The following is a 72,089-nucleotide window of genomic DNA, read 5'->3' as shown; positions in this document are numbered from 1 at the left end:
TTCATTATTCTTGTTTTTTTTTTTCCCAATATCATTTTAGCCCACCTTCCAAATGTCCATAACATATCATTACTTCTTAGGAATTGAGACTTCTTTTTACACTAAGGATGACTCACAGAAGAAATTTGCCTTTCCTTTTATTGTTCTCTTTTTTTCTGAATCTAACACAGTGAGGTCCTGGCTATCTTTTGTAACTGTTTTAGTACTGAGTAACAATCTGGGACAAGAAGTTGAGAAATTTTGGAGGAGAAGGTCACACTTACAGAGCCCAGTAAAATGGATATTCGTGCTATACAATATTGTTTTTGGAAAGATTAATATGAATCTAATTAATTTCCTTTCTTCTAGTTTAGTACCCTCCCTCTGGAGACATCATTTATTGTCTATAGGCAAAATTATATGATTCCTACATAACTGGAAAGAAATTGTCCCTAATATTTTTTCTCAGTGAATAGGGCAATTTTCTACTATTGAGGTATGAGAACTGTGGGGCTAGGGTCTGAATCTAACGAATTTCATTTATTTATTTTATGTGAAAGGATATCATTAGGAGAACTGGGATTTCTTCAATGTGGCTCTTACTTTCATTCATATATTTCCCAAGATGAATTTTAATGAACACACTTTTTCAAATATATTGAATATGCAGATGTATGCAGATATTTTGCTAGTTTATCCAGATTACCATCAATTAAATAGATATAAAAGTAGGAACACATTTATTTGATATTTACAAAAAATGCAAAACATTTGTATAAACTGAGCAATTTTATACTCATTGTATTATCTGTACTTTATAAATCCAAGAAAATTTTATGTTATCTCACTTGTAACTGGAACAATATGATTATATTTTCCATTGTGATGATTCTTAATATCTCAATACCATGAGAAAAAATTAAATTCCCTTTAGATTTCATGGCAATTGGTTATGCTACATGAAAAGTTTAAACTGATCAGCAAAACATAGATTTAAAAGTAGAATTAATAAAATCCATGTAAAGATGATATAAAATTAAGTGCATGAGGAATAAGTCAAAATATCAAACATGATAAAGGAATTCAGAGAATAAAAAACATTAATGAAAGGTAATAGAAAGATTATATAGATTTTGATTATACTTGAAAAAAACTGAGGTAAGATTTTTGGGGAAAATGGAAAGAATTGGAAGAAAGAAAATAACTACAGTTCAGGGAAATAATCCTACAAACCAAAAAAATCTATATTTGAGATGCAATTAAATTAAATAAAAATTCTTAAAAATGGAAATTAGGTAGTGCAATGAAAAGACCACTGACCCTTGCAGAAAAACATGGGTTAAAATTTGGATTCAGACAATGACTATGGCCATGGACAAATCACTTTTCCTTTGCCTCCATTTCCTTATCTAAAAAAGGGGGGGGGGGAAAGAATAACATCTACATCTAAGTATTGTCATGTGGGTGTAATGATGCTATTTTTTTTTTATTCATTTTTCCAAATTATTCCCTCCCTCCCTCCACTCCCTCCCCCCCGATGACAGGTAATCCCATACATTTTACATGTGTTACAATATAACCTAGATACAATATATGTGTGTAAATACCATTTTCTTGTTGCAGATTAATTATTAGCTTCTGAAGGTATAAGTAACCTGGGTAGATATACAGTAGTGCTAACTATTTACATTCACTTCCCAGTGTTCCTTCTCCCGGTGCAGTTATTTCTGTCCATCATTGATCAACTGGAAGTGAGTTGGATCTTCTCTATGTTGAAGATTTCCACTTCCATCAGAATACATCCTCATACAGTATTGTTGTTGAAGTGTATAGTGATCTTCTGGTTCTGCTCATTTCACTCAGCAGCAATTGATGTAAGTCTCTCCAAGCCTCTCTGTATTCCTCCTGCTGGTCATTTCTTACAGAGCAATAATATTCCATAACCTTCATATACCACAATTTACCCAACCATTCTCTAATTGATGGACATCCATTCAACTTCCAGTTTCTAGCTACAACAAAAAGAGCTGCCACAAACATTTTGGCACATACAGGTCCCTTTCCGCTCTTTAGTATTTCTTTGGGATATAGGCCCAGTAGTAGTACTGCTGGGTCAAAGGGCATGCACAGTTTGACAACTTTTTGGGCATAGTTCCAAATTGCTCTCCAGAATGGCTGGATTCTTTCACAACTCCACTAACAATGTATCAGTGTCCCAGTTTTCCCACATCCCCTCCAACATTCATCATTATTTGTTCCTGTCATCTTAGCCAATCTGACAGGTGTGTAGTGGTATCTCAGAGTTGTCTTAATTTGCATTTTTCTGATCAGTAGTGATTTGGAACACTCTTTCATATGAGTGGATATAATTTCAATTTCATCATCTGAGAATTGTCTGTTCATATCCCTTGACCATTTATCAATTGGAGAATGGTTTAGTTTCCTATAAATCAGGGTCAGTTCTCTATATATTTTGGAAATGAGACCTTTGTCAGAACCTTTACTTTTAAAAATATTTTCCCAATTTGTTACTTCCCTTCTAATCTTGTTTGCATTAGTATTGTTTGTACAGAAACTTTTTAGTTTGATGTAATCAAAATCTTCTATTTTGTGATCAATAATGATCTCTAGTTCTCCTCTGGTCATAAATTCCTTCCTCCTCCACAGGTCTAAGAGGTAGACTATTCTCTGTTCCTCTAATCTATTTATTATCTCATTCTTTATGCCTAAATCATGGACCCATTTTGATCTTATCTTGGTATATGGTGTTAAGTGTGGATCCATATATAATTTCTGCCATACTAATTTCCAGTTTTCCCAACAGTTTTTTTTTCCGAATAATGAATTTTTGTCCCTAATGTTGGTATCTTTGGGTTTGTCAAAGATTAGATTGCTATAGATGTACCTTTTTTTGTCCTTTGACAAAATCTGTTCCACTGATCTACCGGTCTATTTCTTAGCCAGTACCAAATGGTTTTGGTGACTGCTGCTATATAATATAGCTTTAGATCAGGTACACTTAGACCACCTTCCTCTGACTTTTTTTTTTTCATTAGTTCCCTTGCAATTCTCGACCTTTTATTCTTCCATATGAATTTTGTTGTTATTTTTCCTAGGTCATTAAAATAGTTTCTTGGGAGTCTGATTGGTATAGTACTAAATAAATAGATTAGTTTGGGGAGTATTGTCATCTTTATTATATTCGCTCGGCCTATCCAAGAGCACTGAATGTCTTTCCAATTATTTAAATCTGACTTTATTTTTGTGGCAAGTGTTTTGTAATTTTTCTCATATAATTCCTGACTATTCTTTGGTAGATGGATTCCCAAATACTTTATACTCTCAACATTTGTTTGGAATGGAATTTCTCTTTGTATCTCTTGCTGTTGCGTTTTGTTGGTGATATATAAGAATGCTGAGGATTTATGTGGATTTATTTTGTATCCTGCCACTTCGCTAAAATTCTGAATTATTTCTAATAGCTTTTTAGCAGAGTCTTTGGGGTTCTCTAAGTATACCATCATGTCATGTGCAAAGAGTGATAGTTTGATTTCCTCATTTCCTACTCTAATTCCTTGAATCTCTTTCTCGGCTCTTATTGCCAAGACTAGCATTTCTAGTACTATATTGAATAGTAATGGTGATAATGGGCAACCTTATTTCACTCCTGATCTTACTGGGAAAGGTTGCAGTTTATTTCTATTGCATATTATGCTTACTGATGGTCTTAAATATATGCTCCTGATTATTCTAAGGAATAATCAATCCATTTATTCCTATACTCTCAAGAGTTTTTAATAGGAATGGATGTTGGATTTTGTCAAATGCTTTTTCTGCATCTATTGAGATGATCATATGTTTTTATTAATTTGGTTATTAATATGGTCAATTATACTAATAGTTTTCCTAATATTAAACCAGCCCTGCATTCCTGATATAAATCCTACTTGATCATAGTGTATTATCCTGGGGATGATTTTCTGAAGTTTTTTGCTAATATCTTATTTAAGATATTTGCATCAATATTCATTAAGGAAATTGGTCTATAATTTTCAGTACCATGTCTGTGTCATAAAAGGAGTTTGGTAGGACTCCTTCATCCCCTATTTTTTTCAAATAGTTTATATAGCATTGGGGCTAATTGTTCTTTAAATGTTTGGTAGAATTCACAGGTAAATCCATCTGGTCCTGGGGATTTTTTCCTGGGGAGTTGATTAATAGCTTGTTCTATTTCTTTTTCTGAAATGGGACTATTTAAGCAATTTATTTCCTCCTCTGTTAATCTAGGAAGCCTATATTTTTGGAGGAAGTCATCCATTTCACTTAAGTTATCAAATTTATTGGAATAAAGTTGGGCAAAGTAACTCATTATTTCTCTAATTTCCTCTTCACTGGTGGAAAGATTCCCCCTTTTCATTTGTAACACTAACAATTTGATTTTCCTCTTTCTTTTTTCTGATTAGATTTACCAAAGGTTTATCTATTTTATTGGCTTTTTCATAAAACCAACTCTTGGTTTTATTTATTAATTCAATAGTTTTTTTTACTTTCAATATTATTGATTTCTCCTTTTAATTTTTGTATTTCAAGTTTAATTTTTGGTTGGGGGTTTTTAATTTGGTCTTTTTCTAGCCTTTTAAGTTGTAAGCCCAATTCGTTAATCTTCTCTTTCTCTATTTTCTTCAAATAAGCCTCTAAAGATATAAAATTTCCCCTTATTACTGCTTTAGCTGCATCCCACAGATTTTGGTATGATATCTCATCATTGTCATTATCTTGGGTGAAATTATTAATTTGTAATGATGCTATTTGAAAAACAGTTTTCAAAACTCAAAGAATTAAATAAAGTCTTGTTAATAACATTCCTGACAATGTTAGTATCACTATTTCAAAGTTGATAAAACTGAGCTTCAGGAAATTAATTTGTCCATGATTAAGCAAAAATAGTAGCCAGATCTGGGAGTCAAATCCAGAGCAGTCATTTAAAACTCAATATATCTTTACAATATCACGATGACTTTCTATGCTAATTTTTTTTTTATTCAGCATAATGAAGAAATCAAATTAGTTAAGGTAAAGTGTTCATATCATTTCTACCATGAAACAAAAGTTATTTAAAATGGACTGCCTTTGGAGGTTGTATGTTTACTCTCCCTGAAAATCTTTAAGTAAATGTTTGATAGTCATATTTGTCAAGAATTATCTAAAGTACAGGTTTTAGACTCATTAGTGGTAAACCACAAGCACAAGGCAAGTAGGGTTTGAACAAGATTAAAATGTCATTGGAAAATGTTTAAAAATTTTTTTTGAATACAATACACTATAACAGAATATGAGTAAATTTCTAAGGCTGCAATAAAAACTTGGTGTTCCCTTCCCGGACAGAAAGATCGAGTGGAGGTTTTCACAAAAATAGAGCAAGGTCCCAATGAACCTTTTGCGGATTTTGTGGGACATCTGCAAACTGCTGTCACAAGAACTATTGGAGAGAATGCAGCTACGGAAATAATGACCAGACATTTGGCTATGGAAAATGCCAATAAGATTTGCAAGAGAATTATATGGGGACTACACAAAGATGCTCCTTTAGAGGATATCATAAGATGCTATGCTACAGTGGGCACAAATGCTTATTATACTCAGACAATGATGAACATGACAACACAGGGTCCCTCTTGCCAAAGGACCTCTAGATAAAATCATCAATGTTTTCAATATGGAAAAGTTGCACATCTAAGAGCTCATTGTAGATATGGAGATAGAGTGAGAAGACAAGGTGAGAGAAGACCTAAAACTCTATGTCCAAAATGCCATAAGGGCCTCCACTGGGCCTCAAAATGTAGATTGACCCAATGAAATGAGAGGCAGGGCCCAGCTTCAGTGCCCCCTGCCCCAGGTGGGTCATGATGGCAGCCAAGCTTACACCCAGAGTAATTCAATATTAAGACATAATCAATCAGCCAAGAGACAATCAGATAGTAGAAAAGGATTGAAATTAGGAAAAATAGAGTTGTGTGCAGTAGAGACTACTGAGATATTCTCTGGAGAGGTGAAATCTGTTCCTGTTCAGCCTATGGATCCTTTGCCTCCAGGCACAGTAGGCTTGACCATTTCACCTCCCGAGAGTGCTTACAAAACAGTGTTCATTCATACACTGATGTGGGAAACTGGAGAATGTGTAGCTAATATCCTAGTCACTAACACAGGTAGACAAAGTGTGATTTGTCAACCAGGAGAAGTAGTTAGCTTCAGGCTTATTGTTGCATACCCCTAATAAGCAATCTGGTAACAGTTGCCCAGATTCTGACTCCAAAGAACAAAATCCAGGAATATACTGGACAGCAGCTTCAACAGCTGATCGGCTTACTAGTTATATAAATGGAATACCATTAGAAGGATTGGTAGACACAGGTGCAGATCATACAGTTATTAGAGGTACCAACTGGGCCAGTCACTGACCAAAGATTAAGGCAGACACTATATGCCTGGTGTAGGAGGATCAATAGTAGCACAAGTTAGTGCTGCTCCTATGAGATGGACATTTGAAAATGAAACAGAAATTTTTATTCCTTTTGTGGTTGAAAAAATCCCCATCAATCTGTGGGGAAGAGACATTTTACAATTAAGTACTCTGACTTCTTAGGCTGTTGAAGGCCTTCCTCTCTCTTTGGCTCCTGAGAGCTCTTGTCCAAATGTCTCCAGCCTCTCCTCTTCCCAATGTCTCCATTCAGGGTTCACTTTTGCAATGCCAACAGCAAAAGAGGCAGCCTGAGTGGTCGCTGAATTCCTTATCCAAGCATGTGCAATTATGGGTGTGCCACAAGAAATAAAAATAGATAATGGATCTGCATATACTTCTAAACATTTTGCACACTTTTGTGCACAATATAAGATTTTACACACCACTGGCCTACCTTTTAATCCTCAAGGTCAGGCAATAGTAGATAGAAGAAACAGAGACATTAAGACACTCTTCCAAAAACAAAAGAAAGGGGGAGCCATAGGTAACCTAGAGAACTTGTAAATTTAGTTCTTTATACCATTAATTTTTTTTAAATTTTTGTCAAAGATGAACTGGCTCCGGCAGACAGGTTTTATAACCCACCAGAAGGGCAGTGTCCAGTACAAGCAACTCCACTATCTTTAAATAATCGCCAAGTGATGTGGAGAGACCTAGAAAGTGGTGAATAGAAGGGACCAAATAGGTTAACTGCTTGGAGGAGAGGGTTTGCTTTTATTTCTTCAGATGGAGAAGGAATCAGATGGGTGCCAATTAGTTGTATTCACCTTATCCATCAGAGAGATACAGAAAAAGAGAAAAACTTCAAAACAAAGGAGAAGACCTAAGAACAAAATCTGCAGGAATCATTGGACTCCTTAACACAAGATAAGACTGTGAAAGGACTTGAAAACCAGCAGGGATCATTGGATTCTATGAAAATTTTTTGATGAGACTATTGCAGAACTTCAAAACTTGCAGGAATTATTGGATTCCTGGCACATGAACTAATGGACAATAGATTCCTTTTGGACTATTTTTAGGACATAGGGACATGTATGAATTCTTCATGTCGATTCTTGTTATTTGTTACATCACTTCTAGCCTGTGTTATGTTACTATGTGTTTATGTAATTTATGTAATTTTTGTGTAATACTTCCCATATTGATGGATTTATGTATAACTGTTTCAAGGTCATGGCCACCCTATGTTCTAAATCAAAAGAAAGGGGGAGATGTTAGGATTCTTACAAGGTGCTAAGTCACTGGAATAGATATAATTATCTAATTTAGCATGGTACATAACAGTTCTCTAGTTCAGTAATGTATTTACTAGAATTCCATGAGATTCACACTTTTAAGAGAACATATTTTCAAGGAGCTCCCATAAGCCCAGGGAGTACCCACAAGCCCACTCTCAGAGGCGGAGTCTGATTCCCACAGTCCAGACCTAAAAGATTCAGAGTCAAGAGTGATTCTAGATTCTACTGTGGTGCTGGCTGGAGACATCGAGAGGTTGGAGGCTAAAGGACAGACCTTTGGATTTGGAGACATTCTGACAAGAGCTCATCAGGGAGTTAAGAGGAGAGATTACCCTCTACTCAAGATAACTGGGTCCCAGAAAAAGATTCAGGATTTTGAAGGACACAATATAGGATCTGGACTTTAACCCCTGGCTGCATTTTGGGGTGATGAAACTGAACTGAAGCCAAGGCTGCCTCCAGAATCCCCCAAAGACATCTGCTCCCAGAGAAGGATTATAATTTAGAGAAAAGAGAACATTACACATTCTTTTGGGAAATTACTGATGCCCACCATTTTTGGCCTGATGTTCAGATGTCTCTCCTAATTGTTTTGTGCTAATATTGATGTTAATACTTAATGGTAGATAATATACTATGACCAAGTGGGATTTATACTGGGAATACAGGACTGGTTCAATATCAAGAAAACTATTACCATGATGGACCATATCAATAATAAAACTAAAATAAATCATACAATAATCTCAATAGGTGCAGAAATTTTTTTGACAAAATACAGCAATAATTCTTATTAAAACACAATAGAGCATGGGATAAAGCGAGCATTTTTTAAATAATAAGCAATATCTATCTAAAACTAACAGTAAGCATCATTTATAATGGAGAAAAGCTGGATGCATTTCCAGTAAGATCAGGAATGAAGCAAGGGGGCATATTCTCAACACTTATTCAATATTATTTTAGAATTGTTAGCTTTAGCAATAAGAAGGTAAAAAAAGAAATAAAGAAAATGACTAGACAATGGGGAGATAAAACTATCACTCTTTGCAGATGATATGTTGATATACTTAGTGAATCCTATAAAATCATCCAAAAACCTACTGGAAACAATTAAAAGCTTTAGCAAAGTTGCAGGATACAAAATAAACTTACACAAATCAACACCATTTCTATATGTTACTAACAAAGCTCAGCGGCAAGAGATAGAGAAATTTCATTTAAAATAACTAGACAAAATAAAATATTTGGGCATCTACTTGCCAAGAAAAACCCAAGAATTATATGAACAAAATTACAAAGCCCTTCTCATAAAAATAAAGTCAGATCTAAACAATTGGAAAAATATCAATTGTCCATTGGGCAGGCTGAGATAATATAATAAAAATAATAATTCTCCTTAAATTGGTCTTACATATTTAGTGCCATAACAATGAAACTGCCCAAAAATTATTTTATAGAGCTAGAAAAAAATAACAAAATTCATCTGGAACAACCAAAAAATATAAACAATGGTGGCCTAGCAGGACCAAACCTAAAGCTACATTGTAAAGCAGCAGTCACCATTATAAAAGGGAAATACAAAGTTAGAAAAAAAATTTAGCTAGTGTTTCTGATAAAGGTCTCATTTCTAAAATATATAAACTATATCAAATTTATAAGAATACAAATCATTCCCAGGATTTGTAAGATATCAAAGGGTATGGATAGACAACTTTCAGATGACAAAATTAAAACCATCCATAGTTAGATGAAAAAAAGTCTATATCACTTTTGATCAGAGAAATGCAAATTAAAACAACTCTGAAGTATCACTTCACAGTTCTCAGATTAGCTAATATGACAGGAAAATATAATGATAAATGTTGGAGGAGATGTGGGAAAATTGGGATACAGAAGTAATGTTAGTGGACTTGTGAACTGATCCAACCATTCTGGGGAGCAATTTCCAAAGGGTTTTAAAACTGGGCATACACTTTGATCCAGCAGTGTCACTCATGCTTTTGTATTCCAAGGAAATCATAAAGAAGAAAAAGACTAACATATGCAATAATGTTTGCTGCAGCTCTTCTTGTCTTAAGAAAGACTTGGAAAAAAGTAGATGCCTGTCAATTGGGGAATGACTAAATAAATTGTGGTACATGAAGGTAATGGAATAGTATTATTCCATAAAAAAAAAAAAATAATGAACAAGCTGATTTTAGAAAGGCCTGGACAGATTTCCATGAACTGATATTGACTGAAATAAACGGAACCAGAAATACAATTTATGCAATAACAGCATGAGTGTGTGATGATCAATTATGAAAGACTTGGTTTTTCTCAGTGATTCAGTGATTAAAGGCAATTCCAATAAACATTGGATAGAAAATGTATTCTGCATCCAACAAAAGAACTATGGAGACTGAATGTAAATCAACACATGCTATGTTCACTTTTTTTGTTTTTGTTTTTGTTTTTGTTTTTGTTTTTCTTTCCCTCTCCTGTGGTTTTATCCCTTTCATTCTGACATTTCTCTTTCTACATGATGCATAAAGAAATGTGGATTAAAAAAGTTAATATCTATGTATAACCATAATTTTTTTTAATGTTAAATATGTCCAATGGACTATGAAATCTGATAAATTGAGGTTTGTGTAAAATCAATTGTCTTAAATAACTATCACCTACTAGTTTTGATGGGTTCTAGTACACTTTTTACTTTTTCTTAAGATTTCCTCCAGAATGAGAAGAGAAATCTTTGTATCTGCTAATTACCTGATAGAATTCAATGATGTGCCAGTTACTTTAGGAAAAAATTCAGCGTGAAGTTTCTCTATCCTTTAGTCTTGGTCATGTTGTTATAAGCAGATTGTATCTGATAACTTCAACAGCAATACCGTTAAGAATTAAGTATTTTGGAATTTAAAGGAATCTTAGAGATTATCTAGTTCAATTTCATTTTGGATGTAAGAAAACTGGGACAAGTAGATTGTGCATACTCAAAATCACATCTGTTTACTTGAAGTTAAACAAACTTGAATTAGAACTTGTCTCCTGAAGCTTTTAATTTTTTTCCCAATTCTCTATTCTGATTTTTGGTTTGTCACTTTTATTAAAGGTTACTTAAAAGGTGTTCTAGTGCTTCTAGTCATATTATTTGGTTCTTGGACACCTCAGAAAAGCCATAATTTTCTATATTTTTCCTCAGTTTAATTTTAATTATTAAAATTTTTAATACCTCAATTAACCTTAATCTAACAGGAACTCTCAGCTAACAGATATGTTCTATAATCATACTTTCAGAAGAAAGTGTCATATTATAGGAAATAGAGCCACATCAATTTTATATATGATACAAATAGCAACCTGAAGTGAATGAAGATCTAAGAAAACTTACATACTTTATATTTCCATATCTTAAATACTATAAAATGAAAATTCCTATTGAGAATGATGACTCTGGCACTTCAAGATGCTGAATTATAAAAGAAAATACAAGGGGTAGATAGACAAACTCACTGTACAAAGATTTTTCCCATTTCCCCCACAAAAAATAATAAAGAAACAAACATCTGAACACCTATTAACAGTTTTAAGGGTAAACTCCAGTTAGACAAATTATTCAACATCTCATGCTATTGGTGTCTTACTTAATAAAGCTTTTACTTTGAAATAACTTTTTTCTTTGTTCATCTTTCTTTTATTTGAAGGCAATTGCCAAGAGCAACAGACATAGTACATTTGAATTAATTTCTCACTATGACTTGAGACATCCAACATCATAAATCAGCTTGGAGTCCTGTGTGCCCAGGTGAATTCTTGAAAACAAATTGTGTTTCTCTTGTTCAAAAAGAAAAAAAAAAATTAAATGCACCATGTTTTCTCATGTGAGTTTCTTAATTTACTCTTCTAGAATCTTGCTATTTGATAGCACTATAGTAACTTATCAGCTATTGTGACTATCCATTGAATTATTCATGAACTTTTTGGTAGTTTAATTTTAATAACATCTATTTGAAAAGAAAAAAAAAAAAAAAACTTGATCCCTGTCATCCCTGAAGCTATAATTTTATATTTATTTTTATCTTCAGTGTTAAACTTCTAGAAAGAATTCACACATATATATTCACATATGTGTGTACAATCTATTTCTGACTTGTATATACATAAAATATGTATATATGTATACTATATGTATAAAATACTATTCTATAAGTAAATAAAATATCTATTTAAGCATTTGTGAATCAATTTAAATCAATTTAAATTCATTAATGTATTTTCTTTACTATATTAATCCATATCTTATAATCTAATATGGTATTTGCATATATATTCCTATAAGTTCTGCATTCTAAAAATAAATTTGTATCTTTTCAATTAACAATTTGTTTTCTATCTGTCCTTGCTAAGTTCGTGATATATCTTTATTAGCTTCCCATTTTTTCTGTACTTACTTTGTGTGAATTCCATTCCATAGTGTTAACAGTAGTTATTCTTTCTAGGCTAGGAAGAAAACAGATGGAACAGTCAATCATTTTTACTTTCATTGTGTACGTTGAATCATATCCTGTCTTCAATCTTCCCTCTTTCCCTCCCTCCCAATTGAGTTGTTCCTTTCTTCATAGGAACTCTCTCAATACTCTTTTATATTTGGAAGTAGTTTCCTGTCAAATAAAGCCACAGGTAAGTATGGATACCTGATAATGGCAGTCAATTAGATTCTCAATATTACTGGATCATTTTAATCTCCAGGGAAGCTCTGTTGAATGTATTCTTTCTGATCTAGGAAATTGTTAAAATAAATCAATAACTCTCTCCTTTGAGTAAAAGCCTACAGTCAAAAATTGCTTTCTCATAAATACAGTGAGTTTTTCTTCCTTTTAGAGTATACCCAGTCATTCCTTTCAAAACTCTATTCAAACAATAGCAAGTAGCTAAGAAATTTGATTAATCAACAGATTTAACATTTTCCAGCTTAAGAAATATAGTAAGCTTTTAAATACAGAAAGATATAAATATCTTTTAAGCTGCAAGAAAAATATCTCTTTCAAAAGAAGTTCTCATAACAAGTCAGGAGAGAGTGAGAAAGGATAAAGGAGAATAAAGGTTTATTGTCTTTGGTATCCAGGTCAAAAAGATTTTAGCAATGCAGGCAAGACAAAATGTATGGTTTGTACTCACTATGTCATACCTAGTTCAGGAATCTTTACAGCTGTTGAAGACCTCCCATCTGTTGTTCATGGCAACAGCTCCTTTCTTTGCATCTCATTAATTCTTGCCATTTTTTCCCACTTCACAAGACCATAGTGGGAAGGACAAGCTTGAGAATCAAGTTCAGCATCTCTGACAATAGAAACAAGTTACTTCTTTCCAAATTTCTTGAATTACTCATTTTTTGGGTCATGGAAATTTTTTCAGCCCTTTTAATGCAGCTTCTTCTATAGCTTTTAGGTAATATGACCCAATCTGTCATTGCTATGATCTTTACAAAATTCATTCTTCAAAAATCCTCAATGGATGCATGACAATCTTTTTTTTCCCTCATGAGCTCTATGATGAAATGAAAGGTCATTTGTCAAAATTTCTACTTTAGCAGATTTAAAATAGTAATTTTTACCAATATTTTATCCTCCTTTTAAACAATGAAATTATAATTGAAGTGAATTAAAATAAATCAAATTTTCTACTTTTAACCCCGAGTGAACTCTATAAAATGCCCATATAGATGGAAACTCATGTAACTATATAACATGTTTCTGCAGCAAATTTCAGTCTGTGTGCCAAACTTATCATTCATTTTCTCCTTCTGATGTAGTTTTCTGTAGTTCTCTGTCACAATAGCATCTAATTGCCATTGATCTTCATTAAAATGATTTCTTTACATAAGCACAGCTTCTTGATATACAACCTAGCTCCACCATCCTTTTATATATTCCAGCAGATAAAGTACTTCATTATAAAACATAAATTTTAGAAGTACTAGTTAAAATATAGTTTTTGATATGAGACAAAACTATGCTAATTACTAATTACATGACATGAACATGATTAGGACAATAAAGGCAATATATGTAGCCCAGATTATTGTTCTAATATTTTGAAAATAATTTACTTCTATTTTGTCTTGTATGTTGTGCCAAGGAATGAGATTTGTAGAAATGGAAAATGAAATAAGAGAAGTTATTGGAAAGTAAACATAGCATGTGTTGATTTACATTCAATATCCTTAGTTCTTTTTTTTGGATGCAGATGGTATTTCCTGTCCAAAATCTATTGAGATCATTTTGGATCACTGAACTACTGAAAAAAACAAGTGTTATATAGTTGATCATTGCACATTCTTGCTATTGTTGTGTACTATTCTACTGATCCACACTCTTATTTCTTAGCCAGTACCAAATGATTTTGATTATTGCTGTTTTATAAAATAATTTTAGCTAAGCCTTCATCTTTTGTATTTCTTTTTCATTAATTTCCTTGATATTCTTGACCTTTTATTCTTCCAGATGAATTTTGTTATTATTTTTCCAGTTCTATAAAATAATGTATTAGTAGTTCTATTGGTATGGCACTGAACAAGTAGACCAATTTGGGCAAAACTTACATTTTTATTATATTAGCTTGACCTAGCCATGGACAATTAATGTTTTTCCAGTTGCTTAGATCTGATTTTATTTGTGTGAGAAGTATTTTGTAACTGTGTTCATATAGTTCTTGGGTTTGTCTTGGCAGTTAGATCCCTAATCATTTTATTTTGTCTACAGTAATTTTAAATGGAATTTCTCTTTCTATCTCTTGCTGATGGGCTTTGTCAGCAATAAACAGAAATGCTGATTATTTGTGTGGGTTTATTTTATATCCTGCAACTTTGCAAAAGATGTGAGTTGTTTTCAGTAGGTTTTTGGATGATTTTCTAATATTCTCTAAGTATATCATCATATTATTTGCCAAGAGTGATAGTTTTATTTCCTCATTGCTTATTCGAATTTAATCATTTTATTTGTACTTTTTTGTTTTCCTCTATCTTGGTTGTTTACCAACCCTAACTAAATTTACTTAATAATCATTTATTATGGGCCATTATTAAAACTGACATTATTATTCTGCCTGTGAAAGTAATTTTGAGAAATGTTCTATTCCACAGGCTTTTTTCTGGAACATTTACATCATACCATCTACTAAAATGTTTGTAGCACTAAAGATAGTGAACATATAAGGGTTAACAATGAATATGTATTATTTAAACCCAAATCACAGCCTATTTCTGTTGCTAGGGGTCAAAAGTTAAAATAGGAGAACATTATAATTGAAATGTGAGAATGAATGCTATAATTGCTAAAGATGGGACTTGAATACAAATTCTTACTCACTACCTATGTGACATTGGTAAGTCACTTAACTTAATTGAACTTTAATTTTCCTCATCTATTATAGGAAGTTATAGTAGATGTATTTTAATGTTTCTGTAAATCCTAAATATATGACTCACATATGATCTGGTAACATGATATGTGTAGAATTTAGTTTTCTCATTTGCATATATTGTAAGGGGCCTTTAAATGGGTGCCACAGTGCATCGGGAGATTGAGGCCAGGAAGTAATTTCTGTGGATATTAGGACTGCCCTTGGGCGGGATCCTGGCCATATTGAGATAGCTTCGTAATGGGTGACTCTCTCGCTGATTGGCTGTGTGTGTGACCTCACAGGCCCTATGTAAGCCCACTGCAGGCAGCAAGCGATCTCTTTAATCTGGCGCTCTTCACCCTGGCTCCCTAGCCTGGGTGGCTAAGCCGAGATGGATAGCCAAAAGAGGTAAGGATTTTGGTAGTGAACACATGGGTCTTCTGACCAGGTGTTCACTCGGGAACCAACAAGTCAGGGCATTATGTGAGTAGGTATAATAAAGGCTTTTAAGATTACACATGGTTGTTCTTGAGTGCGCTACCGGTTATTAAGCTATAGATTCAAGAGATTGTGGCCAGAGACCTTAGAAGGCCTCAGAGGAGGCGAGCCGGGTAGAGTTCACACTGCAAAGGACAGTGGTCAAAGGTACTCTGGTGGGTCTAGGACAGAATAGTAATTGTAACTGCCAGGAGAGCACGTTACAATATATTAGAAAAATTAGTACAAATGTTTTAAGGGGATAATATTTTTCTCTTAAACATTTATTTTTATATATCCATATGTGTGTATATACACAACACATTCATCACATTCATACATACATATGTATACACACATTCACAGATATACCTTCCAAATAAGATGAACCTACTTTATCATTCTAGTATGAAGGGACAAAATGAAAATATCTTATTTCCAAATTAGACTATGTTAAACTTATCCTCTATATAGTGAGGACACAGGAAATAGAATGTGATCTGTTTGTATAATGTGTTAGAGTAGTGTTCTCCTATAGTGAATGTCTTGTCTGTGAATATGTATTTATGAATATGTGTGTGAGTGTGGGGGTGTATCCCATGTGTGTGTGTATCTGAGTTCAGATCTGTAATTTAATGAAATGAAATCTCCTTCCATGTTCACATAGTAATTCTGTGTCAGAGAGGACTTCAATTGAACTGTAATTGTCTCCAAGGCCTGTAATATATTAATTAAACTATATTACCACTGAGTATTTTTAAATATTGCCTTAGTCATATGGTTTCCTGGATTTGCATTTTGATTTTTCTCCCCGAGAATTGGGGATAGAATTGCTCAAATTAGAAGTGATATGAAATGAGTGGTTTAAAGTATTAACTTTACCTGGGATGTGATATCAAGATGCTGAAATTGATTATTTTTGGTGTGTGTGTGGGAAGTTAATTCGAACTATATAGTACTTGACATGGATTCTCAAGGAAAAAAAGAAAGAGAAGAAAGCTTGACCATCATTCATCATCTTTTCTTGAGTGTATTTTTAAACTGAAGTCTTTAATGGTTCCCTTGCAATGCAATAGCATTTTAAAAAATTAGTATGTTTTCTAAGAGAACAAAAAGGTTATATAGCCAATAACTGTCTATCCTCCCTTAAAGTTTTATTATCTAACTCTACCATTTCAAAATTTCACAAAAGACCTAAAGCTAGCTATAGCCTTATAAACCTCATAAAATTAGATCTATGTGAAATAGGAGTAGAACCCTCAAAGGAAACTAGATTTCATTATTCTTAGCCCTTTCATGAAAGTACCTGCTATAAGAAAACTTTAAATATATTCATCCACGAAGAATTTAATGTTCTCTTTATTAAAATAATTCTCCTGCAGGAAGTCCATTTTGTAGTTAGGATCTCTTAATTTAAAGCTCCATAATATATAACTTTTATTTTTTTTCAATATTAACCACCTTTTATGATTTTAGTTCAAACAGCTATTTGCATGTGAGTTTGTTGAGTTGCCTGCAGTCATCAAATTTTTTTAAATCACCTTTGACATCATTTTAGCTATCTTTGTCTAAAAGCAATCTGATTTAATTAAATATAATTCTTGCCTGAATCCAGTTAAGTTTAGTTCAGTCTTTTCTTTCCCATTGACTAGCTTTCAAACCTCTCAGTGTTAATGAATGCAATTTCCACTCAGTGGTATGCATACTTAACCCAAAAAGCAAGAAATATGACTTTTTTTGTAGCTCCATGGTCCACTGCAATGATGTGTACTTTTCTACTATATTACATCAGAAGTAGCAATTAAAATTCAAAATGGAAGAAAAACCATGGAGAGTAACACCTGGTAGTTGGCAAAAAATCTTTCAAAACTCAGAGAAGGTAAATCACTAGTCTATTCATAGCTTAAATCCATTCCAATTTTAGGAAATATAGCAAGAATTTATCTTCACTGAGAAGCATTATATCCTATTTTTCCAAGGACAAAATTAATCTGTCAACATATTCGTCATAATTGGGGCATCACAGTATTTCAGAGTTAGTCCTGAATGTTTTCCTGGAATGTCAAACTAACTTTGCCTTTTGCCAAGAATTTTTTTTTTCCTGCAATAAGTCAGTGTATATGGTTGTGGGCAATCCTGTCTAAATAATTATAGCAAGAGTAAGTCAAACAAGTCTTACCTAGCAATTTAATGGAGAAAAAAAAAATCATGTATGTATCATGAAGGGTATGTTTTTAGTAACAGTTGAGATAAAATACTAGCATAATACTTTGAAAATATGTTAGCCTTTTATTTATCTTAGATTCTACTTAAAATTAAATTATATCTGAGGTACCACAATAGTACAGATCTTGATAGAGTATTAAGACTTGACTAAAATTCATAGATTCAAAGCATACTAGATTTAGGGCTGAAAGGACCTTAAAAGTCATCATGTTCCTTTATTATATAAGTAAGGACACTTGGTTCAAGAAATGTTATACTTGCCCAAGGTCTTAAATATACTTGTCATAAACTTGAGTGATACTACTTTAGAGCTTGGAGTCTATAAAGTTGGACATTTTGTTTTACAGCAGAAGAAACTAAAGCAGGAAAAGTATGTCTTTGACTATGGTCACAGAGTTAAGAAGTGTTTGAAATGGATTCAAACTTAGTCATCCCACACTTTGAGGATAACTTTCTTTCCACTATAGTACATACCTGGGACTTGAACTCAGAAGTCTTGATTTCAAATCAACTATTATTTCCACTCTAGAACAGTAAATTTTGAAGAGGAATCAGTTCTAATGCATAAACATGTTAGGATTCTTACAAGGTGCTAAGTCACTGGAATGAATAGAGACAATAATTATCTAATTTAGCATGGTTCAGTATGATTGATCTGACTACAACCAGATGTTATGGGCCAGAGCATGAAACAAGGTAATGAGTGAAATTGAGGAGACAATGTTAAATCTAATTTAGCATTGATTTAATCCTACAACAAATAATGGTTTCCTTGTGATATAATGATTGGTCTATACTCAGTGCAGGACATATAAGCGAGAAACTCTCAGAACTTCAGGGAACTTCAGGAGATTCAAAGACAAGATTCATTCCCACTTCTACCTTTGTGCTGGCTGGAGATATTTGGTCAAGAGCTCTTGGGAACCAAGAAGAGAGGAAGGCCTCCAGAAAACTAGCTGAGTCCCAAGTGAAAGAGATAAGATTTTGGAAGAGACAATAAAGGATTTGGACTTTAACCCCTGGCTGCATTTGAGGTGATTATTGAAACTGAACTGAAGCCAAGGCTATCTCCAGAAACTCCCCAAGAAATCTGCTCCCAGAGAACAATTATGACTTAGAGAACAGAACATTACATAAACAAACAAACAAAAACAAAGCAAAATAAATCTCTGTTCCTTATAGGCACAGATGATGTTCATATCTTTTATTTCTCAATATTTTCCATCTCCTATTCTAGTACTAAACACAGAGAAAGCATTTAATGAGCATTTGTTGAGTGAATATGACTATGTGCTCATGTAGAAACACTCTGCAGCATGGCAATTTTTTTTTTTGAATGAATTTTAAACAATTTGATTTCTGAGTAGTGACCTGGTCTGTTTGAGCCAGAATCTTATCTTCAATCACTATGGCAGTCAGACCTCTAAAATACAAGTTGATAGAGATGTCAGTTAATTGTTCTCTATTTGAAGAAAGAATTCTGAAAATAGATATAGAAAGGTTTTCATCATTTCATATCTAAGCCCAAAGAAAGAACCCACTGTATTTGACTTTTTATAATCCAAGAGATGTCACTGATACTAAAGCTTAAGTTGGTTTCTATTCCTTCTTTTTTTTTTTTCCAAGAAATTATCTTCCTAGAGGTTTCTTTGATACCATTTAGTTTCTGGATTTCAATTCTTTCTAAACAATAATCTCAATATTCAGATAAACTACTGTCTTTAAAGCTAAAAATCAGCTTTTATTTGACCTCTCAGAAGACTTTGACACTAGTAACTACCATTCATTATCTTCCTTCAGTTTTCATAACACTACTCTTTCTTGTTTTCCTGCTTAGCTGACTATTCTTTCTCACTGTTCCTTGATATTTCTTAACTTAATTTCTTAACCATGGGGTTCTTCCAAGGCTCTATCTTAAACCTCTTATTTTTCCTACTTTTGAATCTCATTTGATGATCTCAGTAGTTCCTGATTTTCATATCTATACAGGTAAATTTCTTATCTTTATATCCAAGACTAAGCTGTTTTACTCAGTTTATTCCTGCATCACCATTTAATTGTCTCTTGGACATATCTGCCACCCACTCATCTTGTCTAAAACAGAAAGCATTGTTTCTCCCCAAACTCTCCCATCTATCATAATTCCCTATTATTATTGAGGACTTCAACGGCATGGTTCTCTCTAGCATTCTCTGAAAATATCAAATTTTATTATATCAAACCTTCTCAAATCTACCTTCAAAACATTACTCTATATTTTCTTCCCTTCATTTATTTAATTGCCATCTTATTACAGGCCCTCTTCATATTCTACTTCAACTATTAGAATAGCTTTCTAACTGGTCTCCATAATGCAAGGCTACTTTTTTCCCCCAGCCCCAATCAATTTTTCATTCAAATGTCAAGAAAGTTTCTTTCTTTTTCTTTTTTTTTAATTTTACAAAAAATGTATGCATAGGTAATTTCCCAGCATTGAAAATTGCAAAACCTTTTGTTTCAACTTTTCCCCTCCTTTTCCCCACCCCTTCCCCCAGATGGCAGGTTAAACAACACATGTTAAATATGTGAAAGTATAAGTTAAATACAATATATGTATACATGTCCAAACAGTTATTTTGCTGTACAAAAAGAATTGGACTTTGAAACAGTGTACCTGTTTCAGAGCCTGTGAAGGAAGTCAAAAATGTAGGCAAACAAAAATATAGGGATTGTGAATTCTATGTAATGGTTCATTTGACTCATCTCATTGTTGGAGAGGGCCTTGTCCATCAGAATTGAGTAATTTTCTTAAAGAGAAGCTCTGGATAAGTCAATTTTCATTCCCATCAACTAGTCAAGGAATTCTGATGGCTTTCTGTTGTCTCCAAAATCAAATAAAAATCATCTGTTGACACTTAGAATCTTTCATATCCTGGCTCCTTCTATTCCACTTACACTTTATAGACCTCTATATAATATGATTTCATGGAACCAGCCTTCTTGTTGTTCCTCATACAGGAGACTCCAATTACCAATTCTACTTTTTCATCATCTGTCTCCTGAGTCTGGAGTCCAGACCTTTAAATCTATATTCTGGTTTGCCTATTCTCTTTAAAACTCACATTAAATCCCATATCATATTTTCTACATAAGGTCTTTCTTGGTCATTGCCCTCCATCATGCTAGTATATATCTATACCTATATATATACATACATACACATACATATACACATATATATATATCTTGAATGTACATTATTATGTCATCTTCTTCATGAGAATGTATACTCCTGTGTGTGTTATTAATTCACTTTTGTGACTCCCATATATGAATGAGGTTATCATAATCTAAGCTCAATTTTTACTTTTTAAATTAATATTAGTATTTTAATATTACTTAAGTTAATTGATATTAATTAAACTTAATATTTTAATTAATAGCTAACTATTAGGCTTATAGAATTTTTGTTCTGACCTGTAATTTTATTGATGGAGGGAAGTCCCTGTGAGGAAACGCTCTCTACCAATGCTGACTGGAAATTTTTCTATGGTTATAATCTTACAAGTTTGGCCAGGAACACTGAGAGGAGTCATGAAGCGAAGGATGCGTTTGAGATAGGATATGAACCTGGCTCTTCTCAGTTCTTAAAGAGAGCTTGTTATTTACTACATATGTTACAAAAATACATAGCCATTTGTTTTTCTTTCTGAAAATAGTGGTCATAGCTTCTAGAATATTTCATTAGTCTACTCATTTTATTAGCTGAAAGAGTCATGTTTCATAAGTAATACAGACTTATAATTTATCTTCATTTTTTTCTTCAATCCAGAATGTGGACTATGCAAAAGATAGGGCATTGGACTTGAAATAAGGAAGACCAGGAAGAGATTTTGCTTTACATACTTGATGTGATTTTGGGCAATCATTTCTCTTCTTTAAGCCTAATTTGCCTATCTATAAACTTTTGTTGATAGATATAGAACTTAACTCACAGAGTTATAATGAAGAACAAATTAAATAATGCATATAAAGAGATCCATTTTTATGAGCATATGTCAGTTGATATTTTTATTCTATTCTATAATTAGTACTTTTGTCTCATTATGTTGTGCTTCTTTAGTGGCTGACATTACAGCAAGTGCCTGGAGTTAGAATAAGATGTTGTGACTATGAAGAAATTAATCTAACTATTATATTCAGATATAATGATGATGATAGATGCTATTTATTGATTTAAAGTTTATCAAGACCCTCATCTCTTTCTCCCTCCCCTTCTCTCTCTCTCTCTTTTTCTGTCTAAATAAATTAAAATGTATATGTGTGTGTGTATAAAATTTCATGTGTATTTTCACAACAGTCCTTAGAGATAAGTAGTACTTTTATCCCTTTTTAACATGAGTAAACGGAGGCAAGCAAGTATTGTAATTTGTTCCAGTTGCCATAACTAATAAGTATCTGAGAAATGGTTTTAGTTTACATATTCCCAGCTCTAAATGTGACACTCCATCAAATTGTTGATGCTCTCTTACAATATATACTTATAATTTTCCTTTCTTTGAAGATTCTGAAGGATCTTCCAGAAATAAAGAGGATCCAGTAGTTTGTCTTTAAATGTTAATCTTAATAACTTTATGAGTAGTTTCATAGATTTATCAATCTCCCACATTTATATGTTCTATAACCTCTATATCATGTATCCAATTGAATTTTCCCTCCACAAATTATGAAGGTTTGCTTTATATCATCTCATTAGGGTATTTTGCTGTCCAGATTAGAATTCTATGTGTTTCAAGCAACTTGTAATAAATATAATCAATGAAGGAAAGTAGACTTGACGGTAGTATAGTATTGGAGAAATATTTCTTTACATTATTTGCCAACCTGTAATTCCATATCTTCTTTTCTTGGGCAAAATTGAATGAACTTACAAGTAGAAAACACTCCCCACTCTCATGATGCCAACAAAAAAAAATTATATATCATAAAGTATTCACATAAAAGTCTTTAAACTTTAACCATACTCTGTATCTCTGGAATTTTCAACTACTGCTTATCTGGGGAAGTAGGTTTCTTTAATACATCTTGTCACTCTATATTGAATTAATGCATAAAAGAATCCTGTCATCCTGCATAAAAGAATAAGAAAAAATATTTTACCTCTATTCCCATAAGCTATAATACTATAACTCTATAATATAATCTATTTTCCTTAAAACTCTTTTAAACTTCCTTACTACTTTAGAAAGAATTAGCAATCTTTCAGCTACAAGGCCATAATAGTTAGGTTATCTTCAGTTCCTCACCCAGTTAATCCAGTCACCAGATCTTATTGTTTCTACTCCAAAAGATAACTTGAATATTATCATTTTTTCCTCCATCATTTGGCCACAAATACTGTTGATATTGTCTAGTCTAATTTGAACAGCCTGCTAATTGGTTTCCCTTTGTCAAATCTCTCCTTAATCCAGTCTTGGCTACATTCTGTTGCCAAAATAGCTTCCCAGTAGAAGACATGACCCTGTTTAAACTGTTTTAAGTCTATTCTGACCAGTTTAAACTGGTTTAATCTAATTCTGAATAGTTGAAACTTTAGAATGGTTTTGCCCAGTTCTGACAAGTATAAGCATCGATTTAATTCATGTATTCTTTTTTTTTTTTCTTCATTTTTTCAAAGAAGTTTAGATATTTTAAATCAGGTTAGGATAGCTTAAACTTTTAAAACAACAACTCAGATCAGTTTAAACCTGTTTAATCCTTTTCTGACTACCTTAAACTAGCTTAATTTAGTTTTGATCACTTTAAACCTATTTAATACTATTCTGATCAGTTTAATCCAACCAGTTTAAACTAGAATAATCCTGGAATTTAAAGGTGAATGAAACTGATATAATTTATGGCTATGGCATTTACTATTTAACCTACAATAAGTCTCTGGTATTCAAGTATTTTCTCGGTTTTTTGCTATTTATCAAAGTGTTCTGTTCATGTCAGGAAAAAAATCTTTTTAAAAATCACCTATCTTGTATTGCTTCATTCATGAAGAATCTGAGTATTTCTAATATCATCTTCAGTCTAAATCTATGGTCATCAATAATTTGGATTTAGAAGACAAAGGTTAAAAAATGCAATCAGTGGAAAATTTAATTAAAACAAAATGGATATTAAAAAACAGAAATATTTTCATTTTCCATCTCACAAATGAATTCTTTACAACAGAGATATCAATGTCAGCATTTAGGCCACATTTGCCCTATAAAACTCCAAAGTGAATCAGTTTAAAATGTAATTGGGAATCTTTAACAAAATAAATAAAAATACAGTAAAGCATAGATAATTTTATTGCATGGTTTTCTAAGTCAATATACAGTCTGCAGGAATGTCTTTCTATTTGTCTATTTTTTCCTAAAAATCGATTAAGTTCTTTCAGGGTTTAGATGTCTTTCATTTTTGTATTTTTAACTCCAGAATTAAAAGAGGGCCTTGTATATAGTGTACACATAATAAATGTTAATTGGATGGTTGATTAAATAGTTGAAGAAAACATCCACCCTTCCTGACTTTCACTTTAACTGGAAAAAATAGGGAAAAGCTTCAGCAGCCTACGGGGCTCCTGTATGGTGCTCAGCTATATATCTCAGGCATCAGTTTCTAGATGATTATTTTCTGCCATTATTTTCAGCCACCAGATGTTCATAGGTCATCACTCCATCCCTGCAGGCTCTTCATGAAACAGAATTCCATTGGCAGTTTTCACAACTCTACTGACTCATATCCTCCTTATATCTATACCCACTGTCTGATCATTTTGCCCATCTGGGATTCCACTCCTGACTGTCTGTAAGACACAAGACTTGCTGCTGTGTCCACCACATGGCTCAATTTCTAACTTCCCTCCTCCCATCCCCTCATTGACAATTCCTGTGATACCCACAGATTAGCTGGAAGGAATTCTAAAACTCAGTTCAGCTAGCAGTTCATCCTCAGTGGAATTGTTTTTCTTTTTTTTTTTATTGGATAGCTTTGTGCTTATTATATATAACACTATACTTTAAATATGTGAGATAATTAAGTGATATCTATGACCTGTTACATTTAAAAGTTTTATCATGCTAGTAATTGTATGAGTCATATAGATCTATGACTTAGGAAGTCATTCAGAATGTTTAGATGCTTCAGGGATAGATGTCCTTCCCCATAATATTGTTCAATACTTCTGTACATTCAAGTGCCACTAATTATATAATCATTAGGGATATGACTCAAGGAAAATTACAGTTATCTCAAAATCATTAGTAATTATAACCTAAAAGATCTTTGAAAACATTTATCTGAAAAAGAAAAAAAAATAATATATTATTTCTTTAAATTTTTTGTATCCAACATTTCCCATAAGTCATTTTTGATTTATATCTTAAATCATATCTCTTATTATTTTTTTGCTAATATATGGCTTTTATCTTTTATTTTTTTTATTATATATATATATATATTTTATAATATTATCCCTTGTATTCATTTTTCCAAATTACCCCCCCTCCCTTATTCCCTCCCCCCGACGACAGGCAATACCATACATTTTACATGTGTTACAATATAGTCTAAGTACAATACCTGTGTGTGAATATCATTTTCTTGTTGCACAATAAACATTAGAATCCGAAGGTACATGCAACCTGGGCAGACAGATATTAGTGCTAACAATTTACATTCCCCTCCCAGTGTTTCTTCTCTGGGTGTATCTACCTCTGTCCATCATTGATCAACTGGAAGTGAGTTGGATCTTCTTTATGTTGAAGATTTCCACTTCCATCAGAATACATCCTCATACAGTATCGTTGTTGAAGTATACAGTGATCTTCTGGTTCTGCTCATTTCACTCAGCATCAGTTGATTTAAGTCTCTCCAACCCTCTCGGTATTCCTCCTGCTGGTCATTTCTTACCGAGCAATAATATTCCATAACTTTCATATACCACAATTTACCCAACCATTCTCCAACTGATGGACATCCATTCATCTTCCAGTTTCTAGCTACAACAAAAAGAGCTGCCACAAACATTTTGGCACATATATGTCTCTTTCCGCTCTTTAGTATTTCTTTGGGATATAATCCCAGTAGTAGCGCTGCTGGGTCAAAGGGTATGCACAGTTTGATAACTTTTTGGGCATAATTCCAGATTGCTCTCCAGAATGGCTGGATTCTTTCACAACTCCACCAGCAATGTATTAGTGTCCCAATTTCCCCACATCCCCTCCAACATCTGTCATTATTTGTTCCTGTCATCTTAGCCAATCTGACAGGTGTGTAGTGGTATCTCAGAGTGGTCTTAATTTGCATTTCTCTGATCAGTAGTGATTTGGAACACTCTTTCATGTGAGTGGATATAGTTTCAATTTCTTCCTCTGAGAATTGTCTGTTCATATCCTTTGACCATTTATCAATTGGAGAATGGTTCGGTTTCTTATAAATTAGGGTCAGTTCTCTATATATTTTGGAAATGAGACCTTTGTCAGAACCTTTGTTTTTAAAAATATTTTCCCAATTTGTTACTTCCCTTCTAATCTTGTTTGCATTAGTATTATTTGTACAGAAACTTTTTAGTTTGATGTAATCAAAATCTTCTATTTTGTGATCAATAATGATCTCTAGTTCTCCTCTGGTCATAAATTCCTTCCTCCTCCACAAGTCTGAGAGGTAGATTATCCTCTGTTCCTCTAATCTATTTATTATCTCCCTCTTTATGCCTAAATCATGGACCCATTTTGATCTTATCTTGGTATATGGTGTTAAGTGTGGATCCATATCTAATTTCTGCCATACTAATTTCCAGTTTTCCCAACAGTTTTTTCCGAATAATGAATTTTTATCCCTAATGTTGGAATCTTTGGGTTTGTCAAAGATTAGATTGCTATAGATGTACCCTTTTTTGTCCTTTGTATCTAATCTGTTCCACTGATCTACCGGTCTATTTCTTAGCCAATACCAAATGGTTTTGGTGACTGCTGCTATATAATATAGCTTTAGATCAGGTACACTTAGACCACCTTCCTCTGAGTTTTTTTTCATTAGTTCCCTTGCAATTCTTGACCTTTTATTCTTCCATATGAATTTTGTTGTTATTTTTTCTAGGTCATTAAAATAGTTTCTTGGGAGTCTGATTGGTATAGCACTAAATAAATAGATTAGTTTGGGGAGTATTGTCATCTTTATTATATTCGCTCGGCCTATCCAAGAGCACTGAATGTCTTTCCAATTATTTAAATCTGATTTTATTTTTGTGGCAAGTGTTTTGTAATTTTTCTCATATAATTCCTGACTTTTCTTTGGTAGATGGATTCCCAAATATTTTATACTATCAACATTTGTTTGGAATGGAATTTCTCTTTGTATCTCTTGCTGTTGCATTTTGTTAGTGATATATAAAAATGCCGAGGATTTATGTGGATTTATTTTGTATCCTGCCACTTTGCTGAAATTTTGAATTATTTCTAGTAGCTTTTTAGCAGAGTCTTTGGGGTTCTCTAAGTATACCATCATGTCATCTGCAAAAAGTGATAGTTTAATTTCCTCATTTCCTACTCTAATTCCTTGAATCTCTTTCTCGGCTCTTATTGCCGAGGCTAGCGTTTCTAGTACTATATTGAATAGTAATGGTGATAGTGGGCAACCTTGTTTCACTCCTGATCTTACTGGGAAAGGTTGCAGTTTATTTCTATTGCATATTATGCTTACTGACGGTCTTAAATATATACTCCTGATTATTCTAAGGAATAATCCATTTATTCCTATACTCTCAAGAGTTTTTAGTAGGAATGGATGTTGGATTTTGTCAAATGCTTTTTCTGCATCTATTGAGATGATCATATGGTTCTTATTAATTTGATTATTAATATGGTCAATTATATTAATAGTTTTCCTAATATTAAACCAGCCCTGCATTCCTGGAATAAATCCTACTTGATCATAGTGTATTATCTTGGAGATGATTTTCTGAAGTCTTTTTGCTAATATCTTATTTAAGATTTTAGCATCAATATTCATTAAGGAGATTGGTCTATAATTTTCTTTCTCAGTTTTCGATCTACCAGGTTTAGGTATCAGTACCATGTCTGTGTCATAAAAGGAATTTGGTAGGACTCCTTCATCCCCTATTTTTTCAAATAATTTATATAACATTGGGGTTAATTGTTCTTTAAATGTTTGGTAGAATTCACATGTGAATCCATCTGGCCCTGGGGATTTTTTCCTGGGGAGTTGATTAATAGCTTGTTCTATTTCTTTTTCTGAAATGGGACTATTTAAGCAATTTATCTCCTCCTCTGTTAATCTAGGGAGCCTATATTTTTGGAGGAAGTCATCCATTTCACTTAAGTTATCAAATTTATTGGCATAAAGTTGGGCAAAGTAACTCCTTATTATTTCTCTAATTTCCTCTTCATTGGTGGAAAGATCCCCCTTTTCATTTGTAAGACTATCAATTTGATTTTCCTCTTTCTTTTTTTTGATCAAATTTACCAAAGGTTTATCTATTTTATTGGCTTTTTCATAAAACCAACTCTTGGTTTTATTTATTAATTCAATAGTTTTTTTACTTTCAATTTTATTGATTTCTCCTTTTAATTTTTGTATTTCGAGTTTAATTTTTGGTTGGGGGTTTATAATTTGGTCTTTTTCTAGCCTTTTAAGTTGTAAGCCCAATTCGTTAATCTTCTCTTTCTCAATTTTCTTCAAATAAACCTCTAAAGATATAAAATTTCCCCTTATTACCGCTTTAGCTGCATCCCAAAGATTTTGATATGATGTCTCATCATTATCATTATCTTGGGTGAAATTGTTAATTGTTTCTATAATTTGCTCTTTCACCCAGTCATTCTTTAAGATGAGATTATTCAGTTTCCAATTACTTTTTGGTCTATTTACCCCTAACTTTTTACTGAATGTAGCTTTTATTGCATTGTGATCTGAGAAGAAGGCATTTATTATTTCTGCCTTCCTACATTTAATTTTGAGATCTTTATGTCCTAGTATATGGTCAATTTTTGTATAGGATCCATGAACTGCTGAGAAGAAAGTATATTCCTTCCTATTGCCATTCAGTTTTCTCCAAAGGTCTATCATACCTAGTTTTTCTAATGTTCTATTTACTTTTTTAATTTCTTTCTTGTTTGTTTTGTGGTTTGATTTGTCTAAATCTGAGAGTGCAAGGTTGAGATCTCCCACTATTATAGTTTTACTGTCTATTTCTTCTTGCAGTTCTCTTAACTTTTCCTTTAGAAAGTTAGATGCTATACCACTTGGTGCATATATGTTTAGTATTGATATGGCTTCATTATTTATGCTACCTTTCAGCAGGATATAGTTTCCTTCCTTATCTTTTTTAACGAGATCTACTTCTGCTTTTGCTTGATCTGAGATAAGGATAGCTACCCCTGCTTTTTTGGCTTTACCTGAAGCATAATAGGCTCTGTTCCAACCTTTTACCTTTACTCTGTATGTATCTCCCTGCTTTAAGTGTGTTTCCTGTAGGCAACATATTGTAGGGTTCTGCTTTTTGATCCAATCTACTATCCGTCTCCGTTTGATGGGATCGTTCATCCCATTTACATTTACAGTTAAAATTACTAATTCTGTATTTCCTGCCATCGTATTATCCCCAGATTATGCTTTTTTCCCTTGACCCCCCTGATCCCCCTCCCCGATATTTAATTTACAGACCCCCCTTGTGACGCGCAACCCTCCTTCTTTTTTTTTTTTTTTTTTTTTTTTTTTTTTTAGGATCCCTCCCCCCTCCCTCCAAGTCCCTTCACTTATTCCCCTTTTCCTTTTCCCTTTTCCTCTCCCCCCTTTTAATGAGGTGAGAGAAAATTCTCTGAAAAACAAATATGTTAATTATTTACTCTTTGAGCCTCTTCTGATGAGAGTAAGATTCACACAATGATTCTCCCCCTCACTAAGTTCCCTCAGATATGGTGGATTTTCTATGTCTCTTCCTGGGATGTAGTTTCCCTCTTTTTATCACTTCTTCCCCTTTTTCTGAACCGACCTCCTTCCCTTTACTACATCCCCCTTTTTTTCTTTTATATCAGTAAAATCAAATTATCCTTGAGTATTTTTTATATACCCACAACAGAGTTACAGTTCTCAAGGGTTCTGTGTACCTTTTTCTGTTTCTCTTCAGTCTTGTGGATGTAGATCAAATTTTTTGTTTAAGTCTGGTTTTTTTCTTAGAAACATATAGAATTCCTCTGTTTCATTGAATGACCATCTTCTTCCGTGGAAAAAGATGCTAAACTTAGCTGGGTAGTTCATTCTTGGTTGCAGTCCTTGATCTTTTGCCTTACGGAATATCAGGTTCCAGGCCCTTCTATCTTTTAATGTGGAGGCAGCCAGATCTTGGGTGACCCTTATTGTGGCACCTTGGTATTTAAATTGTTTTTTTCTAGCTGCTTGCAGGATTTTCTCCTTTGTGTGGTAATTCTGCAGCTTAGCCACAATATTCCGTGGTGTTCTTTTTTTAGGGTCTATTTCAGAAGGAGTTCGATGAATTCTTTCCACATCTACTTTCCCTTCTGTTTCTATTATCTCTGGACAGTTCTCTTTGATAATTTCCTGTAAAATAGAATCTAGGCTCTTTTTTTGGTCATAGTTTTCTGGAAGTCCAATAATCCGCAGATTATCTCTCCTAGATCTATTTTCCAGGTCTATAGATTTTCCCAGTAAGTATTTGACATTGTTCTCCAGCTTCTCATTTTTTTTGTTTTGTTTGACTGATTCTTGGGTTCTCTGTGAATCATTCATTTCTATTTGTTCCATCCTGACTTTTAAGGAGTTATTTTCTTCTTTCACAGTTTTTAGTTCTTTTTGTAAATGTCCAATTTCGTTTTTAAATGAATTATTTTGCTCTATTGAATTTTTTTCCATTTCCCTAATTTTTTTTTTTTGAGAATTATTTTCTTTTTCCAATTCAGAAATTCTATTTTCTTGAGACTTTTTTATCTTTTCCAATTCAGAAATCCTACTTTCCTGTGTTTTTTTAACCTTTTCTAATTCACTAATTTTGTTTCCCTGCATCTCCTGTGAATTCTTTATTTTTTCCAACTCCAATTTCAGGACGTTGTTATTCTCTATCATAACTTCCCTTTCCTTGCCCCATTTTTCTTCGATCTCCCTCAATTTCTTAAGAGCTTCTTCTAGGAGAGAGTTATGTGATGGGGGGCAGGAATCGTTCCCCTTTAGGTTGTTATCTTCTGAATCTTTGCTGTTAACTTCCTCGGGGTTGGATACCCGCTCTTTCTCTGTATAGAAGGAATCTATAGTTTTTCTAGCTTTTTTGCTCATACTTAAAAAATGTTTTGGGGTCTGTCCCTGGGGTAGGAAATTATTTACTTCTTTACCAGCTTCCTCCCAGACCGGATGGATGCAGCGGCCCCTGCGCCCGCGCTAAGAGAGAGCTCTGGGAGAGAGTTCCCCACCCCCTCCCTGGGAGTGTCTCAGAGGTGATTAGCACTACTGTGCTTCGAGGGCGTAGAATAGTGAAGACAGCAAGAAGCCCAGGCTATGTGTCCGGGTGGGGAGTGGATGTTTGCAGCAGGTGACGTGAGAAGCCCCTGTGCTCAAACTGGAAGTATCTGCCAGAAACCGCGGTCCCTAGTTCAAAGGTTCCGCTTCTCTGGGACTTCCTGGAGCTGAGTTCCACTCCCTCCAGCTAAGCTAGGCAGTGTGTGTTGCCTTGGGCCGTATCCACCCACTTGTCAGTCTCTTAACTATTCTCAGGAGGTAGCTGAGGCCACACCCCCTGGTGCCGTCTGCTGAGTCACCCCCAGGGTGGGGGGGGGGGAAATCTAATCTGAGTTTTAAAATATTTTGGCTTTCTCTTCTGAACTGCTAAATAATTAGCAGAGCAGAGCTAACAGCCTGTGCCAGATTCCTTTACCTCAGTGGCTTCTCTGATCCCAGAGCCCCTCCCAGCGCAATGGGCGCAGTGTGCCCCTACCCCACCGTCTGTGCTGGTCTTTCTTATTCCTCCCCTGAGAACTGACCTTTCCTGTTGAAACTCCAGATTCTCTTCAGCTGGTAAGTCGTGCTTCCAGTCCTTGTGGTATCTATCAGTCCTGAGCTAATTTTGAGACTTAATTTATCTAATTGGTTGTGAGGGAGTGAGGACGTTCACTGAGTCGTGTGTTTCTTCTCCGCCATCTTGGCTCCGCCCCCTCGGCTTTTATCTTTTATGATAAAAATGTGTTGGCCAGCTAAGAAAGTCAATTATTTAAAAAATAAGTATTATATATAAAAACATCATAACTGCAAACATAGATTTTGTAGAAACTGATTTTTATTTAATCCTGCCTTGTACAAGTTTATAATTTTATAAGATTTTTATTATAATGTATACAAAGTACAGATTTGAAATTATGTTGATGAAATTACAATAACTATTTAAAAATGTTGTTGGAAAGGTGGAAACACAATCAATAGCCCTTTCTTCTGTAAAGTCATATAGAATCTGTCCTTAGATTAGGAGCTGCAGCTACTAATTAAATTTATTTTAACTATGTATCCCAGTCTCATCATCATTGTGATTGACTTGCCCTAAAAAAAGAGCAGCTACATTCCTAGTGCTAGTACCAACATTGATATATTTCTCATGGTTTGCTTGCCAACAAGCTGAATTGCTACTTAAGGCTATATTTCAGCATTTTTTTTTCACTGTTTGACCAGTGTATGATTTCCTTGACTTGACATTAGCTTAACATGTTGCTTTTATAGTTTGATGTTAACTTAGTACATTGCACACCAGCTACTAAGATATCCTGTTGTTGACTCCCATTTATTGTATGTCTCTGAGAAAATAATGTTTCCTTTTTTTTTTTTTTTTTTTTTTTTTTTGGCAACAGGGAGCTGTATTAGGGGGATAAAAGATTAATGAAGACTTTATTTTTAAGGTTCTCTAATTTGACCTATTATTGCTATACTTATTAGCATACACTTGCTTCCCCCTTTTAGAGCACTCATGTTCTCTTGCTATTTTTTCAGTGCCCTGAGTCCTTCACAACACAGACAATATTCTAAAGTAGTATATAAAATTTTAGGAGGAAAAACAAGAAGGTTTAAATAATTTCTTGTGTTTATTTAATATGTTAATCCTTTAAAAGAATCCTCTAAACAGTATTTGAATTTTAAAAGAAAGCCTTCTAGTGGAAAAAGAAAAAGAAAACAAACAAAAAAAATCAGCACAGATTTTTGTTATGTTTTGTTTTTGATTAAAGGATATTATATCAACTTACCTTTTGAGAAATTGTGTAAATTAATGAATACACAACCAGCTATGTTATCAGTAAGAAATGTTCTCAAATCTTGACTCTCATTTATACTAACTACATGACTAGATTATGATCAGAGTCAAATCTCCTCACTCTGTGTTATTCCCACAATTTAAAGATGAGCTGTTTATATCAAATCCCTACAGATTAAGTTATGGGTACAGTGATAACCTGCTGTCTTATCCCTTGTCCACAAACAAAATAATACAAAAGATCCCTTTAGTGTTCATAAAGCCATACCACATAGCTTTATAATTGGACAGGTTGCTTAACCTTTATGATCCATATTAATATTCAGATTACATAGTATTGATAAATTGGACCAGTGAAAGGAATTGTCTCTCTGGGAGTTCTCTTTATAAATAAAATCTAAAGAGGAAAAAAAATAATACTTGAATACTTATGCTGCTTTTAATGCTTTTTAATACTTTGCTGCTTTTAATAATCTGGCTTATTTACTGACAGCATGATACAATGAATGGGTTGGTCTGCTGGAGGGAATACTGAAATTGGAGTGATGGAAAAATGGGTTCAAATCACATCATAGGCATTTATGATCTGCAAGGGAATCTGGGTAAGCCATTTAACTTCTTTGTGCCTGTTTTTGTTTTGTTTTGTTTTGTTTGTTTTCTCAAATAAGGTCAAATTTATGATTTGTAAGCTCTCTTCCAGATATGTCAATATAGTTATGATTCAATGACTTGAGACTTTTGAGCCAGAAGATTCTGATTTTCGGTCCTTAATAGTTGTCTGACTATGGGCAATGTAAGGTTTTTCATCTTCACAGGAAGAGTGATGTTTGCTCTACAATTTCTAAGAGCTGCTATAAAAATATATTTGTTACTATCCCTTATGGCTCCAATTTGATCATGAAAAAATAAGAATTATTTATAACAATGAGTTAACTTAGTGTTTTTTTTTTTTTTTTCCCCGTTCTTTCTTAGTGGTGTCCAGAGTTTAAATAAGGAATGTTAAGTTAATTTGCATGGTCATCTTTAAAAACTTAAACCATTAGATTCAAGGTCATTGTCCTGAATGAGATGGTTGAAAAAAAAATTCCTTTTTAATTAAAGCAAAAGCCTGCCAACTAAAGGCAGTTTTTCAGCCAAGTTTTCACTAAAATTTTGCCCTATGAAAGCTATGATTAATGTGTTTGTCTTTGGGAAGTACTCATTGAATCGAAATGTGTTTATTTACTATTTTTCCAAAGTCTGTAGGGACACCTTGTGGTTTTAAATGTTCTATCAGGAGTTTCTTCTTAATAGTGAAGTGCACTATGACATTCTCTTGTCAAGAGAGGCAAAATGAGAATAAATCTAGTTTCTTGAAATTAAATGAATTTGAGACATTAAAGATTCACAGCTGGCTTTCTTTCATGGGATTGTAAAGTTCCATATCTTACATCAAAAGCTGATAATATTGAAAATTTAGAATCACATGCATGCTGGTGAAATTTGGGAAGCAAGGATATTGTTTATATAAGATATTGGTCTACTATCAAAGGCACATTAGTAAACACCAAGAAAACTCCCCAGCTAGAAGTTAATGGTATTTTCACAGACAAAATCACAGATTTTATTTAGTGTCAATTTGAAATGGTGGATTGATAGATTTCTGGTATTAACTGCCACAAAACTTCTGACTTCCTGCTCAAGAGCTGATCAACCTTCAAAAAAGACATTTTCCCTACTTTTGCATATTCTTTATTGAGTAAAAAAGTTATGCACATATGGAAACAATTTTTAACATTATTATGCTTCATTGATTAAACACCCAGAGTGCACTAATTGGTCTATATAAAATAGATTGCCACAGACTATGTCTTAGAGCACTGTACAATTAAAAAAAAACAAATAAACCAATTATAGCAAAAATGACTTAATTTAAGCAAGCAATCACACAACTTTGATTTAAACACCTTTTTATGTAAACAATGGAAAAATTAGACAATATAATTTTAGCTACATTTTTAAAAATTTGCTTTTTTAAACATTTTTATTTCAGTTGGGTGTCCTTGATCGACATGAACTGGAGAATTGAATAAATTTTTGTGAATTTTTGCTATTTAGATAATAGTCTGGATACTTGAAAATGCAGACCAAGATCTTCTTTCTTAGGTATCATTATGTGCTCTTACCTAGTCAGGCTTTGTTATTAAGACTCAGCTACATTCTCCCACTAAAACTGCACCCAATACTTGGGCACTTTTCACCCTGGGATATACCCATTTTCCCATTGGAAGAAGGCAGAATCTTGTGGTGTTTCATTAAAATGCGATAATACATATAAAGTACTTAGCAAAGTATTTGGAACATAACAGCTACTTAATAAATGATTTCCCTTCATTTCTCTTCCAGCTGTACTTCTGACTACCCAGGCACAGGTTTGGGTACCTTGTCACTCGCTCTGCTTCCATTTCCTTCTATATTTTCCAACTGAATATCATCTTTCTTCTTGCCTTTATATCCTCAGCATTTAGCACAGTCTGGCACATAACAAAAATAAGTAAATATGTGTCTGTTTATTGCTTATAAAGTAATCAGGTCCATATACAAAATGGACTATTAAAATGAAAGGTGAATTACTTAGATCAAGTAAGAATTTAAGTGATAACCAGATGGAGATTACCGTTTTCTACATTGGCTTTGGAGAAATAATGAGGCAGTATCCACCAAACAAAAACCAAAACTGTCCTTCAGGAAACTTCAGAAATATAAAAATTTGAACCAATTATAGAATTAATTTCTTATGACTCCTTTTTCTTTGTTCTGAAGTAAAGTTTAGGAAGAAACATCTCTTTCAAATTATGTTATAGCTAATTGATTTTAAAGTAAGTCTACCATAGTAGAAAAAAAATTATAAGGAAGAAAAAGCTATATTTTGTTTTGCTTAAATATTTAGACCTCAGACAAAAAATGTAAAGATTCAGATTCTAATATCTTAAATAGAAAATTACAACAGAATTACAGAGAAATAAGTGCTTTACATATTACAATGTGATATATTCCTCTTAGATAATAAATGTTAAAAAAGACAGATAAATAATCCTGCACTTCCTTTAATATCATAAAAGTTGAACTTAATGACAACTCATTTATCCCTTAATGTAATAAATCTTTTTAAATAGCTTGTAAACTAAGTTAGGTTACAAATTAAACTACATTTAGAGAGTTCACAGACTAGAAGAGTGAGAAGTTATTTACATGTTGTAAAGTTGGAAACAGCTAAAAATCTTCCTCTAACTCCCTTTCTAAAGATTGATCAAGGCCCCATGTAAATTTCTACAGCCCCATTTCAGCCAATTCAAAAATTTCTTGAATAGAAGAAATGTTCTTGTGCTTCCTTCAACTGCATCATTCCATGTAGCTGATTTTAGTCAAGTGAGATTAATATAAACAAAAGAGAGGTTTTTAGTTAAACAAAAATTGCAAGAGGAAAGGTCCTCAGCCCTAAATAATAACATTTAAGAAAAGAAAAAAAAGTAGACAAAATTACCTATAATAGTAGATAGCAAGGCAGAACATTAAGATGGCATCAATAAACGAATAGCTAGAATATATATCATATATATCTTCTCTTTTGAGAATAAAAATCATTAGTATGTGGAAGGTATAATGATACCAGTTATTTCTGTTTTGTAAATGATAAATTATAGACATATAAAGATTAAGAGATTATCCTTAGATTACAAAGTTAAGTTGGTATTTCAATCCAAGGTTTCTACTCACAATGACTCTCATTTTCTTAACTGGAAGGGTAGGAAAGCACATCTTATTTCTCCAATTAATTAAATTTTACTTTTTATGTAAATATATTTAACTTACTGTGATATCATTGAAATAGTTATCAGAAAAGCTTTCCATATAATCATTTCATAATGTTCATGGTTATCAAATGTTTGTGAGGACATCATTGATTAGATATTTAGAAGGAACACAAAGACAAAGAATTGGAAGTTAGACACCAAATTAATTAATTATGTATCTTCAATCATGTGACTGTCTAGCCCTTCAGTATGATGAGGTTAAACATGATAATGGAATCTGCATGTGATGGATTATATACTCCTGTCTTGAGCAAAGAGCTCTGGATATCTTTTCTTAAATTTAATTGTTATTGCTGGAGAAATTAGTTGGAATCAACTGGGAGGAAGACAAGAAAGAAAGTTAAGTAGCAATTTATCTAAATTGTTACTTCTCTTCCTTCTCTTTCACATTGATAAAAAATATATTGATTTAAAAAGTTTTTTCATCTTGTAAAAAAGATTTAGATGAAGTTTGCTAATGTGATTAGAATAAAGAGAGGCTTAGGTTTCTTGCATAAATGAAGCAGACTCTGGCAGTATTGGGTACACAGACATTTCCTGGACCAAAGTTGGGTCATTAATGTTCAAACATGGAGTCATTTCTGTGAGCTAGGTCCCAGCAGAAGACTAATCTTTCCCTCTCTCTCTACTTTCAGTCTCCCCAACCTCTTTCTAGGGAATAAACCTTATTTTACTTTTGGCAGAAAGATGAGAATAGGTATGACTCAATGAATATGTTCAAATGAAAGTCAGATATTTTTCCTCTTATTTATTAAACTAAAACACTTTTATTTGCAACTACAGTGTTTAAAATATGTCTTATTTCTGATGGTTAGGGGTAAGTGAAGGTTATTGTTCCCTCCCCCAGGTGTCTTCTTATTTAGGGACAAAGATAAAGCCAAGAAATCTTTCAAAGAAATTGATTGAGGTGAGATACTTTTATAATATTAAGTTAGTTTATATGTTTTTATTGTTTGATTGATTAATCCAAGAAATTTGGGTTTTCTCTTTCTCTCTCTCTCTCTCTCTCTCTCTCTCTCTCTCTTTATATATATATATATATATATATAGATATAGATATACATATCTATATCTATATATATGTGTGTGTGTGTGTGTGTGTGTGTGTGTGTGTGTGTGTGTGTGTTTTTCCCCCTGAGGCAATTGGGGTTAAGTGACTTGGCCAGGGTCACACAACTAGGAGGTGTTAAATGTCTGAGACCAGATTTGAACTCAGGTCCTCCTGACTTCTGGGCTCCATCTAGCTGCCCCGAGAACCTTCTATATTTGATTGAAATAGTATAGACCTTCATCCTTACAATTGGATATATAGAATTGTGATGGAAATACATTTCTTCTACTTAAATGAAGATCTGACAACTCATGTGTGAATGATTTTTTTTTTTTTCCCCCTCACTGGAAGAGTTATAATTTAAATTCATGTATAAGAATTATTTGAAGAAGAAATAAATTTTTGAGTTTTGTTTTGGCAACAATATTTGATTATAGGAACCTCATTCAGATAGTGGCTTAAAACAAACCTATCATTTATTGAAATTAAAAAACAACAACACACATTTAAAGGATTTTATATCCAAGATTTAAAGAGCAAATTATCAAAATGACAACTACTCCTCAAAATATAAGTAGCCAAAAGATATAACCAGATAATTTTAAAAGGGATATAAAAAGCTATTAATTACCATATTAACAATGCTGTCTCACCTAATTGGACAAATTCTACTTAAAATAACCCCGGAGCTTAAATTCATGCCAATTAAAAAGGCAAGGTTGAAAGCAAAGCATAATGACCATTGTTGGAAAATCTTAAAAAAACAAAACCAAAAAAAAACAATGCTAATGAAATGTTGATGCCATTATGATTTGGTCAGTGGCATTCTAGGGAAAAAATGGAATTATTCCTCTAAAAACCATAAACTGTGAATATCCTTTGACCTCCCAATAGCATTAATAGGGCCCAGGAATCAGGAAGACAAAAAAACATATTTATAATAATTTTTTTTTTTTGGTCAAGAAATGGAAAGTAAGAGTTGTATATCAACAGGCAAAGAAAGGGCAAATTCATTAATTAGATTGTTATTTGCAAGGGAATCTGTGAGGTATTGGGTGTAAAAATAAAATTGAAAAAAGAAGAGACTTCTTTAGCTCAAAGAAGTGACATTATACTTGATCTCAAGTTATATGACATTTTCTATTTTTAAATTATCAGTATTCTCTTATGTTTGATCAAATTTGCAATTTACACTTTACTAAATTATTTACATATTTGTCCAGATCTCTCCACTTATTCTTATGAGGCATATATTATATATTGTCTAAATAGGGTAGAGAAGATTTTATTTTTTTTTTGAAAGAATTCCCTCAATTACATGTAAAAATAATTTTAGCTTCCCTTTTTAAAAAAAATGAGTTACAAAATCCTCCCTGCCTTCCTTTAAAATTTTCTCATTTATAAGACAAACAATTTTATATGGGTTTCATATAAAAAGTAATGAAACATTTTTCAATATTAGTTGTACTATGAAAAACACACACACACACACACACACACACACACACACACACACACAGACAGCTTCTACCCCCAAAAAAAGCAAATTTTAAAAAGCAAGTTTTAACCTGCATTCAAACTCTATCAGTTCTTTTTTTCTGGAAGAGGATAGTATTTTTCATTACAAGTGCTCTGGAACTGTTTGTATCATCATACTGCTGAGTATAGCTAAATCATTCAGAGATCATCATTCTACAATATTGCTATTACTGTGTACATTATTCTCCTTGTTCTGCTAACTTTACTGTGCAGTAGTTCTTATAAGTCTTTCCAGGTTTTAATGAAAGCACTTTGCTTATCGTTTCTTATAGCACAATACTATTGCTTCAAATCATATGCCACAACTTGTTCAATTATTCCTTAATTGATCAGTATCCTTTCAATACTACCATAAAAATAAATGATATAAATATTTTCATAGAAATAGGTCCTTTTCCTTTAAATTTTTTTCTTTGCGATATAGACCTAGTAATGATACTGTGGGTAAAAGACAGGCATGATTTTATAAGTCCTTTGTTCATAGTTCCAAATTGCTCTCCAGGATGGTTAGTACAAGGATGGTTAAGTACAAGACTTAACCAATAGTACTTTAGTGTCCTAATATTCCAAAATACCCCACCAATATTTTTCATTTTACTTTTCAGTCATATTAATCAAACTGATAGGTGTGTGAGATGGTAACACAGAGTTTTTTGTAATTTGCATATCTTTAATGAATAATAAATTAGATCATTTTTATATATCTATTGACTTCTTTGTCTGAAAACTGCCTTTTCATATTATTTGACCACTTATCAATTCAAGAATATTATAACTATGTCCTTGCTTTATATATTTGAGAAATAAGGCCTTTATTAAAGATATTTTTGTAAATATTTTTCAGTTATGTGATTTCCCTACATTCTATCTTCCCACTATCATTTTCTCTTTCTTCATTCACCTTGTCCTCAATACAAAATTGTTTTATTTCTGACTACTTCCTCTACTGATTCACTCTTCTTTTTAGCATTCCCAACCTCTTATTTTTCCCCCTCCTACTTTCCTCTAGTGTAATAACTAACAAAGTCTATATATTATTTTCTATTTAGCCTATTCTATGACAGTACAATTGAAGTGTTATCCACCATCCTTCCAACTTCCCCTCTACTGTAAAAGCTTCATTTATGTGAGATAATTTACTCCATCTTACCTCTTAGCACACACCTTCTTTCAGTGTACCCTTCATTTTCATGCTTTTTATGTATATATACATATATTATATATATGTACATATATATAATATCATTTCAGCATAGTCAATCCTCACCTGTGTCCTCTGTCTGCATACTCCTTCTAAATGCTCTAAAAATGATAGTTTGTAGGAGTTGCAAGTATTTCTTCCTGGGTTGGAATGATAGCAATTTACCTTTATTAAATCCCTTATATATCTTTGTTATTCATCTTTAAATATTTCTCATGAGCATTGTATTTGAAGGTCAAATTTTCTACCCAGTTTTGTCTCTTAAATGGGAATGCTTAAAAGTCCTTTATTTCATTAAATATCCACTTTCCCTCCTGAAGAATGATACACAATTTTGCTGAGTAGATTATTTTTGTCTATAATCTTAGTTGCTTTGTCCTACAGAATATTATATTCCAAGCACACCAGTCCTTATTGTAGAAACTGTAGAAACTCTACTATTATTTGGTTGTACAATAATTGAATTGTTTCTTTATCACTAGCAATATTTTCTCCTTGACTTGGGAACTCTGTAATTTGCCAATCATGTCCCTGAGAGTTTTCATTTTGACATTTATTTTGGATGTGATTAGTGTACTCTTTTAATTTGTATTTTATTCTTTTGTTGTAGAATATGAAGACAGTTTTCCTTCTTAATTTTTTGAAATGTGATTTCTGAGCATTTTTTTTTAATCATGGTTTTCTACTAATCCAATAATTATTAAATTATTTAAGCTGGACCTATTTTCTAAGTCATTTTTTTCTTCAATGCGATATTCAGATTTCTTTTGTCTTTTTTCATTCTTTTAATTTTGTTTTATTGTTTATTTATGTATTATCTTATGGAGCCATTAAGGTCCAGTTTACCAATTTAAATTTTAAGGAATTATTTCTTTCAGTGAACTTTTGTAGTTGCTTTTCTATTTGGTCCTTCTAATTTTTAAGTTATTTTCTTCAATGAATATTTGTACCTTATTTTACTCTCTGCCAATTCTGCTTATTAAAGATTTCTTCTCTTTAGTGAACTTTTGTTCCTTTTTTTTTTCTTTTTGCCATTTTGTCTTTTCTACTTGTAAAGTGTTATTTTCTTTAGTTTTTTTCTCTTCCTTTACCAAATTGATAGCTTTTTAAAATGATTTTCTTTCATCTTTCTCCATTTCCCCCCAATTCTTGATCTATCTCTTTTATTTGATTTTCAAAATATTTTGAGCTCTTTTAGAAAGTCTTTTGGGGCTTGAGAACAATATGCATTTTTTCTTTCTTATTTAAGATCTAGCAATTCTGATTTTGCTATCTTTTTCTGAGTTTGTGTTTTTATTTTCCCTTCTACCATAACAACTTTGCATAATGAATTTCTTCTATTGATTCCCGCCCCCCTCATCTTTTTGACATATTTCTTGATTTAACTTTATTTTCAAATTTAGGTTCTGCTCCTGGGTTGCAAGGGGCATTGTTATAAACTTCAGGAATTTTGTGCTGCTGTTTTCAGAACTAGTTCTTGAAATCTGCAAGTTTTTGGTTCTTCCAATGTGATGTTTTCTTCCTTCCTTCCTCCCTACCTTCCTTCCTTCCTTCCTTCCTTCCTTCCTTCCTTCCTTCCTTCCTTCCTTCCTTCTTTCCTTCTTTCCTTCCTTCCTACCACCCTCCTTTTCCCCCTCTTTTTCTGTGTTTCTTTTCTTATTTTTCTCCCTATTTTTGTTTAAAGATATTTTATTATATCAAGTATTCATGGATTGGTTGAGCTAATGTGATAAAATGACAATTCTACTTAAATTTATCTACTTACTCATGTTATACCAGTCAAATTCCAAGAAATTATTTTACTGAGTTAGAAAAAATGATAACAAAATTCAAATGGAAAAACAATAAATCAATAATTTCAAGGAAATTAGTGGGAAAAAATGCAAGGAAAGATGGACTACCTGTACAGCTCTAAAACTATATTATAAAGTAGTGATCATCAAAACCATTTGGCACTGATGCTGAATTAGAGTATTGGAGCAGTGGAATAGCTTAGGTTCACAAGACACAATAGTCAATGATTATAATAATCCAGTGTTTGAAAAACCCAAAGACTCCAACTTCTGGCGAACTTATTATTTGACAGAAACTGCTGGGAAAACTGGGAAATAGTATGGCAGAAACTAAGCATCAACATCTAATTCCCTATACCAAAATATATTCAAAATAAGTTAATGATTTAGAAATAGAGGATAATACTATAAGAGAACAAAGGACAGTTTATAACTCAGAGCTGTAAGGAAGGAAGGAATTTTAAGGCAAAAGAAGAACTTCAGAACATTGTGAAATGCAGATTGGATAATGGAGACATTAAATTACAAGGATATTTTTTTTTTCTAATTTTGTGGATAGTTTGTTTTCAACATTCATTTTTTGTAAGATTTTGAGTTCCAAATATTTATTTCTTCCTTCTTTTACTCCGTCTTCCCCTTGACAGCAGCAATCCAATATAGGCTAAACATGTGCAATCATGTTAAACATATTTCCATATTAGTCATATTGTGAAAGAAGATTAGAACAAAAATGAAAAGTCAAGAAAAGAAAAACAAAAAAATAAAAGGTGAAAATAGTATGCTTTGATCTGGATTTAAACTCAAAGGTTTTTTCTCTGAATGTGGATGACAATTCCCATCACAACTCTTGGAATTATCTTGGGTCATTGAATTGCTAAGAATAGTTAAGTCTTTCAAAGTTTATCATTGTATAATGTCAGTGTTATTGTGCATAATGCCCTCTGGATCCTAACTTCACTCACCATTAGTTCATGTAAGTTTTTACAAGTTTTCCTGAAATCTGCCTCCTCATCATCTCTTATAGCACAATAGTATCCCATTACGTTAATATATCACAACTTGTTTAGCTATTTCCCAATGGATGGACATTCTCAATTTCCAATTCTTTGGATTCTAGATTATTTTTTATTAATTGTTTTTGTTATTGTGAGTTATTTTTTATTAATATTTTTGTTTATGTGAGTTTTTCCCCCTCTTTTCATGATCTTTTTTAGGATATAGACTTAGTAGTGTTATTGTTTGATCAAAAGGTATGCACAGTTTGGTTGACCTTAGAGCATAGTTGCAAATTATTCTCCAGAATGTTTGGATCAGTTCATAACTTCATCAATAATGCATTACTGTCCCATTTTCCCCACATTCTTTCTCATTTTTATCATTTTCCTTTTCAATCATACCAATCTGACAGATATTAGATGGTACCTTAGAACCTTTTTTTATTCACATTTATATAACCAATAGTTGAATATTTATTAATTGGGAACTGGCCTGCATTCTTATCAAATTTTAAAAATAAGGCCTTTTTCAGAGACACTTGATATAAAGATTGTTCTAGTTGGGTTTTTTTTTGTTTTTTTTGTTTTTTTGTTTGTTTGTTTGTTTGTTTTGGTTTGCTTTTCTTCTAATCTTGGTTGAATTGTTTTTTGTTTGTACAAAAGCTTTACAATTTAATATAATCAAAATTATCATTTTGTATTTCTCACTCTTTTGTTGGTCATAAATCCCCCCCTTTCTCCAAAAATCCTATAGGTAAATTATTCCTTGAAATTCTAATTTGTTTTCATTAGCGCCCTTTATGGTATATCAGGTTTGACCCTATCATGCTATAGGTTGTGAGATGTTGATATGCCTAGTTTCTACGTTTCCACCATAGTTTTTTTTTTTTTTTTAACCAGTTTCTCTAGCAGTTTTTGTCAAATAGTGAGTTTTATACAAGAACCTGCAGTCTTTAGGTTAATCAAAGAGTAGATTATTGTAGTCATTTACTACTATGACATTCCACTGATGTGCCACTCCATATCTTAGCCAGAATCAAAAAGTTTTGATGATTCCACTTTATATATATTTCATATCTGGTACAGCTAAGTCATAAGATATTATTTTTGATTTTTTAATCTTTTTTTATTAAAACATTTTATTTACAAAACATATGCATAGGTAATTTTTTCAACATTGACCCTAGCAAAATCTTTTGTTCCAAATTTTCCCCTCCTTCCCCTCACCCCATTCTCTAGCTGGCAGGTAATCCAATGTATATTAAATATGTTAAAATACATGTTAAATCGAATATAAGTATACATATTTATACAGTTATCTTGCTGGACAAGAAAAATCAGATCAAAAAGGAAGAAAAAGGAAAAAAGAGAAAGAAAACAAAATGCAACCAAATAACAACACAGAGAGTGAAAATGCTATGTTATTGTCCACACTCTGTTCTCACAGTTCTCTCTCTGGATGTAAATGACTCTCTTCCTTACTGAACAAGTGGAACTGGTTTGAACCATTTCATTGTTGAAGAGAGCCACATCCATCAGAATTGATGATATAGTCTTCCTGTTGATGTGTGTAATGATCTTTTGGTTCTACTCATTTCACTTAGCATCAGTTCATGTAAGTCTCTCCACATCTTTCTGAAATCATCCTGCTGATCATTTCTTACAGAACAATAATATTCCATAACATTCACATACCATAATTTATTCATCCATTATCCAAATGATGGGTATTCACCATTTCCAGGTTATTGCCCTTACAAACAGGCTGCCAAAAACATGTTTGCATATATGGGTCCTTTTCTCTCCTTTTCGATCTCTTTGGGATACAATCCCAGTAGAAATATTACTGGATCAAAGACTATGCACAATTTGATAACTTTTTAAGCATTGTTCAAAATTGCTTTCAAAATGGTTGAATCTTTTCACAGTTCCACCAACATGTTAAGATTCTTACAAGGTGCTAAGTCAGTTATCTAATTTAGCATGGTACTTAACAGTCTTCTACTAGATAGAGTTCCACAAGATTCACACCTTTAAGAGAGCATATATAAGTTAGGAGCCTCAACCAGCATGGACTCTGGGAGTTAGTTTGGAATATTCACAAGCCACAGAAGAACCAAGAATACAGAAGGCATCTAAGAAAAACTAGCTGAGCCCCAAGTGAAGGAGATAAGACTTTGAAGACAATAAAGGATTTAGGCTTAACTCCTGGCTGCATTTAGGGTAATTAAACTGTATTTAAACTAAAGCTGGAAATCCATAGCAAGGACATGTTTAGAACCTGGACAAAACTGGTTATGGCTTTTGGAGTATCATAAATTATGTAAGATTCAGCAATAGGTAAACAGGAGTTAATGTACAAGTCACTTTTGACTAACTAGCAGGAGAAGGTCAGTATGGAGAGAATTCAGAACAGATTAATTACCCCACAACATCTTATGAACAGATCGCCATTGCTGCTATAAAAGTTTGGGGATCCCTCCCAGAGAAAGATGGAGGTAAAGCCTTCACAAAAATAGAACAAGGTCCCAATTAACCTTTTGCTGATTTTGTGAGATGTTTGCAAACAGCTGTTACAAAAAATATTGGAGAGAATGCAGCTACAAGAATTATGATAAGACAACTGGCTAAGGAAAATGCCAATGAGGTTTGCAGAAGAATTTTATGGAGAATGCACAAAGATGCTCCTTTAGGGGAGATCATAATACACTATGCTATAGTGGGCACAAATGCTTATTATACCCAGACTATGATGAACATGGGAAGACAGGGTCCCTCTTGGCAAGAGACTTCTCAAGAATTTTGTGGATGTTTTCAGTGTGGAAAAGTTGGACATCTGAGAGCCCAATGTAAATATAGAGATAGAATGAGAAGGCAGGAGGAGAGAAGACCTAAAACCCTATGTCCAATATGCCACAAGGGCTTCCACTGGGCCTCAGAATATAGATTGACCCAGGGAAATGAAAGTCGGAGCCCAGCCCCAAGATATCATACAAAAGACAGATGGGGCATGATGGCAGCCGAGGTTATACCCAGAGAAGTTTAGTTCTCTGATGTGATCTATCCGCTGAAAAGCAATCATATGGCAGAAAGGGATTACATTTGGGGAGAATACAGGCTTTTTAAACCAACAGGGCAGGGTCTAATGCAAGCAGCTCCACTATCTTTAGATAATTGCTAGGTGATGTGGAGACATCCAGAAAGGGATAAATAGAAGGGAATTAGGTAGGTTAACTCTTGGGAGAAAGGATTTGCTTATATTTCTACAGATGAGGAAGGAATCAGATCAGATGGGTGCCAACGAGCCATAGTTGCCTTGTCCATCAGAGAGATACAGAAAAAGAGAAAAATCTGGAAACAAAGGAGAAGACCTAAGAACAAAATCTGTAGGAATCATTGGATTCCCTAACACAAGATAAGACTGTTGCAGGACTTGAAAACCAGCAGGAATCATTGTATTCCTTGAAATGAAAAATTGTTGATAAAACTATTGCAGGGCTTCAAAGCTTGCAGGAATTATTGGATTCCTGGCATATGAACTAATGGACAAAAGATTCCTTTGGACTATTTCTAGGACTTATGGACATGTATAATTCTGCAGGTTGATTCTTGTTATTTGTTATATCACTACTAGCCTGTGTTACTATGTGCTTATGTAATTTAGTAATTATGTGTAAGACCTCCCATATTGATGGATTTATGTATACCTGTTTTAAGAGTAAGTCCCTTCAGAAACCCACTAATCTGATTGGATTTTCCATTTCCTTTGTTGTTTTCATCTCCCTTCCTGAGATATGAGGGACGGTGTGATCACATCGTTTTTATGGTGTTTTCACTCCTTTTTTGAGCAGTCAGGGAAGGCATGATCACCTTCTTTTTTGGGATTCTCCCATCCTTGAGAAGTCAGGGAGGTCATGACCACCTATGTTCTAAAATCAAAAGAAAGCAGGAGATGTTAGGATTCTTACAAGATGCTAAGTCAGTTATCTAATTTAGCATGGTACTTAACAATTTTCTAGTTCATTAATGTACGTAGTACTTAATAGAGTTCACACCTTTAAGAGAGCATATATAAGGTAGGAGCCTCAACCATGATGAACTCTGGGAGATTCACAAGCCAGGATTCAGTCTGGGATATTCACAAGCCACAGAAGAACCAAGACTACAGAAGACCTCTAAGAAAAACTACCCGAGCCCCAAGTGAAGGAGATTAAACTTTGAAGACAACAAAGGATTTGGACTTAACTCCTGGCTGCATTTGGGGTGATTACACTGAACTGAAACTAAGGCTGCCTCCAGAAGCACCCCAAGAAATCTGCTCCCAGAGAACAATACACTTTAGAGAAGAACATTATACCAACCTGTATCAGTGTCCCTGTTTTCCCACATCCCCTCCAACATTGGTAATTATCGTTTCCTATCATTTTAAATTGACAACTGTGCAGTGGTATCTCAGAGTTGTCTTTATTTGAATTTCTGTGATCAATAATGAAGAGGAAGGTGAGAGAAGTTTCTCTGTGTAACCAAATATATCTATTATCCTTTCTTTGAGCCAAATCTGAGGAGAGTAAGATTCATGCAATATTCGTCACCTATCCTTTTTACTCTTTATTATAATAGGTTTTGTTTGCCTCTCTTGAAATGTGGTTTCTCTCATTTTACCTTCATTTTCCCCTTTTTTTCTCATAAAATATCTTTTCTATCTCTAGTTTCTTTTTTATATGATCATATTAAAATCAGATTATACATGCACTCTATATGTATACCCATAAGAGAAATACAATTCTCAAGAGTGTTTTTTTTTCCTTTTACTTTTTTATGCTTCTCTTGAGTTCCATATTTTGGGGTCAAATTTTCTGTTTATTTCTGGTATTTTAATAAAAAATAAATGGAATTCACGAGTTTCATTGAATTACCATCTTCTTCCCTGAAAGAAAATGTTCAGTTTAGCAGGGTAATTTATTCTTGCCCTCATTCCAAGTTCCCTCACATTCAGAATATCAGATTCCAAGCCATCTGATCCTTTAAAGTGGAAGCTGCTAGGTCCTTAGTAATCCTTATTGTGTCTCCTCAGTATTTGAATTGTTTCTTTCTGGCTGCTTGTAATATTTTTTCCTTGGTCCAATAGTTCTGAAATTTAGCTATGATATTCCTTGGAGTTTTAGTTTTGGGTTCTCTTTCAGGAGGTGTTCAGTGAATTCTTTCAGTGGTTATTTTACCTTCTGATTCTATGACACTTGGGCAGTTCTCTTTGATGATTTCCTGAAAAATATTGTCTAGGCACTTTTTTCATCATGTATTTCAGGGACTCCAATAATCCTTAGATTGTCTCTCCTAGATCTGTTTTCCAGGTCAGCTATTTTCCCAATTAGATATTTCATATTTTTTCCATATTTTCATTTTTTTTTTTTGGTTTTTCTTGAATGATTCTTGTTGTTTCATTGAGTCATTCATTTCCATTTATTCAATTCTGAATTTTAGTGAATTATTTTCTTCATTTAGTTTTTTTTAAACTTCTTTTTATATTTATCCAATTGAATTTTTAAATGATTTGATTTGTTCTATAGAATTTTTTTTCTGTTTCACAAATTCTGTTTTTTAAGGAATTATTTTCTTTTTCTGTCTCATAAATTCTGTTTTTCTGGGAGTTGCTTTCTTTTTCCATTTTATCAAATCAATCTTTTTTTTTAATTTAATTTTAATTTTATTTTATAATTATAACTTTTTTTTTTTGACAGTACATATTCATGGGTAATTTTTTACAACATTATCCCTTGCACTTACTTCTATTCAGATTTTTTCCCTTCCTCCCCCAACCCCCTCCCCCAGATGGCAGGCAGTCTTATACATGTTAAATATATTACAGTATATTCTAGATACAATATATGTGTGTAGAACCGAATTTTTTGTTGCACAGGAAGAATTGGATTCAGAAGGTAAAAATAACAGTTTACACTCATTTCCCAGTGTTCCTTTTCTGGATGTAGCTGATTCTGTCCATCATTAATCAATTGGAATTGGATTAGCTCTTCTCTAGGTTGAAGATATCCACTTCCATCAGAATACATCCTCGTACAGTATCATTGTTGAAGTGTATAATGATCTTCTGGTTCTGCTCGTTTCACTTAGCATCAGTTGATGTAAGTCTCTCCAAGCCTCTCTGTATTTTTCCTGTTGGTCATTTCTTATAGAACAATAATATTCCATAACATTCATATACCATAATTTACCCAACCATTCTCCAATTGATGGACATCCATTCATCTTCCAGCTTCTAGCCACTATGAAAAGGGCTGCCACAAACATTTTGGCACATACAAGTCCCTTTCCCTTCTTTAGTATTTCCTTGGGATATAAGCCCAGTAGTAGTATGGCTAGGTCAAAGGGTATGCACATTTTGATAACTTTTTGGGCATAATTCCAGATTACTCTCCAGAATGGTTGGATTCTTTCACAACTCCACCAACAATGTATAAGTGTCCCAGTTTTCCCACAGCCCCTCCAACATTCATCGTTATTTGTTCCTGTCATCTTAGCCAATCTGACAGGTATGTAATGATACCTCAGAGTTGTCTTAATTTTCATTTCTCTGATCAATAGTGATTTGGAACACTCTTTCATATGAGTGGAAATAGTTTTAATTTCATCATCTGAAAATTGTCTGTTCATATCCTTTGACCATTTATCAATTGGAGAATGGCTTGATTTCTTATAAATTAAAGTCAATTCTCTGTATATTTTGGAGATGAGGCCTTTATCAGAACCTTTAACTGTAAAAATGTTTTCCCAATTTGTTACTTTCCTTCTAATCTTGTTTGCATTAGTTTTGTTTGTGCAGAAACTTTTTAATTTGGTGTAATCAAAATTTTCTATTTTGTGATCAATAATGGTCTCTAGTTCTCCCTTGGACACAAACTCCTTCCTCCTCCACAAGTCTGAGAGGTAAACCATCCCCTGTTCTTCCAATTTAATTATGATTTCGTTCTTTATGCCTAAATCTTGGACCCATTTTGATCTAATCTTAGTATGTGGTGTTAAATGTGGGTCCATGCCTAGTTTCTGCCATACTAATTTCCAGTTTTCCCAGCAGTTTTTGTCAAATAATGAATTCTTATCCCAAAATTTGGGATCTTTGGGTTTGTCAAAGATTAGATTGCTATTTTTATTCACTATCTTGCCCTGTGAACCTAACCTATGCCACTGATCAACTAGTCTATATCTTAGCCAATTCCAAATGGTTTTGGTGACTGTTGCTTTATAATATAGTTCTAGATCAGGTACAGCTAGACCACCTTCACTTAATTTTTTTTTCATTACTTCCCTTGAGATTCTCGACCTTTTGTTGTTCCATATGAATTTTGTTGTTATTTTTTCTAGGTTATTTAAATAGTTTCTTGGAAGTCTGATTGGTATAGCACTAAATAAATAGATTAGTTTAGGGAGTATTGTCATCTTAATTATATTCGCTCGGCCTATCCAAGAGCACTGAATGTCTTTCCAATTATTTAAATCTGACTTTGTTTTTGTGGCAAGTGTTTTGTAATTTTGCTCATATAATTCCTGACTCTCTTTTGGTAGATATATTACCAAATATTTTATACTATCGACTGTTATTTTGAATGGAATTTCTCTTTGTATCTCTTGCTGTTGGATTGTGTTGGTAATGTATAAAAATGCTGAGGACAAATTAATCTTTTAATGAGCTATATGTCTTTTCCAAACCCTCTTACAAGGTTTAATTTTTTTTCCTCATTTTTCTTCTAGCTCTCTTTTAAGATGCCTTCTTCTAGGAGAGCCTTGTATGATGGAAATCAGGTTATATTACTTTTTGTGGCTTCATCTGGAGACAATTTGTTTTTATCTCCTCTGGGTTTGAAATCTGTTCTCTTCCACCATAAAAGTTGTCTATGGCCAGAGTTCTCTTCACTTTTTTACTCATTAAAAAAAAAAATAATAAAGTCTGCTTCTAGGGCAGGGAAGGTTTTCCAAGCTTACTCTATAAGCAGCTTCCTCTATAAGGGGCCACACCTGTACTGGGTCAATGATGATTCACTCTGGATGCTGGGTGTGGCCAGGTCGAATGAGATTCTGGCATTTCAGGGTTTACTATTAGCCTTTTGTGTTTTTGTTGAAAGTTTTCTATCTAACTTCTCTGCTGATCTACTGGCTCAGCCTGTTTGCGCTTGGCTGCCTCCCTCTTGTTTCCAATTGGAAGAGACATTTTCTAGTGATTTTTAAAATTATCTTCTGCTGGTAATTTGTTGCACTCCCAATATATGGGATTCTTCCCATCTAGAGCTAATTCAGAGATTGGATTTGCTAATTAGTCTGCTGATTGTAGGAGAATGTCAGAAAGGTCCTTTCAGTTATCTTGGCTCCTCCCCCCAAGACATTATTTTCTAAGGAGAGCTGTGGTCACTGCTCTCTTTACTTGTGAAGGGTCACATTTAGATTAAAAAAACAAACAAACATATTTTTTCACCTAACATTATTGTTTTCTTGCTTTGGCTTTTTATTTTTTGTTATGTTTTGTCTTTCACAAGTTTGACTTTCATGGAGATATGTTTCACTTGATATTCCATGTATAATCTTTATCAAATTACCTAACATTTTTGGAACAGAGGAGGGAAGGGGGAGAGAGGGAGAAAGATTTGGAATTCAAAATTTTGTATAATGAATGCTAAAAATTGTCTTGACATAATTGAAAAAAATAAAATTCTCTTTGAATATATTTAAGAAATAAAAATGTGGCTTGTCACATATGAAGAAATATACTACAGATGTATATATTAATTAAATACTCCCATCATACTAAAAGAACCAAAAAGAAAAATTCATCAATGTATTGACAGTATCATCAAAGAACTTTTGATAAAACATTGGCTAGATTTTCATGGTAAGAAAAAGCATGTATGATTTGCTATTTTCATTGACAAAAAGAAGATCCATACCAATGAGAAAATAGATTTTTAAAGAAAAAGGATAAAAAGGCCATCTCTATTTATTCATCTATAATTTTTCTTTAATAACATGTAAAATTTTGTTGTTTTCTCATTTTTTATTATTTATAGTAGAGTTGATGTTTCTATTGTTTTTGTTACCATTATTATTGTCATTATCTTAACCATGTTATATTTTCTAAGTCATGTTAGTTATTTTATTATTAGTGTTTTATTTAAAATTAAATATCACTTTTATGTAAATTTCTTATAATTTGCAATAGAAGAACAGTTTGGTGAGAAATCTAACCACCTCCTGCTGTTAGATGAAATTATTCTTAAGCATTAAAGCAAAAGAAAAAAAAAATCAATCATTCAAGCACAATAAATAAATTCAGACATTTTTGTACTGCTTTATTTATTCTGGAAGCCAGCCAAATTAACTTGTAATTCTAAATAACCACAGCTGCCAATGCAAAGTAATTTGAAGTGACAACATATCACTTTAAAGTGCAACCACAGCACTAGGTGTTACTGTGAGTCTACTTCAGGTTAAAGCAGGGCATTTCCTCTTAACAGTCTCTGATTATCAGCATGAAGGGGACAAGGCTAAGATATGCCATTATATCAGAGCAGAGGAATAGGAAATTTGGCTCAAGAAGAGGCAAACAACATTTTATTATAATTAACAATTTCATGCCTGGGAATCTTTTATAGAAGATTGTTTAGAGGAAATTTAACTGTTGCTGTGTTCTTTTTAGCGAATCACTGCTCTTTTCAACCTATTAATTATCTCATGAATTTTATTGTACCAAAAACTATTTAAGAGTTATTATGAAAAGAGTTATATATAAAAAGTAACAGAGCTTATATATTTCTTTATATTAATTATATAATTATTTAGCATTATTAATCAATTACATTTTTAAATGGCATGTTGAATATGTATTTAAAGTATTTTTCTGTGAACTCAAATGACTCAAAATAAGAGGAATCGTTACATCATCTCTTTTATGTTGAAGAAAATTCAATTTAGGTAAGGCATATAAGAATGCATTTTTTTTATTCCAGAAAAAATTACATCAATTAGCATGCAACTCTCCTCCAAAAATGATTTCGTATTTCAGGTAAACTAATTTCTTTTCTTTTTATTTTCATTAAATAATTGGTTTGTTCAAAACCTGCTTTTTCTAGAACTTTTTTTTAAATTAATCTTTCTATATTTTTACTTAGTGAATCTCTTGTCTACCTATATAGTTTATATTCTTAAATCCCAATCTGAACATATTGATTCTTTATTTAAAATAAAAGTTATATGCCTTCTCCTTGCTTGTAAGATAAAATGCAAACTCTTCTACTTAGTTTTTGAAACACTTTACAATTTGCCTCCAGATTACCTTGTTTTATCTGCTATTTATCACTAAGTAAAATAGTGGTAATAGTTGTGGTTATTGTAATACTAGTAGCCGAAATGGTGACAGTGGTGTGTGTCTGTGTGTGTGTATATGTATGTGTGTGTATGTGTGTGTGCCTGTGTGTGTGTGTATGTATGTATGTGTGTGTATGAAATGATTGGACTTCCTGCCCTTTAGGAAAATCACTTTAGAGTTAGAGTTTAATTCTTTCTTTGTTAGCTCTCATAGTATTGTCTTAATCATGAATTTTTTTATTTTGGCTTAGATATTCCTGGAAGTTTCCATTTAGGATTTTTTTCTGGAAGAGACTGGTAGATTCTTTGTATTTTTACTTGTTCTCTTGTTCTAAGAGTTTTGGTAGTTTTCATATATAAGATTTTTATGGTTATACTTATTGCATATATAATTTTACATGAAACATAGTATACAATTTTTAATAATTTTCATCATGAGTGAAATGAGCACAACCAGGAGATCATTATACACTTCAACAACTACAATGTATGAAGATGTATTTTGATGGAAGTGAATATTTTCAACAAAGAGAAGATCTAACTCAGATCCAATTGATCAATGATGGACAGAATCAGCTACACCCAGAGAAGGAACACTGGGAAAAGAGTTAAACTGTTTGCATTTTTGTTTTTCTTCCCAGGTTATTTTTACCTTCTGAATCCAATTCTTCCTTTGCAACAACAACAACAACAACAAATTTGGTTCTGCACACATATATTGTATCTGGGATATACTGTAACATATTTAATATGTATGGGAATTCCTGCCATCTAGGGGTGGGGGTGGAGGGAAGGAGGGGAAAATTCAGAACAGAAGGGAGTGCAAGGGATAATGTTGTAAAAAAAATTACCTATGCATATGTATGACAATATTTTATATTTTTATATAAATTATATTTTATCTCAATCTACTTTTTGGGATCAGTATTGAATAAGTTATATACATATATATTTCCAGATTTTTTTAACCTGCTCATATTTGTTTCAATATTTCCTATATTTTTGAGTTATTGTTTTCTGTCTTGTTCTAATATTCTAATTTATCATTATTCCCTCTTGCCATTATTGCTTCTATCGTTATTCCTTTTTGTATCTCCTGTTTCATTTTTTTCCCTCCATGTACTTCTATAGTCCTTGTGGCAAGAATATTGTTATTTGTTTTGTCCTGTTTTGTCTATCTCTGAAGTTTTATATGAGCTTTTTTTGGAAGCAGTAATCTCCTTGGAGCTTAACCCTAGGTATCTCAAATCACAGTATAACTTCACAGGAGTCAGAATTTTCCTAGATTTGCTCATCTCTAAATCTTAAGTATCTAGAGTAGGGGTTTAATTTTTCATCCATGAAACACAAAGAATAGAATGAGATTGGTCTGAACATCCTGTGAATGGTTATCAGGTCAATCCCAGTCTTTTAAGGATCTTTGATGACTATTTCCCCCCAGTTCTGCTTGGAATATCTCTCTATCACTTAAGCATCAGTTCCTTTCCAGATGTTAGGTTCCATGTGCGGTCCTTCCACTATATTGTTGCATTTAGAGACTTGTGCTTAAAGTCTGACTATAATTTCTCTCTTATTCTATGATGCCAGCTCCTTTCCAGAAATTAGGGTTTAATTGGAATTCTTCTTCCTCCTTCTTCACTTCTGGGTTCAGATATTTCCTGTCCTAGACACCCATCAAGATTTTCAGAGAAATTGTTGATAGGTTTTTGTCTTGGGAGTTTTTCCTGCCTCTGGTCTTGAGATATTAGTGCTGACAGAGCCAGCTTGCATTTCTTTCTGGGCCTTTGACTCCCCATGTGCACCAGTGACATTAGGCGCTCATCATTGCACATTAGGGATAACTAATATGGTCTTTTTCTAGAACAATTCCTTTGTAGAATATGAGGCCCCAGTGCTATTCTCTTCTTTGTTTTTCATTTACCTAATATTCAGGGTCTCTGTGAAATATTGAAATATTGAAGATTCTTCTGTGAAATCCAGGACTTGGATGAGGGGTCTCAATAATTTTTCTTATATATATATATATATATATATATGTATATATATATTTCTAAGTCTTTCAATCACTGGATGAGTCTATATTCCAGCATGCAGCCATTCTGTTATTATGTGAGTCTTTCAATGAGGGTCTTCAATGAGAGAGAACATTGAGATATTAAAATAATTTTCTAGTTACACATACTGTATTCACCAGAGGCAGGGCAACACTTGATCCTGGTTCTGAGGCCAGCCCTTGAAATACCATGCTACATTGCTTTTCCGAGAGAAAAATGTTATAGTATAGTAAAATAAAAATCTTGGGTATGTGTTTCCTTTAACCTAGATTACTTGAGAAGTAATGACAAACTTTCAGTGGCATTTAATACATTTATTTTGCCTTAGTATTATCTTTTTCATCTTGTTGTATCTCTCAGATTATCCTGAAAACTCAGAAAGTAATTTTATTTTTTTCAGATTCAATTGTGAAGGTTTAAATTAACATTTTAGTAAATTCAATTTAGTAAATTTTAATAAATTAAATTTTTAGTATTAGTAAATTAAATTTAGCAAATTAAAGTATTTGGAAATACCATGAACACAAAAATTAAGATCACTAATGTCTTCTTATAGGTTTATTCTCTCTTCAGTCTGATTTTAGTATGTCTACTTTTATTTATTTATTTGTTTGTTTGTTTATTTGTTTTTACGGAGGCAATTGGGTTGCCTAGGCAAGTGACTTGCCTAGGGTCACACAGCTAGTTGTAAGCATTAAATGTCTGAGGTCACATTTGAACTCAGGTCCTCCTGATTTCAGGGCTGGTCCTCTATCTACTGCGTCACCTAGCTGCCCTGATATGCCTACTTTAAGAAAGAGACTTTTAACATGGTAAGTCATGACTTTCAATTCAGGTTGGTATAGGAGAAGCAAATCTTTGGTATTTTTATGCTTAGTGACTACTATCAAAATGTAGATGTGCAGTATATGAATACATGAGAATAAATGAGGAATACTTTGCCCACTTGAATCAATTGGGACTACCATTTTTCTTTTTAATTTTCAAATGTATTAATTATCAATTGATAAGATATAGTCAAATTATTTTCTTTAACTAAGAAAATATTGGCAAACATTCTATTTTCCTTTTGGTTACATGTATTTTATTTAATTTGGGAGGGGAAAGAATGCATTCATAAATGAGAACAAGTTAAATCTAAAACATAAATTGTTTGGGACTTAAATCTTAAAATTAGCCACTTAACCATTTTTCCACTGCAAGTGCAAAGATGCATTTATGCCAGACAAGTAGGAGTAGTAAAGAATGTTGATTTTACTTACTTCTCTACTTGTATAGTTCTGGGAGAGGACAGGCTGGGAAGTGTGTTTTATGTAAATGTTTTGTAGTTATTTTCAAAGGCTCATTAATCATTGCTCCATTTTGGATGCCTCCCACTACAAGCATTTCAGAAATAATGCAGTGTTTTTAGATATTGAAACTTATTTGTTGGAAATAGGGAAAAACACACTGATTTGTAATTTTATCTAGTGTGTATGTGTATATGTTTATATATTATTAGTATGCATTGGTGCAGGAAAATAAAATACATTCTTTGCTATAAAATATTAAGTTCTTAAAACGAATATCATTCATGTAGAAAAGGATTAGTAGGATAAGGAATTATCATGTTTTAGGAAAAATTCTTAGAAATCATGCATTCTGGGTCACCTGCAATCATCTGATAAAGTGTTTGAATACCCATTCTTGTACTATGCATGGGAAATATTCTACTTCCTGTTGCACTTGTTGAATGATACAGGGGTTGAGTTCTTCATTCTATTTTATAAAATGGGGTGACAGGCTTTCAATAAAATTTTCTGATAATTAAAAATTTTAATTTCAGTCTAATTTGAAGAAAGAAGGACTCAGGCTAATTCTACAATCAACTAAAGTAGCTGAGTGAAGTTAAAAGAGCCCCAGAGATCTTGGATTCAATACCTGCTTGGCCATGGCAAGTAATGTTTTTCCCCGAGTCCCTCTTTCTTCTCTAAAAGGATACTCAGTTGAACTACATATACTTGCAAATCATTTCCAGCTATAAATTAATAGTCTAATAATATACTTCAATGTATTAAAAGATTTATGATTTCATTGATATAGATATTTTGTTAAAAGGTAAATTCTGTTTTGTTCTTCACCTTTATAAAAGAGGCAAAATGAAGGAAGAGAAAATTTTAAAAAATATATTAATATAGTGAGTTAGCTCCTAGTTTTACCAGGATTCAAAAATAGCACTGTTGTTATAAGTATCTTCCATATGAGGATAAAGGTAGATAGATTGGATGATGAAAACATGAGGAAGTAGGATTAGTGCTACCTGTGTAATTTCAGCTCCCATCTAAATACTTCAAATGCCCCACATTTCTAATGAGGAGATGGGATAAGTTAATATTCATGGCAATTGCTGCCAAGCATTTTTTATGAGGAGAGGGAATTATCATCATCTGGAGGCTGGCTATCAGTAGGCAAAGTCAAGTAAGGTTCAAACATGAAGTCAATTGAGAATGACTGGAAAAAAGGGAACCAAGATGGTGGGGTAAAAGCAGGAACTTGCCCAACCTCTTCCCCCAGATGCTCCAAATTCCTTTAAACAATGACTATAAATAAATTTTAGAGCATCAGAAGACCCAAAAAGATGGAGAAGAACATTTTTCAGCTGAAGTCAACTTTGAAGCTCAGCAGGAAAGGTCTCTGATACCAGGGTGAGAGTCCAGTGCTCACTCCTGAATCTAGCCCCAGTGTTGGTGCCTTCCAAAACTCTCAGCCCAGAGATACTAAAGAGGACCAGAAAGCACAGCAGAAAAGATCTAAGGAGCCAGTGTGAAAATCCAGGGTACAATCCCAGAGCAGACCTCAGTCCCACCCTTAGTTCCAAATAGAATCCCAGTATCAGTGAGACAGGACCTCTGAATTGGCAGCAGTGCTGGAACTCTCACCTAAGTGACATATGGGAGATTCAGAAGATCAGTGGAGAGGTTCTATGGCAACAGAGTGAGAGTCTATTGTTCAGTCCCAGTGCAGTCCTGGTTAGCAGAGCCCCAGCTCCAGCCAGCACTTTACATCTTGCAGCTAGAGTGGGTCAAAGACATACCTAACAAATCCAGGACAGAAAAGAGTGGTTGTGATCAGAATTCTAGAAGGATTTCTGAAAATAGCTACACAAAGCCTCTGAAACTCAAGAGAATGCACCCTCCATTCTGGAAACAGAGCCCTATTTTAACAAAGAGTTAAAAGCAGGATAATAGGCTAGGAAAATAAGCAGAAAGCAAAAAAAAATGTTTCTGACCATTGAAAATTATTATGGTGACAAGGATCAAAACACACACTCAGAATATGATAACAAATTTGAAGCTCCTATATCCAAAGCCTCAAAGAAAAATAAGAATTGGGTTCAGGTCATGAAAAAGCTCTTAAAGGACTTTGAAGAAAAGGATAGAAGAAAAATTAGGAAAAGAATTAAGAAAGGTAAAAAGGAGATTAAAAAAAAAAAAAAAACTAATAAAGAGAAGAATGCCTTAAAAGCAAAACTAGCCAATTGGGAAAGAGGGTGCAAAAGCTTACTGAGGAAAATATCTCCTTAAAAAATAGAATTGAGCAAATGGAAGCTAATAAATTTATAAGGAATCAAAAAACAATAAAGCCAAATAACAAAAAATGAAAATATAGAAAACCATGTGAAATATCTCATTGGAAAAACAAATGACCTGAAAAATAGATCTAGAAGAGATCATTTAGAAATTTTTGATCTATCTGAAATTATGATTTTAAAAAAGAGCATGGACATAATCTTTCAAGAAATTTTCAAGGAAAACTGTCCTGATATTCTAGAACCAGAAGGTAAAATAGTATCACCTCCCACTCTGAGGAATTACTGATTTCCAGGGTCATACATACCCATCTTCCCTGTATAGACATGGAGACAAGACAAACAGCCTTTTTGGTCTTTTCAGCAGGAGTTAGCAGGAAGCAAGAGCAAGTGTATGTTTGTCTCCATGTCTCTCTCTCTGCCACCCTGAATCTCTGCCTCTCTCTACTTCTCTCTGCATCTTTCTTTTTTGCCTATGGCAAAACTGGCCATTAATATTTATTCTCCTCTGGGATTACCCTGTGCCTAGCCCACTCAGCACTGCTTAGATGGATCCACAGAAGGAAGACACCTGGAGTTAATGCTGTATCCAAAGAAAAGCTCTAGCAACAGGGCACACCCCTCACTTTCTCAAGGAAACACTTGTAAGACACAACATTCCTGCCTCAGAGGCCAAGACCCTTTTTACCTCTTGGATCCACCCTAGCTGACATGGCATACTTAGCTTCTCAGAAGGAAAGTCTCTAACAAAATAGAAAGTGAAAGTATCCACCAATCACCTACTGAAAGAGATTACCCCCCAAAACAACAACAACAACAACAACAACAACAAAAAACTCCTAGGAATATTATAGCCAAATTCTGGAACTCCCTGGTCAAGAAAAAAATATTTCAAGCATCCAGAAAGAAACAATTCAAGTGTAGTGAAACTATAATCAGGATAACACAATATTATTTAGTAGCTTCTACATTAAAGGACCAGAGGACTTGGAGTATGATATTCTGGAGAGCAATGGAGCTAGAACTGCAATCAAGAATCACCTACCCAGAAAAACTAAATATAATCCTTCAGAGGAAAGTGTAGTCATTCACTGAAACAGAATTTTCAAGCATTCATCATGAAAAGACCAGAGCTGAATGGAAAATCCACTTTTCAAATATTGGACTCTGGAGAAATATGAGGAATAATCAGGAAAGTGATATCATAAGGGATTTGATAAGGTGTAATGTCATTTCCAGAAACTGAAGATCGCTCTCTGGTCTAGAGGAGAGACTTCTTCCTCCAGAGAGCCGCCTTAAGTCTGGCCCAGACAAGACTCTATCTCTTGAGTGCCGCCCTCTTTTATCCTCCTGAGAATGGGCATGGGATAATGCAAGGGTTTCTGAGAAAAAATTACTTCAACCAATGAACTTGCTCTTCCTAAGCATGCAAGCTCCTCCCCAGGAGTTCACAAGTAAAACTCCCAGTAAAGGCTGGAACTAGAGAATTGTTAAGTACCAACTTAGCACTTAGTAAGAACCTAATATCTCATTATCTCATTAGCACTTAGTAAGAACCTAACAATAAGGTTTATCTGTTTATATTCTTACATGGGAAGATGATACTTGAAACTCATTAGAATATTCTCATTATTATGACAGTAATATGGTTGTGAGGGTATTGGGTGTAAGTTGAATATGAAGGGATAATATCTTTATTTTTAAGGATGAAAATTAAGGAAATGTACTGGGGAAAGCAAATGGGAGAAATATAATGGTACAAATTAACTGTCATAAAAAAGAGGCAAGAAAACACTTGTACAGTGGAAGGGAAGGGGGGGAAAGAAAGTGAGTGAGTGAACCTTACTCTCATCAGAATGGCTCAAATAGGAAATAATGTACATATTCAATAGAAGTATAGAAGTCTACCTTTCCCTGCAGGAGGGGACTGGGATGTGGGAAGAGAGGGCATACTGGAGTGCTCAATAACAAAACAATTTTGAGGAGAGACAGGGTGAAGGAGAGAGAATAAATGGGGGAAAATACAATTAGCAATAGTAATTGCAAAAAAAATTAATCAAATTTCTCTAATAGAAAATTATTATTCTCTGGGAAATGATGAGCAGGTTGCTCTCAAGGGGAAAAAAAAAATCCTAAAAAGTCTTCAATGAACAGTAATAGCAATGTTCTAGGATGACCAGATATGAATGACTGCTATTCTCAGTAATACAAACGTCCACACCTTCTCTGAAGGACATATGGTGACAAATCTGATCTATAACCAGAGAAGGAATTAATCCATTCTGAATGTAGTCAAAACATTTTCTATTACTCTCTCTCTTTATTTTTCATTTAATTTTTTCTTGAGGGTTTCTGTTTTCAGTAGGGTGGGAGATCTATGTTTTCTTTCACAACTTAATTTTTATGAAAATATTTCACATAATTTCACATGTTTCTTAATTGTGGAGATAAGAGAGAGAACCTAGAACTCAAAAATCTGAAAAAACAATGTAAAAATAAAAGAATGACTCTGCATTAGTTCCTGATTTATATAGTATTCTCCTTTTAGTACTAACCATACTTATAACTCAACAATCAGATTTATGTATTCCTCTATCACCACCTCATTCTTCTACAATCTACTTGGGCCAAAACAATTTGAGTAAGCATTAGTGGTTGATGAAGTGATGCTCTGAGGGATGCCAGGTAAATCTCAAATAAAGACCTGTCCATTCTCTGCCATCATGGCTCCATACCTCCCCCATATTTATTTTAAAGGTTATTTACCTAACATAATGATTTTTCAAATTTGGCAATATAAATTTAGCAATTTCAAAACACAGTCATGTTATATGCTATATAATATATTTAAACACCAAATTTATTGCCACTCAGATGACATCAGTTTCCCTTTGGTTAATTTCCACAATTTCTTATCTAAAGCATCATTCATTTTGTCATTTGGGACATTTTATACTAATTTCATTCTAGACCAACCAAGAATATTTACTTTTACTAAGTATAGCCAGGCACCAAGCATTGTACTAAGGACATTGCAAATATCATGTTATTTGATCTTCACAACAACATTAGTAAATGGGTTCTATTATCACTCTCTTAACATATTAGGAAGTTTTGATAGAAAAATAATATAAAATAATTTTCTTTAGATCAAACAGAAAATAAATTTCTGAGACTTTATTTAACAAGTTTTCCTATTCTATGTATTTTTCCACCACATTGCTTTAATTCCAAATATAAAATGAATTTTGTATTAAGTTCTTCTTTACTACAAATATTCTAATAGAATATGTCTGTAAATGAAACTACATTATAATTTAGTTTTAGGACAGATATCATCCACTTCAAATCTTACCTTGTATTCACTAATGATAATATCAAAAATCTAATTTTTCACAATGGCATTATGTTCCAACATATCAAATTTCAAGGTCCACTATTTCAAGTTAGCTCATGTTCAAAAAATTTTGTAGTGACACTGTTGCTTTCCTATTTCTCTTTTTTTTAAAAGTTGCCCACAAGATAAATTCATTCATTTATGTTCTTAACTAACCTCTTTGGATTTATAATGGTGAACAAAACACATCATCTTTTCCTCATGTTTCTATTTTTGTTGTTGTTGTTGTTGCAGTTTTAACTGCTAAGGTAGTAGGAAAAAGGGAGACCAACATGTCAGTCTCACATTCCCAACTCTCCCCTTTAGAGTTCATAAAGCTATAAGGATTCAGATATGAATTTATTACATCATGTTATTATGACATGAATCATTTTCATGCAGGAAATTTGCTTCTAATATTTTTTATTTGGTCAACATTATGACCTGGTAAAATACTGTCTGTGTGATATTGCTAACAGGCATTTTTCTAAGGTTTTTCAAATCCTTCTTATCTTAATGGAATCAAACCCTTCTCTAACCCTTTTCTAAAACTCCAGAATTTTAACTTTGAAACTCTCCAATTACAGACAGTGCAGATTCCAACTTCTTTAGCTTTCTATCCATTTTCCTTTCATTCCCATTTGATTAAATATTCTCTTTTTCTTTTTTATATCTTCAGTTGAGTTCACTTAAAATCTATCAGTTTTAAAACTAACCTTTCACTTTATACTCTGATTCCTCACTTCATCTTACCTTCCCTATTTTCTTAAGTCCATCTCATAAAATTGCTCAATTACATTCTAGTCTTAACATTTCACTGAATCTTTCCATTAAAAATTTCCTTATTTTACTTCTGAAGTTGCATACTCCATTTAAATTTAGGAATGTAGCTACTATTTTACCTAAATAATTAAATTGTTTCAAATTGGTTTCAGTTCTGTTTATTCTTGAGCAATTGTAATCAATTTCTCTTTAATAAAAATATCTCTTCCTCCAGGAAGAAAGAAGGTGTTTATATTTAACCTTAATCTTAGTCACACGTCTATTAAAATTTTTATTTATTTATTTTATTTAACAGTTATAAACATCTTGAAATTGTATTTTGGAAATTTTCAGTAAAGTTGTTACATTTTAATTACACATTTTAGATGGCAGTTTATATTGTCATACATTTCTATAAACCAGGAAAAATATTTCCTTTCTTTTCTCTCATTCTGTATTTCTACAGCCTCCAATCTGGCCAGGACTGTGAAATCAGAGAGATAAAAAGAATCTTCTAATTTTTTTTCCTTCCTATCTCTTACATTTCTAATCAAAGACAGTGAGAGTGCTTACTTAATAATAACAGATGTCTTTTTTTTCTTTTAAGTGAGTAGAAATGCTCCCTTTCAAATTTCTCAAAGGTGAAAAGATCTTGTTCAACTAGATAACTTTTGAAGTGAAAACACTTCAAGCCCACATTATTACATACATTATCCACTTCCTTCTTTTTTGATTATCTGCTACAAAAGAGATTTCTTGGAAAACAACTTTTGTTTGTTTTTCCTTTCTACTAGGGTCTACTTTTTTTGTTTGTTTGTTTGTTTGTTTTTGTTTTTTTCCAATTTTGTTTTTTCTTAACATATGCAGTTAATATAAACCTCAGTTTCTGAGTCCCATCTATGCTGGATATGCTCTGTTTGGATAGTTTTTTTTTTTCTTTTTTTTTTTTTTTTCTTTCTCTCAAACTTTAACAGTTTGTTTCCATGGGTAGTTTACAGGATGCTTACTCTATGCTAATCCCATATTGGTACTAGCATCCTCATAATCTTTCTATTCTTGGGAAACAATTACAGACTTATTCCCACCCTCTCCCATATGTATCACTTTTTTTCATATACAGATGAGAAAAAATCAATTTGGGTTCAGGATGTATTTCTCTTTATTCCCAGTTTTAGAAACTTTTAATTCTCCTGCTACTTCATGGCTATCTATCCACTAGGGAAGTCCACTTCAAAAAGAAATCAAGCAAAAGCCTGAGTACTAGCTATGGTAGTGATGGAGTAGGCTTGCTCTCAGAGATAATCATAGTAAAGGGCTCTCAATAAAGTGTCCTATCTGACTAAGCAGATTGATAAAAGGAAATTATGTGTTCAGGACTTTAACCTGATTAAAGAGGCAGAATCCAGAAAGAGAAAGTTAAAAAGGAGTTTATTAACTCATCAAAGAAAAATGACTTGGTAAACTGATCTCATGGCTGATACAGGCTTCAAATCCGGCACTGTTTTTATAAACAGGATAGATTCCATAAAAAGGGCAAAGGTATTTTGGTAGGATCATACAATTCTAAGTAGATAGTATTAGTGCAGCCTAGGATTTTTGCATAATAAAGTGAGGAATTTTTCTTAGGGATACAAAGGGGAGTAGTTTTACTGTATTCACAAAGGTTTTGTTCTTTCTCCAAAGTCATCTGCAATAATTGAATAAATAAATAAATAAAACAAATAGTAAAGCAATAAGCCTTGTATCTCAGCTTTACACAATTTCTAAGAAATTTTAGCAGTCAGAAGCTCCCAAATGTATTGTTTGAGCATAGTTTCATAATCAAAATTCAATGAGTTTCATGGAATTGTTTAACTCCTACTCTGCTAAGTGTTTGGGACTAAGGGTCCCAATTATGCATTAGGAGAATAATAGTCAAACAAATAGACATTTATAGCCTGAGACAGTATGCTAACATTTTTGTTTATTGTCTGAAAAGATGTCTTCATGAAGTGTGGTAATTCACAGCTTTAGCCTTGCCCCAAATAGAATTAACCTGTTTTTATTAGGGTGAGGTTTTCTAACCATTCCACCTTATTAAAAAGGAGAACACAATAAGAAATAGAACTGAAGAACTATGGTTTTGTATAGGTACCCACACATATCTATGTTTAACATAACAGCGCTTTTTGCTTTTTGTTTTTTGTTTTTTTTTTCCTTTTCCAAACCTTAAAAGTTTGCTCAATGAGAATCAACAGGATGGTTACTCTGTGCTAATCCTACATTGGTACTAACATCCCTTAAGCTTTCTGTCATTTAACCTAAGTTAAAGACTTATGCCTACCGATTCCTCTCTTCCATGTGCATCCCTTTTTTCATGTATAAATGAGAAAGCATCAATTTGGGTTCATGACTTATTTCTCATTATCCCCAATTTTAGGGTGTTTAATTCTCCCACAGTTAACTATTTACCAGGGGAATTCACTTAAACCAGATATCAGGATCAAGTATTTCAAATATAAATTGAATTTTCTAGAGGGACATTTGTTAAGTGAGGCAACAGATATACTACTTGCTTTGAATTAAATCTGTCTTTCTACAATTATCACTCACTACTAGGATTTCTACTCTCTAAAGAAAAAAATAGAATAAATCTAATTCCTTTTCATTGATTAAATATATAAATACAGGCATCTTGCCCTTATCTACCTTTGATCATCTTCATATTAAACATTCATAGTTCTTTAATATAGTTTCAGAATTTAGAATTTTGAATAATATCCTCTAAATTCTGTTATTATTAGTGGTTTTCCTATTTCAGCTGAAGTCTGGTATAGATAAGTGGCTTTAAACTCAAATAGAAAAGGGCTAATAAACCACAGATAAGGATCCCTATGAGCTTATGTAGAAAACCATTACTTAATATTTGTTTTTGTTTTTGTATTTGTTATGTTGCTTAATATTTCCTAATTATATTTTATTCTAATTCTAGTTGCATTCAGAGTATTGGCTTCATGCAATATGCCAGCAGAGTGTGTGTTAGATATAGTATTAAGAACAAGAAAATTGTTTTCTTTAGTCTTGGACAATATACTCTTTATAATGTAGTCTAATATCGAATATACATTATAAAGAGTATGTTGTCCATAAAGAAGATCCAACTCACTTCCAGTTGATCAATGATGGACAGAAACAACTACACCCAGAGAAGGAACACTGGGAAGTGAATGTAAATTGTTAGCACTACTGTCTTTCTACCCAGGTTACTTATACCTTTGGAATCTAATACTTAATGTGCAACAAGAAAATGGTATTTACAGACATATATTGTATCTAGGTTATATTGTAACACATTTAAAATATATGGGATTGCCTGTCATCAAGGGGAGGGAGTAGAGGGAGGGAGGGAATAATTTGGAAAAATTAATACAAAGGATAATGTTATAAAAAAAATTATTCATGCATATATAATGTCAACAATTTATAAATAAAATTTAAAAAAAGAATATGTTGTCCAAGACTAAAGAAAACATATAGAACTTCAAAAGTAGAATTATGAAACGAATAACCAAGAAACACCATGGGTATATAATTTTATTTAAATGAAAATACAGACACATTCAAGAATATTTCTATTAAACAAAATAGAGATTAATATGTATAAATTTAATTTTAGCTACAGATTAATTCATATCATTTGTATAAAGAAAATGTGCAATTATTTTAAAATATTAAGTTTATGTTCAATTAACAGTTTTATTTTAAGTTTCAAGTGCATAATGAAATATATTTTATTATAATCTATGCCACCATAACTATAAAATACTTTATTTCAGATCTAATATTTTTCTTTTATTAAGATGTTTTAAAATAACTAATTATATCATGAATAAAAACTGGTACTTTTGTAGCATTTAAACTCATCCCTTTTCTGAAATTTATCTCCTTTCTGAATTTCCTTATTTCCTTTACATCTTTCTAATCATCTGGTTCACAATCTTGTGAACAAATATATGATTTCCTTTCTCTGCCAATAGAATGTAAGTTTCTTGAGGACTAATCTTTTTTTTTTTTTTTTTTTGATGCTTGTATCAAAAGCGTCTAGAATACAATATCAGTCAATTTTGCTTATTCCACAAATTCAATCAATAATTAGCTTACTAATTTTACTTCCATTACATCTCTCACATCTGCTTCCTTCTCTAGAATATTGCAATAACCTCCTAAAGAGGTACCATGCCTATGGTCTAACCATTATATCCTCCACGTAGATCCTAAAGTTGTCTTCCTAAAGGACACTCCCGACTTTTTATATTCAGTAAGTTCAATAAACTTTTTTTACATCTAGGATGAAATTTAAACCCTCTCAGTTTTCTGATACAAATGATATGGATTTGACTTTAGCTCTTATAAGAAAATTATATTCCTTTATAGTGATCTGTATTTAACTCAGTTTTCTCATCCATAAAATGAGGTCATTGGTATAAATAATGTCTAAATTTTCTTTAGGATCTAAATCCTATCATTTTATTTCCCTGTAGGTAATTTAGGTAGAATCATATATTTAGCGATATAAGGATCTTTTAAAATTATTTGGTCCATCCTACTTTTTATTGAATATAAGAAACCTGAATTCCAGACTGATGAGTGACTTGGCTAGGGTCACAGAAGTGACTGAGTCAGTATTCAAACCCAGGGGACAAAGTGTGAAATTCAGTTTTCATTCTATTTCAGTCCTGATTTCATATTCATCATTCATATTATATAGTAAATGATGAGGTTTAGAATTGGGGTACCTAAATGAAATTTGGTTTGATTGAGGTTTAGTGGCAGGTTCGGGGCACAGGAGTCAAATAGAGCTCCCCTGTAACCCCTTTGGATTCGGCGCAAAGATACAGAGTTAAATGAGGTCTAGTAGCAGTGCAAGAGTCCTCTGTAAAGAAATTTACAGACCCGAAAACCTAGATTGATAAAAGAGGTTTATTATGGGGTTTGGAAGTAAAGTCTAGTTAGTAAAGTTGAAGGTAGAGCTAAAAGGCACTAGAACTAGGGTTCCAATAGGCAGAAATCCTTTAGCATGCCAGGCATAAGGCTGCCATGTTTGGAACCTTTGCAAAGAGAGGACTCCAGTCTGGCTCTTTTATAATAGGGAGCTTTGGCTACAAGCTGAAGGGGGCCTGTAGGTGAAGTCCCATATTGGCTTCAGGCTGGGTTTCAGCCAGGGTTAGAATATGAATTGAATTCAATGGGTTTCCAGATTGAGCCAGATAACAAAGATGAAACTGTTTGTGCTTAGGGTGGAGTCCCCTCCCTGAGGCAGAGAACAAGGAAGTTTTTTCCTTTAAGGATTTTTCAGAGTGTTGGGGTTCCCTCTTCTGTAAACATTTATTTGAAAACACATTTTAAATATTGTAAGTAATAGCCTATATATGATTTTGTTGGTAATATTTTCTTAATGAAGCTTTTCAGATTTCAAATAATTTGGTTCAAAGAGTTCAGCTTTTAACTATGTTTGACTATCATTTGTGCAATAGAATATTATGTAAAGATGTCATAAGGTGATTGTGGAAGAGCAATAAGGATTGATGGAATATAAAGAAAGCCTTTTGTATTACAATTTAAATTCAATAATTTGATTTATCTTAATTGTTACAATACAATACAGGAAAAAAAGGCATAGAAAAGTGTGCCTCCCTTAGGAAAATGAACATCTGATTACAATCATTTTTCCTAGTTACTAATATTATACCGAAAACAGTTGATAATTCAAGCTATATAGCTTCTCAGCAACTGATCTGTAGGTTAGTTTGTGGAACTTTTAAGTTTTGGAGACAGAGACTTTTTAACCTCTTCATTTGTCATTGCCCCGAGGTTCCAAAAATGGTTGATTTTTTTGCTTTGTTTTGCTTTTGACTTTTGTTTTTGTTTTTCGCCTTGACCAAAGAACTGGAGAAAGAATAGCAAACTATAGGGATGGGACATGACTATATATCCAATATTTATATGGAGATTAATTTTAAAAGATCATTGCACACATTGAGAAAGGGAACATACAGTTTATCTACTGTACCTTTCTATCATTACAATATGCATTGATAGAGTGTTAGAGATATATATTTGGACAGTATGAGTTGTAACAAGAAAGGAGTCATTAGTGATTTGAACTGGTATTTGTAAGGAAATTAAATGGACATATGAAAAAAATATTATTATTTGTACCCTATAAGAACTTGTATTAATATGCTAAAACAATTGTTTTAGGAACAAAAGGAAAGTCACACTTAACTATCTAAGTAATTCATCAACTTTATTATTCTCTCTCTAAGAATGACATGAAAACATTTGTTAGAGAACATTATAGTTGTATTTCATGAAACTGCTTTCAAAAAGTTAGAGAGTGACTCAAAATATTCTTTAACTTTCATTAATACAATTTCATTATGTATAAACTCATCTATCTTATATGAATTCATCTAAATTCTTTTTAAACCTATTTATAGTTTCATTCTTTGCCTCCACTTTGTATAATGGCTTCCACAAATGGACTGATGGACTGATTACTATGTAAAGTGATGCATTCTTTTATTAGTTCTTAAGCTATCTCCTTCAGACTTCAGGTAGTACCCTTTCATTTTCAAATTCCCTGAATGATACTTCCTTTGAAAACTGCTTTGCTCATATCTTTGGCCATTATTCAATTAGGGAGTGGTTTTTACTTTTATACATTTGAACCAGTTATTTTAATATTTTCAAAATAAGATGCCAGAAAATTCAATAGAAATAGTTTTCAATTGAAATGTTTTTCTTTGGATTTTAGTTGTATTGCTTTTGCAAGTGCAAATATCATAAACTGTATGTTATCAGAATAATCAATTTATGTCCTATAATCTCCTATATCCAGTGTATTGTCACAAACTGTTCCCTTATCCAAAAATCAGAAAAAAAAAGGTATTTTAAATTTTCCCCCCCCTAATTTCTTTATGATGTCAACCTTTATCTCTAAGTCATTTGCTTATTTGAAACTTACTTTGACATAGACAATTTAGGATGTAGTTCTATTACTAGTTCTTCTGATTGATTTCCCCCTTTCTCAACTGTTTTTGTTAAATGGTGAGCTCTTTCTCTAGTTGCAGGTTCTTTTTTGTTTATACAGCACTATGCTACTGATTTAATTTACTTTTGTATTTTTAATATCTAACTTTACCCACTAATATTTATTTCTTAAGTAAATACAAAATTATTTTGATGATTTCAAAATATAAGGTTAAGACCTGGTAATGACTATGTCCCTTAATTACTACATTTTTCTCCACTGATATTCTTGGACTTTTTTTCCTAAAGATGAATTTTATTTTTATTTTTCTTTCTTCATAAAAGAATCATATGGCAACTTCATGTGTTAATTTACAAAGTATTGTAATCTGTGTTATACTGGCATAGGCTTCCTTAATCAATTAGTATTTCTTTTAGTTTAGTTTTTGTCCATAGAAACTTTTGTAATTGTATTCATAGTCTTTATGTTAGTGGTGTGTGTGTATGTGTGTATTTGTGTCTATGTGTGTTTAAAGGCAGATTCCAAGCATTTTACACATTTTATATTTAGTTCAAATGGAATTTCTCTATCACTTTTTTTTGTAACAATATCATCTTATTGCACTTTATATTTTCACAAAACAGTTTACAAGCTTTATCTTATTTTATCCTCACAACAACCATGGGAGGTAAGTGTTTTTATTATCTCCTTTTAACAGATTTAAAAAAAAAAAATGCCTCACAAATGTTGATAAGGGCTTGCTCAGAGTCATATAAACTAGTGAGTGTCTGAGGCTGGATTTGAACTTCTGTCTTTCAAATTCTATATACTTAGTTTTGCTGTGATCTTGGAAGAATGATTTTATTTATATTAGCCTGTGTATGTATATGTATGTGTGTATATATATATATACATACATATACATATGTGTATATATATATATACACACACACACATATATATATACCTGCATATACATGAATTGCACACATGTACATACATATATGTGTGCATATAAACACAAGATATGTATTGCATACATACATATGTACACATATATTATGCATGTCTTGGTATATATGTGTACATGTATATGCGTTATAGGTATGTATGTGTATTATGAAGGTATATGCAAACATACATCTTATAAAGGACAATTTGTGTGTACTAGCACTTTCAATTATTCTTTAGTATATTCCAAACTTTGATATTCTGCCATTATAAAGAATTTTAAGACTTTAGATTTAGAACTGGAAGTGAACCTTAGTGGACATCTAGTTCAATCCCCTTATCCTACAGATTAAAAAAAATGTAGGCATAGAAGTATTAAGTAATTCACCCACAGTCACAAAAGTTGTAAACCTGAAAGGCAGCAATACAGTCATCCAAGACAACTTTCAAAGGACTTAT

The sequence above is a fragment of the Sminthopsis crassicaudata genome, chromosome 3 (assembly GCF_048593235.1).
Source record: "Sminthopsis crassicaudata isolate SCR6 chromosome 3, ASM4859323v1, whole genome shotgun sequence".
Lineage (NCBI taxonomy): Eukaryota > Metazoa > Chordata > Mammalia > Dasyuromorphia > Dasyuridae > Sminthopsis > Sminthopsis crassicaudata.
Note: the sequence above shows the minus strand (reverse complement) of the source record.